Source organism: Ostrea edulis, chromosome 9, assembly GCF_947568905.1.
Source record: "Ostrea edulis chromosome 9, xbOstEdul1.1, whole genome shotgun sequence".
NCBI lineage: Eukaryota > Metazoa > Mollusca > Bivalvia > Ostreida > Ostreidae > Ostrea > Ostrea edulis.
This window is the reverse complement of record NC_079172.1, coordinates 52,869,007-52,941,095: the sequence shown is the minus strand read 5'-3', so window position 1 is coordinate 52,941,095 and position 72,089 is coordinate 52,869,007. Positions and strand designations below refer to the sequence as shown.

The 72,089-nt window shown below is 34.7% G+C and overlaps 2 protein-coding genes across 13 annotated transcripts in view; one reads left to right on the top strand and one right to left on the bottom strand.

Moving 5' to 3' along the window:
- Window positions 1-14,003, top strand: part of LOC125658049 (sodium/hydrogen exchanger 4-like) — a 44,418-nt gene extending 30,415 nt beyond the window's left edge. For 3 of the 8 annotated variants that reach the window (XM_048889097.2, XM_048889096.2, XM_048889095.2), the window contains 13 exons: window positions 472-553; window positions 993-1,088; window positions 1,423-1,541; window positions 1,783-1,865; window positions 2,132-2,260; window positions 3,396-3,488; window positions 3,738-3,803; window positions 4,084-4,193; window positions 5,687-5,749; window positions 8,885-8,967; window positions 9,314-9,343; window positions 9,808-9,926; window positions 11,792-14,003. In XM_048889097.2, the coding sequence (XP_048745054.2) occupies window positions 472-553; window positions 993-1,088; window positions 1,423-1,541; window positions 1,783-1,865; window positions 2,132-2,260; window positions 3,396-3,488; window positions 3,738-3,803; window positions 4,084-4,193; window positions 5,687-5,749; window positions 8,885-8,967; window positions 9,314-9,343; window positions 9,808-9,926; window positions 11,792-12,268 (1,550 nt within the window). In that variant the 3' untranslated portion in view covers window positions 12,269-14,003. The remainder of the gene's footprint in view (window positions 1-471; window positions 554-992; window positions 1,089-1,422; window positions 1,542-1,782; window positions 1,866-2,131; window positions 2,261-3,395; window positions 3,489-3,737; window positions 3,804-4,083; window positions 4,194-5,686; window positions 5,750-8,884; window positions 8,968-9,313; window positions 9,344-9,807; window positions 9,927-11,791) is intronic. The other 5 variants (XM_056149562.1, XM_048889101.2, XM_048889098.2 and 2 more) reach the window with 4 other exon arrangements.
- A 13,373-nt stretch (window positions 14,004-27,376) lies between these two features.
- LOC125658777 (uncharacterized) lies at window positions 27,377-68,924 on the bottom strand. 5 transcript variants are annotated; one of them, XM_048890176.2, is made up of 6 exons: window positions 68,677-68,924; window positions 33,537-34,836; window positions 33,267-33,332; window positions 32,873-32,986; window positions 30,655-30,773; window positions 27,377-28,688 (listed from the first exon to the last, which is right to left on the bottom strand). In XM_048890176.2, the coding sequence occupies exons 2-6, from the start codon at window positions 34,813-34,815 to the stop codon at window positions 28,488-28,490; spliced, it is 1,779 nt and encodes a 592-aa protein (XP_048746133.1). In that variant the 5' UTR covers window positions 34,816-34,836; window positions 68,677-68,924; the 3' UTR covers window positions 27,377-28,487. The 5 variants fall into 5 exon arrangements, with proteins under 5 accessions (XP_048746133.1, XP_048746134.1, XP_056005534.1 ...); XM_048890177.2 differs by lacking the exon at window positions 68,677-68,924 and adding an exon at window positions 59,943-60,031; XM_056149559.1 differs by lacking the exon at window positions 68,677-68,924 and adding an exon at window positions 40,355-40,406.
- Window positions 68,925-72,089: the final 3,165 nt, after the last annotated feature.

Here is a 72,089-nt window from a genome sequence, read left to right as displayed (position 1 = left end):
GTTGACAGGGTACAGATAATCGCTTCAATTAGACAGTTTGCCTTGTTTTCTTTATAATTTACGCCTTGCTAAAATTGTCCGACACAGACCTTCCCTACACAAAATTACCGTCCGGATTAACGGTACAATTTTCAATGCATTATAACGTTTTGTAGTAAAATGTGACCGTCCGGATCCGGAACGCGAATTTCCGGATTAATGATGCAAAATAACGTATAAAAATTCCGTTCCCTAGAAAAATCGTCCGGAAGGTGAAGCGTCCGGATTACCGAGGCTCCACTGTATTTGCCTAACAGTGAAATATTAAAAAATTTTGCAGTGGTTGAACCTATAGCAATATTTGTCTGTTCTAACCATCTGTTTGCCTAACAGTGAAGTATTTTAATTTTTTGCAGTGGTTGAACCTATAGCAATATTTGTCTGTTCTAACCATCTGTTTGCCTAACATCGAAATATTTTAATTTTTTGCAGTGGTTGAACCTATAGCAATATTTGGAATGGCTTACTTAGCCTTCCTGCTGGCTGAGTTGTTTGAATTTTCTGGCATAATATGGTAGGTACCGTGTTAGATTAAAACTGGTTCTTTCCATTTGCATGGAAAATCTATAGCCCTTGAGAAATTGAGCAGAGCTCGATAAAGTGGCAATCACATATGCTTACAAATTGATTGATTCAAGAAAAAAGATATATTTTTTTATTCAGAGTCATGAGATGGCAAACAAAGACATTTTTAAAGTTTGCTTGAACAGTTTTACACTGAATGATATGCATTTGACTTTAAGGTTCATATCATTCGAAATAAAAAATGACTATACACATTTTGAATATAAGTCTATTCTCACATATTTACTGTATGGGATGTGATGAAGTTTTGGATAAATAATGAAACAAGTTACTTGCAGTCTGAAATTTGTAATGAGTCATTCATTTCATCAGATAATATGAAGAATTTTTCAACATGTGAAATCTGTGGGTTTTTTTTTTTTTTTCAGTATCATTGGCTGTGGACTTGTGCAAGTTGCTTATGCCTTTCAGAACATAACTCCAAAATCCAAAGTAGCAATCAAATATTTCACTAAAGTGTTGAGGTACGTGAATATAGAGAAAGTTTCTGGAGAATTAAAAAATAATCCAAGGTAGCAATCAAATATTTCAGTAAAGTGTTGAGGTGCGTGATTATAGAAAAAGTTTCTGGAGAATTAAAAAATAGATAGGCACTAGACAGAAGAATGCTCACAGAATATTGCATATAAAAGTAAAAGTATGTTATGTAATGAAAATATTGAATATCTGTGAGTTGGTTTAGTATTTGTAATTAATTGTAATTGAAATGATTGATGAAGATGAATTTGCTAGTTTGTTTTCAAAATAATATTTGTAGATTACAATTCTATGTTGATCCGTGCATATATATCTCTTTAGCACCACATCCGAGATTATCATTTTCCTCTTCCTTGGACTAGCTCTTATAACTGAACATGACTGGCAAACTGGCTTTGTCTTGTGGACTCTAGTATTGTGTATTGGATTCAGGTTTTTAGGTAGGTGGATCAGAGAGGGGAGTCTCTCATGAGCTGTTGTGTATAGGATTAACTCAGTAAAGATATTTCAGATTTATTCACATTGTGTATAACATTTTGTGTATAGGATTAACTCAGTAAAGATATTTCAGATTTATTCACATTGTGTATCTAATGTTGATGTTTCATAAGATGAATGAATGACATAATCTTGAATAGACATAATCTTATCTCTGTCAAAATGATTGTTGTTTGTTTACAGTGGTCTATGGTATTACCTTCCTTATCAACAAATTTGACACCTACAGAGTCCGCAGGATAGGATTTGATGAAATGTTTATTATGGTGAGTTTTACAGGACAGGATTTGATGAAATATTTATTATAGTGAGTTTTACAGGATAGGATTTGATGAAATATTTATTATAGTGAATTTTACAGGATAGGATTTGATGAAATGTTTATTGTGGTGAGTTTTATAGGATAGAATTTGATGGGATGTTTAATATTATAGTGAATTTTATAGGATAGAATTTGATAAAAAAAAAAAAACTTTCATGTTTTTCATATGCATGATTGTCACTCACTTCCTCTTTATGGTTTTGTGTGTAGAGTTATGGTGGATTACGAGGGGCTGTTTGTTTCTCCCTGGTAGCTCTTCTGGACAAAAAGGAGTTCCCAGAGAAAGATATGTTTGTCACCACCACACTGTTTGTGATTCTCTTCACAGTCTTCTTCCAGGTAAAATGAGGACTAAGCTTGTGACTACGGTATATTATAAACAAGGACTAAGCTTGTGGCTACAGTTTATTATAAATGAGGACTAAGCTTGTGGCCACAGTTTATTGTAAATGAGGACTAAGCTTGTGGCTACAGTTTATTATAAATGAGGACTAAGCATGTGGCTACAGTATATTATAAACGAGGACTAAGCTTGTGGCTACAGTATATTATAAATGAGGACTAAGCTTGTGGCTACAGTTTATTATAAATGAGGACTAAGCTTGTGGCCACAGTTTATTGTAAATGAGGACTAAGCTTGTGGCTACAGTTTATTATAAATGAGGACTAAGCATGTGGCTACAGTATATTATAAACGAGGACTAAGCTTGTGGCTACAGTATATTATAAATGAGGACTAAGCTTGTGGCTACAGTTTATTATAAATGAGGACTAAGCTTGTGGCTACAGTTTATTATAAATGAGGACTAAGCTTGTGGCTACAGTATATTATAAACAAGGACTAAGCATGTGGCTACAGTTTATTATAAATGAGGACTAAGCTTGTGGCTACAGTTTATTATAAATGAGGACTAAGCTTGTGGCTACAGTTTGTTATAAATGAGGACTAAGCTTGTGGCTACAGTTTATTATAAATGAGGATTAAGCTTGTGGCTACAGTTTATTATAAACAAAGACTAAGCTTGTGGCTACAGTTTATCATAATACATGTTTTTAAATAAAATCTTTTTTTCCCCCTACAGATCAAAGTTACATGTATGTTGTTTTTCAATTGAGATTGATTGTATGTGTATGTACATGTTATTGTAGTTTTATGATGAGTTTGTATTATTTCAGCAATGAAAGTATTGCAAGTAATAGAAGAACAGATCAACTTTCTCAGGAACAAGAAAATTAGATGTTAGATACATGGATGTGTGCAGTTTTTAGGGTTTTACAGTACTCACTGTTTTGGCATTATGATTTTGTGTCTTGACTATGATTAGCAACAGACTATAGTATGTCTTAATATTTTCCCAGAGCACTACAGATCTGCAGCTAAATTACAAGGTGTCTAACAGTGTCAGTCTTCATAATCTTGTAAAATGATGTGTTAAGTACATGCACACAGCTAAATTTATATAGTTTTACACAGGGGGCCACAATAAAGCCGATTGTGAATGCACTGAGAGTAAGACTAGCCCCAGCAGATCATAGCCCCAGTATGTGCCTAGTTCTACACGACAAGGTAAGTGTATCATTAATAGCCAGCGTCTGAACGTAAAATTATTTTCTTAAATTAATTGATCACTTGAATTATTCAGTCTATCTAAAGCAGCAATTCTAAGCATGTTCTAAGTGTTCAAAATGTTTTGCTTTGAAAATACGATTAGACCATGTACATTATATCTTTTTATGCAAACATACATATATGAATAGGAAAGATACGATCATGCAGAGAGAATATTCATCTGTGATTAATTTTTCTTTACCACAGATTAATGATCACTTAATGGCTGGTGTAGAAGAAGTTTTAGGTTATATAGGAAAGTTTCAGCTAAGGGTAAGTGTATGTGATAATTCATAAATAAATACTATTAATACATTATTGCAAAAATAATGGCCTTGTAATCTGTGCATATTTTTCATCTTATTCAACAGGTAATTATTTTCATTCATTGTGTATTATTTCATCTACTAGGCAAGTCATGTTACATGTTTTAAATTTTTACTAAATGTCAGAATATAAGTTTGAAAAAATTGTTAATGGAGGGTAAATATTTCTTTTTAATTTTCAATTCCAAATTTCACACGTAACTTTTTATCTCTATGTATTTTGTCAGGAAAAGTTTCATTACTTTGATGACCATTACATCAGGAAGCTGCTGTTGAAAACACCAAACATTGAGGATGGAGCGGAACTGATCGTTAATTATGAAAAACTGGTTATGAAGTAAGTTGCATTGCCTCAGTTGTTTTACATTAGGGCTATTCCAGAAATAAATACACGGGGAGGTAGGGAGGGTGCCTCCCTACCTCCCCATGTATTTATTTTACAAAAGTTACATCAGGAAGCTGCTGTTGAAAACACCAATATATTTGCGCTACAAAGAGCGACAACTCGAATAGTTCTATGTTACTTCCGATTTCCAATTTCGAAAGCAGCATTTTGAAAGCACTTTTTCAATTTTCCCTCCGACGTTTTGTAACCAACACGACAAGAGCGACAATAAAAATATTCTGAAAACTCAACACCCACATGTCACAAAATTAAAAAACAATAGAAACTACCCACTACCCATAATAAACATTTATTTAACAGTCCAACCACGGACCATATAAAATATGAAAAAATACGACCACCCACACAAAAAAATATCGTTTGCCGCCCGACATTTGATCATTTCTGGAACAGCCTTTAGTTAAATGGGAGTAGTACCTCAGCTGTTTTACAGTAGTTAAATGGGAGTAGTACCTCAGCTGTTTTACAGTACTGTAGTTAAATGGGAGTAGTAGCTCAGCTGTTTTACAGTAGTTAAATGGAAGTAGTACCTCAGCTGTTTTACAGTAGTTAAATGGGAGTAGTAGCTCAGCTGTTTTACAGTAGTTAAATGGGAGTAGTACCTCAGCTGTTTTACAGTAGTTAAATGGGAGTAGTACCTCAGCTGTTTTACAGTAGTGGAAGTAGAAATATTCATGGCTTTGGTCATCTAATATCTATGTACATAATATAGTCAAAATAGGTTTGCCAAATTTGCTAGAAGCACCGCTGCAGATTCTGTTATTTCCAGAGTCTGTGGCCAATAATTGGGCTTATATCATTGTGTTCTGTGAGTCCTATCATATACTGTATGAAAAGTTGATGTAGACTGTTGTGTGTGAAATTCATTGATGATGTTTGCAACTGAAGTGCATGTTGACATTGTTAATTCCTTTGTAATATTCAGCTATTGAACATTTGTCAATCACTGAAAATATTCATTGTATTGTGAATATTGATCTGTAAAACAGTCATTGGTAATTGTGTACATTGTTTGAATATTTTATTTCAAAATTAAGCCATGCCAAAAACTGTCAACACAATCATTCATTAAACTCTAATCAATCACGATAACATGATGTAATAAGCATTTCTTGTGTTTATGATGCACTCCCTGAATAATTATTACTTATTTATTTGGTTTGTGTATCGGTTAAAGTCGAGTGATGAAACTGCGAATAAGAAACTTGCAGTGCTGTGTATGAGTGCTCTCTAAAGGAGAAATTACTCGGACTTGTCTCAAAACTTGTGTATTGATCTTTAGATAAGTTTTTATATCATTGTATGTATTTTCATTTGATATGCCATTTTCAGGTTTTAGCATTTGAAAAAGTAGCTTTCTGCAATTCAATTTCCATATTCCTGGTTGTTGTCAAAGATTCATATCCAGATGTGCTTATTTTCAGAGAACATTACAAGAATCTACATTTGTGTGGTGCAGCCAATCTTCCTAAAGTTCCCAGTGATTTGTAAGTCATTTGAATGAACAAACTTCTGCTGAATCATTTAAATAATACAATTGTAGCTCTGTTATCAACTGATCATGTCTATCAAAATACAGTGAAACCTGTCTAATCAGACATATAGAGTGAAACCTGTCTAATCAGACATACACTGAGAGAGTCCCTATATAAATACAGTGAAACCTGTCTAATCTGACATACACTGGGAGAGTCCCTATATAAATGCATAGAAACCTGTTTAATCTGACATGCACTGGGAGAGTCCCTATATAAATACAGTGAAACCTGTCTAGTTTGACATGTACAGTGAAACCTGTCTAATCTGACATGTACTGGGAGAGACCCTATATAAACACATAGAAACCTGTCTAATCTGACATACACTGGGAGAGTCCCTATATAAACACATAGAAACCTGTTTAATCTGACATTCACTGGGAGAGTCCCTATATAAACACATAGAAACCTGTCTAATCTGACATGTATTGGGAGAGTCCCTATATAAACACATAGAAACCTGTCTAATCTGACATGTATTGGGAGAGTCCCTATATAAACACATAGAAACCTGTCTAATCTGACATGTATTGGGAGAGTCCCTATATAAACACATAGAAACCTGTTTAATCTGACATTCACTGGGAGAGTCCCTATATAAACACATAGAAACCTGTCTAATCTGACATGTATTGGGAGAGTCCCTATATAAACACATAGAAACCTGTCTAATCTGACATGTATTGGGAGAGTCCCTATATAAACACATAGAAACCTGTTTAATCTAACATTCACTGGGAGAGTCCCTGTATATACACAGTGAAACCTGTCTAATCTGACATGTACAGTGAAACCTGTCTAATCTGACATGCACTGGGAGAGACCCTATATAAACACAGTGAAGCCTGTCTAATCAGACATATACAGTGAAGCCTGTCTAATCAGACATATACAGTGAAACCTGTCTAATCTGACATGTACAGTGAAACCTTTCTAATCTGGCATGCACTGGGAGAGTCCCTCTGACATGTACTGGGAGAGTCCCTATATTAAAACAGTGAAACCTGTCTAATAAGACATATACAGTGAAACCTGTCTAATCTGACATGCACTGGGAGAATCCCTATATAAACACATAGAAACCTGTCTAATCTGACATGCACTGGGAGAGTCCCTATATAAATACAGTGAAACCTGTCTAATCTGATATACACAGTGAAACCTGTCTAATCTGACATGTACAGTGAAACCTGTGTAATCTGACATATACAGTGAAACCTGTCTAATCTGACATGCACTAGGAGAGTCACTATATATACACAGTAAAACCTGTCTAATCTGACATGCACTGGGAGAGTCCCTATATATACACAGTAAAACCTGTCTAATCTGACATGCACTGGGAGAGTCCCTATATATACACAGTAAAACCTGTCTAATCTGACATACACTGGGAGAGTCCCTATATATATATATATATATATATATATATATATATATATATATATACAGTAAAACCTGTCTAATCTGACATACTCTGGGAGACAAATTTTATGTCAGAAAATACAGTGTGTCGGAATAAACAGTGTAAGAAAATATGAAATTGAGTTAAGTGGGGGTATTTTTTACAGGGCAATTACAAGGAGAAAATTTTGGTTTAGAATCTGCATTTCATATTATATGTTCATGTAATATACTCAAATCTGATTGGCCAAGAAATGTTTGAAAAAAAACACAATTTTTCCCTGTGAAAGTAAAATCTACATCCTCCAGGATGATATATAAGTAATGATTACATCCATCAAATTGATGTGCATATGGTTTGCTGTAGATTTTAGAAAAATGTTGAATGTTTGAAAAAGTGCTGTCTGCAGTGCATTTCAATGATGATTTGAATGAAATCAATTGATTAAAAAAAATCCAGTAATCAGCTGTTTGGTAGGTATACTGGTACCTACATGTACCATATAACTATTGCAGAAAGGAATGTTTTTAACTTGATTATTTCTAATTAGTTTCACCACATTGAGAACTTGCTGTGTTGTTATACATATAGATACAGGTAACTCTCGATAACTCGAAGTTTAAGGGACCTTGATAAAACTTCGAGAAATCGCGAGTTCTAGAGATCGAAATTCGGAAATTGAAGGTCCGCCGGTATGGTTAAGATTTTACAGTAACCAAAAATGTTTACCAACAAGATATCTTCATGTGATATCATTTTGACATGTTTTCCTTCATATTCGTCAGGTAGTTAATTTGATATCAAAATAAAAATACCTTATTTTGCATTAATAAAAAAACATTTCAAAGTTTATGTATTTATTTGTTCTTTAATCATGCTTAGATAGGCGTACAATACCAAGTTCCGATGAAGTGTTACTGTCGCAAACTAAACAGAGCACAATGTTATGTCGCTTTACCCAAAGCAAAAAATTCTAATGAATGAGTAAAACGATGTTTTAGAGTAACTTTACACAAAGATCAAACTCGAGAAATCTAACAGTCTGTATATCTCTAAATTATGTCTAAAGCTTACTCTCTCGCTGTCACGTCAAAACAAATAAATTATACCATTTATTCATAGTCAGATTATATATAATTTTAATCATCACAACACAAAATCCCAGTGCAAGGTATAAACTGACCAATTAGCCAATTATATACTTAAGTTTGTCATCTCCACAAAGAAGCACGGGCGATGTTTCAACTATGCAAACACCTAATTACCCCTCCGGCATTCAACAAAATCCAGGAAGGTCCAAGCGGAAATTATTAAACGCTTGGGTAACGATGGGTATATGCTACAACCGCTTCGAGATATTGAGAGTGAAAAACAATGAAATGTGTTTTACGGGACTCAACTTCACTTCGAGAGATCGAGAACTTCGAGAGATTGAACGTTCGAGAGATCGATAGTAAATTTGCTTTGTTATATAGAGAAAACAATCGGGACCATGATTTCACTTTGAGAGACCGAGAACTTCGAGAGATCAAAGTTCGAGCCATCTCGAGTCACCTGTATAAGAAAATAAGATTTTTTTAAAATATTAAGATATGTTTCTTTGAAGAGGAGAAATTTTTTAATTTCATATTGGCAATATATTTTGGAACCTACAAGACAAATTTTTATCTTCATGACAGAAAGAATGTGGACAGTTCAGCAATGCTGCTGAAACTGAGGGCCCATGAGGATGAGGAAGAAAGAGATGAGGATTTTGAAGCTGGTAAGGTTTTAACATTTCCCTGGTAAAGACTTTACCTATTTTACATTTATCAGAACAGTATTGAATTTTTCCACATCATGAAATGTACCTACAAATATATTTAAGAGTTCAGCCAAGTTCGGTTCTATTTTATATTGCTTTTGTGACTTTATCAAGAAAAGCATGGATTTAAATCATGAAACTGTTATAAAAGAAATGAGTTTTTAATTGATTTCAAGAATTCAAATATTCTTATTAGTTAGTTATTATGGTGTTTAGTTAAGAAACTTGAAGAATGTAATTAGTCTAATCAAAAATGGAAGAGGATGCTATGTCATTGAATGGAAGCAATACTTTTGTGTTTTAGCAGGAGTTTCTAAACCTAGACTTATAGTTGGTTTGTAGAATCTGTAGCATGAATTTCTGCTATATTGCATTGAATCTGAAGACAATATTTTTATAAAACAGGAGTTTAATGTGAAATTATGCTATAATTGTAGACCTCAATTTCTCTTGGATAATTCTTACATTTAATATCTGTAATATCGTTGTATGAAATCATTCTCTTTCTTTATTTGCATGTATTTTCTTTCTCCTATTTGACACTTCAGTGGTCATATAATTAGACAGTATATTTGAGCATTCATGTTAAAACATCCAGGTTGTCTGTGTTTACTGTGGACTCGGAGTGAGTTTATTTTAAGGCAGTATTTGGTTTCAAGAGAATCGAATTTTCAACATATTTGATCATTGATTAAAGGTGTTGAAATACATGTATTTTAGTCATAATGAGGTGGAGAATATTGAATTAGCAATATTATGTATATAGTTTATGGAATATTTGCAATTTCTGTGTTACAGAGCCTAAAGTGGTCACACAGCCCCCTAAGAAGGTTTCTATTTCAATAGGAGGAGAAGAGCCCACGGCTAAAGACTTCAGGAACCTCTTGAAAGAGAGTCTCCGGTCACCAACTCTGGTGGTAAGGAAATACATAAAGACTGTAGTCAGAATGGTTTATAAATATGAAAATAGGTAGGATGTTAAAGTTCAGTCATAATTCTGATTCTGGCTGGAAAATTTAAAAGAACGGAATAATTTTGGTTACAACTAAGGTCTGATAATTCTGCATGAAGACGAGGAAACCATATGAACGTTAGGGGTGAAACGATACAGTACTTTCTCGATTCGATTCGATTTTTGATACTTTAGTCTCGATTCGATGATTTTCGATTCGATACAATAACATGTACCAAATTCTTCATAATGCTAAGATTTTTTCATGTTTCGTTGTATTTGTTGCTCTCTGCAAATAAATTCTACATAATGTAAAAACATTTAACATAGAGCAACACTCTTATCATTTGTCCTAAAGCCGAAATGCAGTCTTCACGAAAACATTTAAAACTTGCTGGCCAGTCGGACCAGTGGACTGTCTGAATTTACTGGCCCACAGTGAAATTTACTGGCCCCCTAAATTTTCATGTTTATCACATACACTATGGAATACATTGTAAAATTGTACAATAAATTTACTGGAACAATGGTTATTACTCGTATTCATATCCACCTTAAGACATCCTTTATGCCGATACCAGAAAAACAACACCGTACACGGTATTTTCTCTCTCTTCGCCCGCAAACAAGACTACAAATTCACGTATTTTTCACAAACATGAAAACAGCCCGAGTGCACCTTAGGAAGTAGTCTTCTCTACTAACATCAAATGTAAATGATTGATTAATTCTATAAACTATAGTAATTGCATAAAATCAGAGATAACTGCAATTGTCGAAGTTCATTTTAATTGGACAATGCAATAAAGCAGCAATTACCGGTGTGTGGTACGATACAGAACGCGGACATTTTTGTTGTTTCAACAAGTTGTTCGTTTAATATTCACGTGATCAACGTACAAGTTATCTTGACAATTACAAGTATAGTTATCGTTCTTTATGAAATAAACAAACCACATGTCCAAAGACTTACTTTATGTGCTATTTTTTTTATTTATTTTTATTTCATTTTGATGGTAAATTAAGCAAATAAGACGTTTTAAACATTATGTTTAATGTGACTTACAGAAAATCTACAAGCCCATCGGACTTCCTGATATTTAATTTTCACTGAGCCGACCGTAAAATCCACTGGCCTCGGTCTTCGGACCTCTTAGTTTTCGTGAAAACTGAATGTCGCCATACCCAGGATTTATACATTGGGGGTGCATTTTTCAACTCGACTGCGTCCATTTTGATACAGCAAAGTTTACTCGTATGTTGATTGGGCAATTTTCAATTCCATTGGCTAATCAGAAACCGTGTTATCATGAGCAATGTGTGCTATGATTTAAAACCGTATCGAACCGAAACAGACCCCGAATAAATCGAACATCGAATCGAGGCCACTACATCGCGATTCGGCCGCATCGCGATGCATCGTTTCACCCCTAATGAACGTACATATTATGATTCGTGTTTCTGTTAAGAATTACATGTTTCAGTATTATGGTCATTATTAAAATTACGTACATATTATGATTCATGTTTCTGTTAAGAATTACATGTTTCAGTATTATGGTCATTATTAAAATTACGTACATATTATGATTCGTGTTTCTGTTAAGAATTACATGTTTCAGTATTATGGTCATTATTAAAATTACGTACATATTATGATTCATGTTTCTGTTAAGAATGACATGTTTCAGTATTATGGTCATTATTAAAATTACGTACATATTATGATTCATGTTTCTGTTAAGAATGACATGTTTCGGTATTATGGTCATTATTAAAATTCTTATAGAAGTAATAAACTGGGATGATTTTCTTTGAAATTTTGAATAGATACCAAATAGAAGATTCGATCGACAGATAAGCTATGTTCCCAATTTTGATTTTGAAAACTTGAGACATAGACGAAAGAATAATGCCAAATTACAACGAATGAAATCCATTAGAAAAATGCCTGAACGAGCCCTCTCATGGGCCGAAAGTGATTCCAACCTGTGTAGAGAGAGAGCTAACAATCACCTGATTGGACGCACACAGAAGGCAATGACGGTAGACTACTCTCCGGTGGAAGGAGATAAAGGCTTCAATACCTCGTTAGTCAGTCAGACAATCGTTGAGGATGAAGTGTTTGAAAGAGAAGAACTGGTAGCTGAGAGCAGCCCTTTAATTAAAGAAGATCCCGAATCTGAACACACGAAAGACAGTCTGGCAAAGAGAAAGGTGTCCCATGACTGTCTCCTTCACCGTCAGGATGCAGTGGAAAACATTCCTATGGATAACCTCCAGAAATCCAAGTCTTTAGATGTTTAGTTTCACGCCATAGGGTGTTAGGAAACAATTTTTGTATTCTGAGGTAACAGTTTGTAGAATTATACATTTAAGTGTTATTGTTTGGAATGTCACTTTTTTCATTTTATACAATAGAATTTTGATTTACAACTAACTTTATCCTATACCTTTTTATTCTGATAGGAGGGAACCACTTCAATTCATTGCTCACAATATTAGGTCATTTCTTGTTTTTGTGAAGGTTGAATGTAAGATAACTCCCATGAAACATGGTTACAGAAACAAAACAGGTGGTATACTCTTGCTAGTTTATACATAATTATCCCTGATAGGGTGACAAAATTAGAACATTCTGCAGTGATATAGACACTGTGCAGAACATATTTATAGCACCATTTATATATACCGTTTATAACAATGATTTCTTTTATCAAATCACTTCAATTTTTCAACCTTTGCAATCTTTTTAGATATCCTCATATGAATGATGTCTTATTCACTTTGTGGTCGTGAATGGAGCATGTAGTGTTGGTCATGTTGAACTTGGTTTGTGTTTCGATGTGTTAGTATTCCCTCAGTAAATTTAACCACCTTTTGTTTTTACCTGAATCCTTTGAAAATATCTTTATCAAACTTAAGCATTAACTTTAACTTCATAGGTGTTGCTTTTAGCTTATTTTTAATTTCATAGCTACTTGAAATATTTATAAAACATATTAATATTTATTAGTAAGTTGTTTGGTATAAGACCCCTATTATTATTATTATTATAAAATCACCGGTTGAGCCGTTCCTGTGGGTTGAAATACTAGATGCAGATGACATGCTTGACAGTGTTCATACGCCTAACAGATTTATAGTGATTCGGTCTTTGCAGTTATAGGCAAATATCCTTCAAAATTCTCTAATATATTTTATCACAGGTTTAAAAAGTAAATGTAAATTTTTGAAATATACATTATGCAAATATCTTCAGGGATTACATGTATTTTTGTCAGGGTCAATGTTTACCATGGTTACCAATGTAAACCAATGAGTATCTCCCGGTGTGAATTTCATAAGATTTAGTATTATGAAATTTCTATGTATGTAAAGTTATATTGATTCCAATTAAAGGCTAGCATGTTAAGCTTTAATGAGATACATATTGATGTATGTAGTGCAATGCATCGTATGTCTGCTATTGTATAGACATCAGATAACATAATATACATAATATTTTCTTTGAAGGGATAGATTGCAGCTACATGTACATTTAGTTGATGACAGTAAAGGCTGTAGGGTCCAGTGATCATGCACGGTTTTGTTTACCATTGGACCAAGGTCAACATTTGCTCTGTGTTGCTTTCATGTTTCCTTTGTACAGTTTTACCAGTATGTGTTCGTCACATAATGAAGATTTATTTTTGTAATATAATTTTTATGATGGTTATAAATATACACACTATACACATGTAAAATCGATTTTTCATATCACGGGTCATTTGATGCCACATTGTCGTGATTCTATTTATTGATAGTAAAGCTTAGTCTAGCTATATTGTATCTACCTACATTGTAACTCTCTCTCTATCTATCTATGATTTACATGTCTCTCTCTCTCTCTCTCTCTCTCTCTCTCTATCGATCTACATGTATCTACCTATCTTTATAGCACCACATTTTTATATATGACAATCATGAACTTTTGTTGCTACAATTGAATAAAATGCAATAAATGAATTTTGATATATATACTCACTATATGTATATAAAACTGTGCTTGTTTTCTTTCAAGAGTTTGCTTCATTCCAAACTTGAGGTGATACTGAAAGCCAGATCAATTTTATCACAACCCTAAATTATGGAGCGCCAAATTAACATAAACTCAAATAATTGAAGATATCTTCAATTGTTTGAAGATATCATCAATTCATTTGATGCGCGCAACAATTGAATTAAAGATCTCTTCAAATAATTAATGATATCTTCACTTCTGAATTATTGCGTGCATTAATTGAATTGATGAGAGCATTAATTCTTCAGCTGATTTGATGCGTGCTTTAATTGAATTAATGATCTCTTCAAATGAATTAATGATATCAACAATTGAATTGATGCGCGCTACAATTCAATTGAAGAGAGCAATAATTGATATAATGCGCGCATTAAATCAATTGATGAGAGCAATAATTGAATTGATGCGCGCATTAATTCCTTTGATGAGAGCAATAATTGATTTAATGCGCGCATTAATTCAATTATTGCTCTCTTCAATTGAATTAATGATATCTTTAATTCATTTGAAGAGAGCAATAATTCTTTTAGAGAGAGCAACTATATATTTAAAGATGTCTTCAATTCAACATATCCACAATTGAATTAATGATATCTTTAATTGAATTGTTGCTCTCTTTAAAAGAATTGATGCGCGCATTAATTTCTTATACAAAAGCATTGTAAATGATTTAAAGATATCTTCAATTGAATTAAAGAGATCATCAAATTATTTAAACCGAGCTATAAATTAATTATTGCGAGCAATATTTCTACGAAATTAATGCTCTCATCAATTGAATTGAAGAGAGCAATAATTGAATTAATGCGCGCATCAAATCTATTATTGCTCTCATTAATTGAATTAATGCACGCATCAATTGAATGGAAGAGAGCAATAATTGAATTAATGCGCGCATTAAATCAATGATTGCTCTCATTAATTCAATTGATGCGCGCATTAACTCAATTGATGAGAGCAATAATTGAATTGAAGCGCGCATTAATTCATTTGATGAGAGCAATAATTGATTTAATGCGCGCATTAATTCAATTAAAGAGAGCAATAATTGAATTGATGATATCTTCAAATAATTGAAGATATCTTCAATTATTTGAGTTTATGTTAATTTGGCGCTCCATACTAAATAAATACTATAGTTTGCGGTGATGAAACCAACATTTTTACTATAGTGAAGTATTTTAATGCAATGTGTTGTTAATACTGTAATATTGGTTATTCTGGGGGAACAATAAGGTTTTTGTGAAGTGGGTCTGGAAAAAAGACTTGTATTGCATCTGTGTGTGTCATCAGTTTCATCTATCTGTGTGTGTCATCAATCTGTGTGTGTCATCAGTTTTTCACGGAAAGAACTCTGTGGTTATTTCCTGTATTGTTGAGTAAAAAGGGAAACGCATATAAGTTTCTTAAATTTGATATTCAGCGTGACTTATGCTGATTTATTTTGATAGAGACAATAAGTTTAAAATAAAACATGCTCAATATACATCCTAATACGCCGGTTTCGAGATACATCCGAGTTATTTCCCTTTGGAGAACTCTCGTACATAGTAAGGCGCGAAACAATTTGTTTACATGCGGGAGTGGGACAAATATCCATCACTGCGTAGCCCCTTTCACACATTCACGGATGAGACGCCGGATTGTCAATCAGCCACCACCGTGTACAAACCGTGTAAGCATTCGGCGGCGTCCGGGACAATCCGGCTTGGCCAAGCCAAACCGTGAAAAAATTAAACGTTTAATTTTTACCACGGATCGTCCCGGAAGAAAATCCACCGTATTTGTACGGTGTATCAACTGAGAAGACCGTGTAGCCACCGAAGTAACCGTGTAAAGTCCGAAACTTTTCTGCTGAAGACCACGGATGTCTACGGTCTGTACACGGATTGTTCACGGTAACTACACGGACAGACACGATAAACGCAGACCGTGATAATCCGTGTATCTCCGTAAAACATCCGTGGATGGACCGACAGAAACCGTGATATTCCGTACGCTCGGTGATCATGCCTGCACCGACCGGGATTTTCCCCCGGGACATACGGGTAGTTACCGTGCTTATCCGTAGAGAAACTGGCGTTTTCCGTGTCTACATCGTGATAAGACCGTATTGACACCGGTATTACGTCGGATCACCCCGGATGACTAGAATTTTGCATCCGGCGTCGACCGGCTCCTGATCCGTGAATGTGTGAAAGGGGCTTAAAAGTTTCTCATACGCGGTTTGATCACCCAAATTCGACTGATACACAAACTAAGTAAGTGATCAGTATTTAGGGAATAATTAGATACATGGAATTCTTATTATATCCCGTTATTTCGTTGCTCGTAACTACCATATCTAGGATATTACTTGCAAATATGACATTGTTTTTGTTTCCTTTTTAGTAAATAATTGTTTCGATAGTATTTTTTATTTCCCACATTTACAAATTTAAAGGAAAGACGCTTTTAATACATTTTATCCTCTTCCTCACTAACTGTAGGTCCACTCTGCCCCACTTAGGCATAAAAAATTCCACTAAATACACCTCCTACACAGAAGAGCTCGTATCTCAAAACTGGTGTATCAATAATTAATTTAATAAAATTCTATTTCATCATCAATCAAATCAGTGAATCTCGCCATTGCGTACACAAAGCAGCAGTCCGAGAATCACGTGACTTGTGTAGCCAATAGAAATAGGGCAGACTATTCGCCCAGTCAACAGTTTGTAAAATGTAGACCGGTCAATAGACCACGAGTTTGAAAGATGGTTTAACAGATCAAATGTTGGCTCTAAATCTTATTATTTACATATAAGCTTAAGAAAAATACTTTTGCAAACAAACAGTAATTCTTTATAGAATGTCAGCATAATTTAATGCTAAACTGTACATTGGTAATACATGTACACATGACAAGTGGATACGTTGATAAATGTCCACAATCACACTGTCCTGTTCAAAGTTCAAAGTCAACAAACCATGCATGTGCATCTAGTAAAACAACCTTAAAAAATGAAAGTGTATAACGAAACAATTATGGACTGTGTCCTCGGACAACAGCTGTTTTTCACCCGAGAACGGATCTGTTGCCTTCAGCAACATCAAAACGTACACTTTACACGACCATTCCTCACAATAAATTAAAGACTAGACGTTTTGACATCATAGACAGCACCTTCGCAAGCCAAGTGTCCGATTCGTTTTCTCTCATCTCCCCTTGACCGATTTAGTTGCGACTGACCTGCCATCTAACGGATCGAGCGAGTTATTGTTCTTGACGAAAACTAAACCTACCAATCGGATAACGCATTATAATTTCTGTTACATGTGTATATTTACAAAATGGAGTTGACAAATGAGAACAATATAATGGTTTTTTACTTGCATGTATGTGTGCATACTAGCTGTGCGCCTATATGTCACATTTGTGTTTAAGGCGTAAATCAAGCATCTAAGCATGACTTTCAGATTTCAACGTTCGTACTTTTGTTTTGATGTCGTACTCAATTTCGCTCAGTTTGTTTAAAGTTTATTCTAACACATGCTGTCCTTTATCGTCATTTGGGTGAGGTAAATGATCAGTTATCTTTTGAAGTTGATTGTAAACCCCACATCTTTCTCAGAAAAATAGTCTGTCTTTATTTTTTAAAGACAAAATATGACAAAGGCGACAACATGGGCTAGACTTGGTGGGTCGCCATTACTCAAACCAAACTGTATGAATGCGCGATTTGATTGAACGCTTAGAAATGCAACTAAATCCGCCAACGTACACATGGCTTGCGAAGATGCATAGACAGTTGCTTTTTCAAAAAAATCAAATACATGTATTCATATCTAGTGGTCAGTCATTCAGAAATTACTTTGTTAAACGCCATTCTGATTCTACGCAAAAGTTCTCTCAAGATGATATTAAAAAGATGCTGGAGTTCTTATTGACAATATTTTCGTTTTGGTGATCAACTATTCCAACAGGCACAAATTGTGCTCGCTCCTTTATTAGATGACCTATGTTTATATTCTTAAGAGGCAGAATTTATTCGAAAGCTTCTAGATGAAAAGAAAAAATCTTTTGCTGTGGCTTTCAATTCAACATTTAGATATATCGACGATGTTTTATGTACATGTATTAACAATAATCATTTTCATTCATACATCGAATCGATATCCCAGTGATCTCGAAGTATTAGTAAAAGACATCACAGCGTCTTCCACATCTGCTTTGTATTTGGATATTCTATTGAACATAGATGTTAACGAAAAATTAACAACTCAACTTTATGGCAAACAGGATAACCTGCTTCTTCATCGTCAACTTCCCATATTTATGTAGCAATATTCCTTTATCACCTGCATGGTGTTTATGTCTTAACTGATTGAACACACAAGAGCTTGTTCTGCGTCCGATCAATTTTTAAATTGAGGCAGGCTACTGACAAAAAGTGTATAATACAAGGGTTGTTTAAAGTCGGCATTTCGCAAATTCTATGGTCGTTATAACAATCTAGTCTGTCATTTGGGTTAAATGGTATTTGACGTGCTTCATACCAATTGTTAGGCTGTTCTTTACAAACTGAATTTGACTACGGATTACTCTGTTTATCTGATCAACATATAGGGATCGCGGCGGATGTGACCGGTCGACAGGGAGTGCTTGCTCCTAGGCACCTGATCCCACTCCTGGTGTGCCCAGGGGTCTGTGTTCGCCCAACTCTTAAATTGTATTCCTTATGAAAGATGAAGATAACGAACAGTGATCAATCTCTTAACTCCTATCAGCAATACAAAATAGAGAGTTGGGCAAACACGGATATACTAGAGATCAAGTGCCTAGGAGTAGTAAGCATCCCCTGTCCACCGGTCACACCCGCCGTGAGTCCTATATCTTGGTCAGGTAAACGGGGTTTTCTGTAGTCAAAATCAGTGTACCAAGGACGGTCTAACAATTGTTATGAAACAAGTCAGACAGCATTTGACCCAATGATAGGTTATATTGGCAAACTAGATTGTTCTAACGACCATAGAATTTGCGAAATGCTGACTTTAAACGAGACTGTTAAAAACCCTACACCATCAACTTGTTTGTCAGTAGCCTCCCTCGATTCAAAAACTAACCATAATCAGAACAAGCTTTTGTGTATTGAATCAGTTGATATATATACACACCATATGCAGGTGGTTATGGAATATTGCTACATAGATATGGGAAGTTGACGATGGAGAAGCTGAAATCATCTCGTTTATCATAAAGTTGAGTTGTTAGTTTGCCATTAATATCTATTTTCGATAGGAGCAGAAGTGGACGACTCTGTGATGTCTTTTATTTCGAGTTCACAGGGATATATCGAATCGACATATGAATGAATATTATTATTATTAGATAAGACGTCGTCGATATATCTAAATGCACTGTTAATACTAATCTAAAGACACCTGATTCAAGGATACATCTTTTGCTAATACACAACACTCGCGAAAAACAATTTTGCACAGGTCACTTAATGGTTTGTTCGGAACGCTGAACGGTTTGCAATGAAAGGTTTGCACGGAACGATAAAACGCTCCCTGTTTTGTAAACGCTCTGCACGTTGGTATGAGACTGTAAGCTAAGCTTGAACGGTTTACATGTGATTTGAAGAAGCCAACCTAGGCCCATACTTGATTTTTCAACACCAGAATACAAACTGAATATTCTGTGTTTATGGATGTCGCCCATACACACCCAGTAACGTAACGCAGGTTACGGATAATAATCCTTCAATTCAAATTTACTAAGGACTAGATGACATCAATATTCTTGATCAATAAAGACGTTCAGTCGTGTATGCCGTCACATTTCAATTCTCGTCTACACCCTGTATATCCTACAAAATATTTACTTCTGCTATTGCATCCGAACATTTTAATTACAAACATTACAGTATTTAGAAATATGCCATCTATATAAAATTCTCCCACATGTTCTTTTTCCTCTTTCAACTTTAGTCTAACTGGACATGTCATTTCTGATTTTGTATTGCTTATAGGAGCCATGAGATTGATCACTGTCCGTTATTTTCACCTTTCTAAGTGCCAAGCATTTGGTGAAGGAGCAATCACAACCTAAGTCAACATCTTAGGTTTTGACTCGGCCATGGCACGAGCGGGGCTCGATCTCACGACCTCCTGGTTACGAAGCGAACGTTATACCACTGAGCTACGGTGATGGGTTTGTCAGAATGGATGAAAAGTATAAGAGGAATATTGAAATCTCTTATCATACAATACCATACAACCATCTGTGTGAAGTAAACCAAAATAGACAGCTAAGATAAGGTGTGTGTGTGTGTGTGTGTGTATATATATATATATATATATATATATATATATATATATATATATATATATAAACCATAGTTTGGCGTGCTTTCTTTTGTTAAAAGTGTGTGTTGTCTGTACATAACCCACACTTTTCTTCAAGCCCCGCCCACAAACTCGAAAAAACAACATCACTGTCCACTGTATGAGGTTCCTCCGGATCCAAATTGCACATATCAAACACGCATAACTGACTCAGACTAAGTTCTCTAAATAGATATTCGCACTGAATCTCACTTGAAGCTTGACACAAGATAATATCGTCAATGGTTTCGTCCCAAAGACTTTCTATTTCCATATTCTAGATCTCCTCAAGTCAAAAAACATGTGTACGTAGAAATACGGGTATCATTTATAAAGAGTTTTATAAAAGACCCAGTCACGTGATAAGAACGTGTTTGAGAGATAAACTTGTTTTGTGGACAAAGTGAACAGCGGCGGCTAATCAGACTTATCCTGTTTCTTTTATGGTTTCGCGCCTTACAATTCTTAATTATTATGTTTCACCGATTTTTAAAAAAAATCTATTGTATATACATGTAAATGTTTTTCAGCCAATTTAATCAAAATATGTATCACAATGAAGGATATCAAATAGGATTTTTAAAAGAGTAACCACCATCATCAATTAATTATGTTGCTAAATTTTTAAACGGAAAAATGCACAAATATGGGTTCTTAGAATTTTAATTGTATTTAATTTCAATTATTTGAAGCAAATACCAGTACTAGAAGTCGGAGAATGAGTAAATGTGAAATAAAAATATCAAAACCAACAGTCCAAACATTTATATGCATTTTAAAAACGGCTTTTAAAAAACAATTAATGCTCATACATTTTTCGGTGATAGAAAGTCATTTTGATAGAAATATATGGTTTACAAGTTCAGATACCTGATGGGCATGGTCATAATGACACGAGGAAGCTATAACCAACAATATTATATGGAGTAACTACTATATAACTTTATTGTCACATTTGATACTGCAACCAAAAAAAAAAACCTTTCCAAAGATTAAATTCTGCAAAATCACATTCCATTTTCAAATACAAACGAATGAATATGAGTTAGCTTATCTATACTGAATTTCAAACTTCACAGAATCTGTTACAGAGATACACTATGTACACTGCAGGGTCAAGTGAATGTTGTACCTAGCCTCTATCGTTACTCCTTATGATAAATATTAACTGATGTGAAGGAGAAACACCAGACTATTGTGCCATAACATATGTGAGAAGTAGAGTAAACCTCGTGTGGATTCTCAATGTGCAAAACAGCTTTTAGTAAATTTGATACCACTACACTTTTCAAAAATAAACAATATAAAACGTATTACTTTTCAATGCTTTACACCATCATTCCTCACAACTAATTAAAGACTAGACTTTTTCATAGACAGCTGCTTCTTGAATAAGAAAAATGAGGAAATTGTAAATATTCATATCTTGTGATAAGTTATCAAAAACATACTAATTGAAACTAAATGAATAATTAGGAAGAGCAGGTAGTCGTTTAACAAAATTGTAAATTTGATGATCCCAGGGGGTAACAGTTTTTGGTTCGAGGGTGGTACCAACATCATTAAAATGATTATTGTCTTAATCATATAAAAGACTACTTTATTTTGCTGATACGGTATAAAAACTAAATGCGACTCTAAGACGGGTCCAAATTAGTCAAATCTTGTTAATGTTACATATATAATAGTAAAGGTTTTCATCAGTATAGGCACTTTCAGGGGCATTTAAGTTTTAATAACACATTTTGTTTCATACTGTTGCTGAGTATTAGAATTTAACTTACCTTTCATATGCAAAAGGATTTTTTCTAGATTTCATGACCTTTGGTTCTAGTGCTACTTTCAACTACTGGATAATACTCTAGCGACTTTTAAGGTGTATGGGCCTCTTGTTTCGCTATTAAACTTGATCAAATCATTTCAAAACATCAATTCCAGTTGAAAATTGGAATGAAAAAACTTAATTCAACATTTTATCAAACCAAAAAATAGAACTCAAGAATATAAAAATTGGTCCATTACCTATTGAAGCACAAAACACGCCGCGGAAGGATTCGCCTATCTTTGTTAGGTACAAGTAGATTTAAAATCTTAGGGTCCACGATGAGATCACAAGAGTGCAAATTTTACGAAAGGAATTTATGAAGAAAGACTTCCAACGAGCAAGGCTGTTAATTTTTCAAAGTAACATTTTAGCATATATATGTAAATATATAATCAATATCGGTGCCTTATGTTGCCAACTGTAGAGGTTTTTGTCTTTGAGATAGTCACCAAAAATGATAGTCAAAATATTATTCAAACACTTCCATGACTTGTGAAGCTATTTGGATCATCACTTAGTTTGGGATCGCAAATTTAATTTCAGAATAAGGTGTTAAAGTAAGAACAAATATAAGGGGCGGATCAACCATCTGTCCACACCGTGAAAAATTCAGCAAGTTACATTAACCAGAAAAAACAACCACATTAAAGAAGATTGTCATTTGAAAGGATAACTCCATTTACCTGATTAAGATATGAGGCTCACGGCTGTCGACAGAGGATGCTTACTCCTCCTAGGCACCTGATCCCACCTCTACTGTGTCCAGGGGTCCGTGTTTGCCCAACTCTCTATTTTGTATTGCTTATAGAAGTTATATGAGATTAATCACAGTTTGTTATCTTCGCCTTTCATGAAGGATAAAAGTACACGCGAAGTGTCTGAACATTTTATTAGGGCAATCTTGTTAGTTCAACTCTTCTTTCAATATATATGTACCCTTTGTTCAACAAAACGTCAATGGCTGCTGTCCTGTTAGAATTCTATAACATAGAAACATCGTTCACATCATCGACATTGCAATTTATAAAGTCTAAATCTTGCCATTTCGTTGTATCCACTATCCTGTCGACATACATGTAACAATTTATAATGTCTACCTTTCTGTCGAAGTATACACTGGTTATCGTTACCCAGGTGTCGTATTGCACTACCATCACTGGGTAGGGAAGTTTGCTTATTTATGTACAAAGTAAGTCTTCCTAATATAGGATATTACAGGAGCTTCAGCAGTCTCGTTTAAAGTCAGCATTTCGCAAATTGTTTGGTCGGTATAATGAACTAGTTGCCAATGCAACCTATCATTGGATCAACTGCTGTCTGACGTGTTTCATACCGATTGTTGGACCGCTCTTGACACACTGACTTTGAATACGGATTGCTCCGTTTGCCTGATCAAGACTTAGGGCTCACGGTGGGTGTGACCGGTCGGTAGGGGATGCTTACTCCTCCTAGGCATTCGATCTTGTATATTTGCTAAACTCTCTATATTGTATTCCTTATAGGAGCTATGAGATTGATCGCTGTTTGTTATCTTCACCTTTCACAAATCGCTTTGAATAAAACAGATAAGATCAAATAAAGTATTATCACTGATAAGTTTGACATTTTTGTCCCATTTTCATGTTGCAACAAGTCTGTTCTAAGTAATAAAGATGTGTGTTCCAAGAACTACTGCCATCTAGAAACTCGCTGATTGCCATGGAGAATGATAATATGACCGAAACCAATAGTGTAATGAGGCTTCTTCATGAGAAATCTGCTACAAGCTCTAGCATAGTTGTGTACTTGGAAATCATTATATATGTCATCTGTGGTGCTCACATTTGTGCAGAGTGTGTAAAACTCGCAACTGTCAAGGAAATAATTGATTGATATGTATCCTATATACATGTCAGATTGTTAAGTGGAATTCACACTTCTCTCGAGAAATGACCACTTTTAAGTCTCGCTATAATAAATCGTGATGAAGGCGACAAATGTGTTAAGTACTAGGTGTTGGAAAATTTACATGTATTTCATTTAAAAACAAAAGTATTTTCTATTCCTTATATATGTCTAATGTTAACATCCAAAGAACGGTATTTTAGAGATCGTTGCAGTACTCTCAGGAAGGCTTGCTAATAGACAATGAATGATAAGAGGAATAATGAAATCTCATATTAGAAACGATAAAACATAACACTTTACAATATGTCCTCCTGTGTTTAATAAACCAAAAGTGCTGAAAGAATTAGATAAGTTACGTGAGGTATATTTATTAGCTCTAACATTGGTTTCTTAAGGTCTATTATTACTACTGTACCTTTAAAAACTTAGGTATAATGCCACATTTGGTAATCAAACAAATAAATTCCCTTTCAAAAGATTGAATTCTTTAACATCACGTTTTAGTTTTAAACTCAGACGAATGAATATGAGTTAGCTTACCTATACTGAATTTCAAACTTCACAGAATCCGTTACAGAGATGCACTATGTACACGGCAGGGTCAAGTGAATGTTGTACCTAGCCTCTATCGTTATTCCTTATGATAAATACATATATTAACTGTTGTGAAGGAGAAACGCCGGACTATTGTGCCATAACATATGCAAGAAGTAAGAGTAAACCAAATGTGGATTCTCAAATATACAAGACAGCTTTTAGTTTTTTGTGATCGCAAAACGTTTCCAAAATAAACAATATAAAACGCATAAAAATAATTGCTTTTCAACCCTTTACACCACCATTCCTCACGACAAATTAAAGACGTTTTCATAGGCAGGTGCTTCTTCAATATAAAAAATGGGGAAGTTGTAAATATTCACATCTTGTGGGCAGTTATCGAAAAAATGCTTTCTTAAAAAGTCACTCTTATTCTATGCACAAGTACTCTGAAGTTGATGTTTAAAAGGATACTGGAGTTTCTCCTTGATAGTACCTAATTACATGTAGTCTTTAGAGATAAGGTTTTCCAAGAATATGTTGCAATTTCCAACCTTGCATCGAGACAGGCTACTGATAAGTAAGTTGATTTTGCAGGGGTTTAAACAGCTTTGTTTAAAGTAAGCATTTAGCAGATTCTATGGTCGTTACTACCCGTTATAATGATCTAATTTGCAAATACAATTTGTCATTAGGATGAATGACATATTTCATACCATTATTGTTGGGCTGTTCTTTACGAATTGATTTTGACCACATATATCTCCGTTTGCCTGATCATGATATAAGGCTTACTGAGGATATGGGCGGTCAACAGGGAATGCTTACTCCTCCTAGGCACTGAATCCCACCAAAAGTCTGCCCAGGGGTCCATGTTTGCCTTACTCCTAATTCCCAAAATTTACAGCATCAAAACATACTAATGTTCAACCCTTTAAACAACAATTTCTCGCAATAAACTAAACACTAGGCTTTTTAGCATCATGCATAGCTGTTTCTTCAATAAAGACGAAACTCAGAAGTATTCAAATCTTATTGATCACTGCATTGTTAAACACCACTCTGATTCTACGCACAAGTACTCTGAAGTTGATATCTAAACCATACATTGACAATACCTATGTAGACAATGGTACATGTAATAAGGTTTTCCAACAATCTCATAGAATTCCCATTGGTACCAATATTGTTCCTTCATTAGCTGACCTGTTTGTGTAATTTTTATGACGCAGAATGTACTAAAAAGCTTTTTACATGAGAGGAAACTTCAACTCTAAATTTAGATAAAACGATCACATTCCATCTGTAAACAATGTTCACTTTCATTCATATGTCGATTCGATGATTCTCAGTGACCTCGAAAGAAGACACCACAGAGTCTTCCATATCTGTTTCATATTTGGATATTTTATTGAAGATAGACGTTGACGGCAAATTAACAACTCAGTTTCTTCATCATGGACTTTCTGTTCTTTACTTGACTACGGATTACTCCATTTACCTGATCACGATACAGGACTCACGACAGGTGTCGCCTGTCAAGAAGAGATGTCTCATTTGGATTTCTTGAAAAAAATTAAGTTTGAGTTTTCTTTAATTTGAGCAGTCAAAATTTTAGGAAAATATCAGAATTAAGTCCAAGTTTTCACTGTTCGAGAAATCCAGAGGTCCCACCTCTGGTAAGTCCATGTATCCGTGTTTGAACTACTCTTCAGTTTTGTATTGTTGATAGAATTTATGATATTGATCACTGTTCATTGCTTTTACTTTTTCATGCAGATAAAATGTGTTTGACAGTGTTTTTTAAACGTCTCTGACCATTACCACTTATGTGCTTTGATGGTGTCCAATGTGACAGAAAATGAAAAATCTCTCTCAGCCTCTTTTTCTCACATGATATAATGATCATGATTTGTGATAGATTTGATAAACAAGAAGTGAAAATGACTTTACTAATCACATGTCTATTGTGTGATCAATCAAATGAATTTGACACATTGTATGTTTCTTTTACAACAATAAAATGCCTAAGGGCTCTAAAGAGTTATTCTTAAGAATTTATGGAATCCAAGTAAAACCCATGATACGGTACATTGCTTCACCTATATGATATGTTTACACTTGTTCCACGGGTTTTACAGATCTGTATCAACATTACTTAGGCTGCCCTTCTCCTGATCTTTTTACTAGAAAATGTGAAGATAGTGTAGAGCGATTAATTTCATAACTCCTATAAAGAATACAAATTCAAAAGTATGGCAAACACGGACCCCTGGACATACCAGGGTGGGACCTGGTGCTTTGGAGGAGTAACATCCCCTGTCAACCGGTCATACACAAGAGGATATAATTTTTGTTGCAGAATCATTCCTCAGTGTTTATTGACCCTGAACCAAGGTCATTTGAGCAATGTCTAGGGTAAATAAGTATTTTCCATGATGTAGCTTTCCATCAGAGAGACAACAATCTACTTAGCACACAGGGTGACCAGACAGCGTGCATCTACCACAAATCAAGAACACTTGGCAAGGATCAGTAAAATGCAACAAAAGTTGTCTGTGGTTTTTCGGTGCAAGATTCAAACTCGCATAATTCAAACTCGCATAATATCTGAATGTCGGACTTTGAAATATTTTGTATGTATATGTGTGTTTCGTCCACATTAGATCATTCGTCTTAACTACCAAAACATCCGAATAGAGGTCAAGCACACAAACAAAAACAAGGTAAATGCATGTATTCTGAAAGTTCATTTATTGAAATAAACTCCAATTTGAATGAATTATCCAGATTTTGAAACTTTAGACTATTTTGCAGAAACTCCTTTGCATCCAAACAGACCACAATAGATTTACATAACTAATGTTTAATTTTATCATAAACTTTATATCAAAATAGAAAGTCTGCACACGGAAGTGCAATTTTCATATTTTTTCGAAAAGTGTCATAACAGGCAATAAAAGCGGATTCTGCATTCCACCCCAAAATCTAAATTTTAAAAGGATTGATCTATCTCTATAAAAGGAATTATCAAAGTAATGTATCATTGAATACCAGAGTTATCTCTCTTACAAGTAAGACAATTTTATAAGCAGACCACGTTAGAATCATGCAAATATGATTTGATAACTTTTATAAAATATTACAAAGTTTTATTTTTGATAAATTGATTTAGAATGTTTGAGTAATACACATCTATTGATGGGTTTAAAATTTGTAATGGGAGGTACACATTCTACAAATATCCACCGTTTTGATAAATAAAGGGCAGGTAAACCTGCATTTTTGTACAATAAATTGCACATAGGGTATTATCTCTTAGTGTACGGTAAATTACACATAAAATGTATTAGACATATTTATCAATTATTTACCATGTAAAATATGAAAAATTAAAAACTGTAACCTTTATATACAAATCACAAACTTTCTGTATTATATGATTCTCACTTAAAATGTTGTCTTAAAACCGATCAAAGTACAAACATATTAAGATGACATATGGTCATCTAGTGTAAGTTAAAACCTTAATAAATTTCATATTAGGGGCCCCAAAGGAACATACAAATTTCAATCATTCAAAGGAAATACAATAAACATACCCCCCTCCCCCACCCCCCGAATACAAACAAAATTTAGGACATACAGTTTGATGTTTCTAATTAGCAATTAAATGTACAAGCATCATATTTACTCTAATGCCTTTATTTCTAAAACTAATATAAGCCCAATCAAAAGCATCAAGGATAATTCCAAATATTGAAACAGGGGTCTTACATTCTGTGGTCAGGTTCAATGAAAAAAGAACCATTGTATATATTGTTTCCTTTTAAAATTATACCTCATAGTCCTTTAATAAAATCTCGAACGCAACCAGAATCACATTTGTCGAGGTAACCGTAGTTGTACGTATGTTCTGATTTTAAAAACCACAGAAATTTTGCGCTGTTTTCAATACATTTTGTGTCCTCTCCACATATTTCTATGACGTCACCACGGAATCCTGCATCACACGTTGTTTGACTGAAAGATAATGTTCCTCCCTGAAAAGAAAATCAAAGTGTCAAATCTAGTATAAGTTTTAAATCATTATCTGGAAATCCAAATTAGAATTTTTTTTTTTATCTTATTTTAGTATATATGACTTTTTTTGTATTACAGGGTCACGCTTGTGTAGAGTTGATGATGATAATGACGATAATGATGACGACGACGACGATAATGATGATGATATGCTGGTGATGAGAACGGTTTCACTTATGATTTCCATGGGGTTTAATTTACGTTAAGTCCACGGTATCAAATTCACCTCTTCTCTCGAGTACGAAATCAAGACATCTAACCCATTACACTTATCGTTCAAAGTAATAGCTTATAATTATTTCCGATCAAGTACACGGTAATTTTATCACAAAACTTTATTCATTTTGTTCCTATCAAATCATAACACCAATAGCTGTCCACTTTACATGTAGTATCTTCTTGTTATTTATAATTGTACTAATGCATATAATATCTTACATCAGTATCTTGTACTAATGCATATAATATCTTACATCAGTATCTTGTACTAATGCATATAATATCTTACATCAGTATCTTGTACTAATGCATATAATATCTTGCATCAGTATCTTGTACTAATGCATATAATATCTTACATCAGTATCTTGTACTAATGCATATAATATCTTACATCGATGTTAAATGACAGAACATTACTTCTACATTATAGATTACAAGGCAGTAGAAGGGATAACATTCAAACTTCAAATACACACAATTAATGACATTGAATTATGTATGCAAGATGATACAATGAGATATTAAAACTGAATCCAGAAATAAATTCTTTTCGCAATGATCGGTAAAAGTATAGGTAAAAAGGAAAAACGAAACACGAAGACGTTTAGTAAAGCTTTAGCGCTTTCATTTCCAATCTTCAGAAGCACTGAAGATCATCAATATATATACATATTCAGACGTTAGTCGTATCATGAAAAAGCATTCATGTATCATACTGCTAAAGAAACAGAGGATATTCAGTGCTTTGTAGTTGGACATGGAATCTGTTTCACGAGTAAGACAGGATTTGTTTCATATTTTTACGAGTGCGAAGCACGAAAAATATTTTCTTACGAGTGAAATAAATTCTAACCAACTACAAATCATTGAATTTTCTGTTTATTTCAATTTCTTTGGTTTTAGAACATGTTTATTTTAAATCTTTAAGGAAATACATAACATGACGTCACAATCAGTTGTTATTTTCTCACTGTAGTTGTTTTCACATTGTGAAAATATCATTTTTTATTTATTCAATGGATAGTATTTCAGTGTTGAAAATGTAATAAAGGATTTGACAGAGTTAGTGTAACTTCTGTATACGTATATTTTTCATGATTAATGTACATGTAATATATTTCAAAGTCGTTTCTTTCTTTGTTCGACTATTTGCCATACGTAGTCTTGTAAACGTTCTCTAATATTGACAGTACATGTATATAGTGTATGTACATGTATATAGTGTCTGTACAATGTAAACGTTCTCTAATATTGACAGTATATTTATATAGTGTCTGTACATGTATATAGTGTCTGTACAATGTAAACGTTCTCTAATATTGACAGTACATGTATATAGTGTCTGTACATGTATATAGTGTCTGTACATGCATATAGTGTCTGTACATGTATATAGTGTCTGTACAATGTAGGTGCTGTTCTACAATGTTGGACCTACATAGTTAGCTAGGATTTCTGGGGGGGGGGGGGTCAAATTTTTTGAGTTTTCTTTTATTTGAGCAGTCAAAATTTGAGCACAATCTCAGACTTAAGTCCAATTTTCGACTTAAGTTTCTTTCAAGAATTCCAAGCCTGGTCATCACTAATGCAGTGAGTTGTATACCCTATTATATACATCATGCTACTAAGTGAAATAATCTGTGATCATTGAAATAGACATATGTCATAGACGTTGAACGAGATGTAAGAATGTCATGGACTTACACATGAATAGCAGATTTCGTGTCTATTACAAAGATTCTTGGCATCATCGTCTATTTCAAGTCCAGCCATTTTTGCTACAGAACACTGGGAAATCAGGTAATTGACACCAGGACAGTTATCTGCAATGAGTCAGCATATTACGAACAGTAATTTAAAAAAAATAGACGAATTGAAGCGATCAAGCAGACAGAGATTGTAAGAAACTCATTTTTGTTTTATCTTTAACACTTTATTACATGTACTCTGATTCTTAACGCATGTGCAGATAAAACTGACAAATCCAAGGTGAAAAATTCGGACTCGTCATGCATTCTGGAAGGCCTCCAGTAATACAAATTCTGTAAGATTTATAAATATGTAGTATTTTTGCAGAATCTTTTGTTTCCCTCAAAGGACGAAATGCCCTAACACCCAAAAAATCCTAGAGGTAACAATAGTGATTTGGGAAGTTACGTCCCTTAGCGATTCTTTCATGCATATAGAGGCATCATTAGCATTGTCATTCAAAATTTTCCAATGAGATTTTGCTTCCCTTATGAGATTGTATTTCAAACATCTAGAGGAAAGTTTGGTTGGTATGGCTGTTGGAAATTTGTCCTCCCTTTGATAATCTTTCACTTATATTGAGATGCCAGTAGCTGCTTTTCGTGAATTGCCACAACATTTGACCTATGATACAATCCCTGGGCCATTCAGCAATAAGGGTTACATTTATTTACCATGCCATCGAGAGCCTCAGTTTCTTGTCTTGCTACATGTACTTTTACTGTTAAAGTACAGTTGCAATTCTTCTAATGTAGGAAGTTTAATATCTACGAGGGAGTTCATTAAAGGTTATTTTTTCAATAACCTACATGATTTGTTGAGATATAGAGAACCTTGAGAATTTCTGTTGAAATGTTTTGATATCCAATAAGATTTTAATTTCAAAAGGTGAATGCTTCACTTGACAGATGAGATACGCCTAAACATTAGGGGTGTGTGTCTTAATACATGTATAAACATTAGTGGGGTGTCTTAATACATGTATAAACATTAGTGGGGGTGTCTTAATACATGTATAAACATTAGTGGGGTGTCTTAATACATGTATAAACATTAGTGGGGGAGTGTCTTAATACATGTATAAACATTAGTGAGGGGGGGGGGTGTCTTAATACATGTATAAACATTAGTGGGGGGTGTCTTAATACATGTATAAACATTAGTGGGGGGGGGGTCTTAATACATGTATAAATGAACAAGAGAAGACAACAAAGTTATCAATCTCATAAACCTTATAGATAATACAAAAATCAATAGATGAGTAAACACAGAGAATCCTGGTCATACTAGAGGTGGGATCAGGTGCCTAGGGGGAGTATGTACCCCCTGTACAACGGTCACACCTGCCGTGAGCCCTATAACTTGATCAGGTGAACGGAGTAATCTGTAGTCGAAATCAGTACGTAAAGAACAACCAATTGGCATGAAACATGTCAGACAGCATTTGACCCAGAGTTGCGTTAGAGGGATTTTTATTGAGTGAATGTGTGGTGTGTCCGAATCTGTCTTCGTAGTTTTCACATTTGCAGTCCTTCCTATATTAGAAAAAGTGTGCTTTGTCGACGCAATGGTGTATTTTAATATTTTAACGCATCACTGAGATGACGTAATGGTATGTTCAAAAATAGGACTCAAGAGATTAACGCGTACCTGTTAATGGAAATCACGCAAATGCTAATTATTATGCATAATGATAGAAATGATATTTTAAAAAAATATGTAAAATATCAATATATCTTGGGATTAATCAGAAAATATTCAAAAACTGGCATAATCCAAAAACTGGTGTAAACCGTGTACTAAATATATGTAGCTTTTGAACATTTTCAACTGGTAGTTCAACTTCAATCCAAGTAGTTTTGATAAAATTTACCATAAAACCATATCATCCTAAATAGGGTGTATCTGTATCATCATTTGACACTTTACCCCGTTTTACGAAATGCCAGAAAACTTTACAGGTCAGTACAGTCATTGTGAATGCACTAGAATCTACTCGGGAAAGCACCCATTGTTCAATACTGTATTCTGAACCCAAGTGACTTTCCTTCTGCATATTCCTAATCCACATACCTAAAGTACTATGTAAATACAAATCCCTTAGCCTACGAAAACCATTTTTTATATATAAAAAAAAATCTTTATCAGTATAACTACATGAATTCCCCCTCACTTTCGTTAGATGGTTCGTCATAGGGACCTTGGGCAAGATATCCTTCCGCTAGTTCTTGTCTTTGTGTGGGATTCAGGTTGGATACGAGTTCTTCAATGACTTTCTCATTTTCATCTACAAAACACATTGCAGAATAAAGACTCCCCGTATCTACTTTTATATTGTTACAGCTTTACTTCCCGTATCTACTTTTATATTGTTACAGCTTTGATTTTTACCACCACTCCTGTGCACAAAACGACATTATACAGAATACAAAGACAATGATATTGGATTTTTGCATGCATGTAATACAGGCGATATATTTTTAAAATTAGATGTGCATCGTTTTGTGTTTTTGGTGATCACGATGCAGCCTGGGTTTTGAAGTGCTTTCTGTGCAATCTGTACTTACTCTCTTTGAGATGATGTTTGTAAGCGAGAGCTTTTGCAGCAAACTTTCTTAGCGTTTTGTCTGCCTCTGAAATCGGGACGAATTGAACATAAAATTTACAAAGTACAACATTTATGGTTAGTTGTATAAAAAAAAGAAACAATACTTTATAAGCACTCGACCTCTCCCTCACAGCCAATCAACAAAAGACATTCAAATACATGCAATAAACAAAACATAGTAAACTTTAAGGGTTTATACCAAGGGTTTCTAGTACATAATAAGCCCTACCTTCCTCCTCCATTGCATTGTTTTCATTCATTGGATTCCTGTACCACTGTCCGATGTTTGCATCCTCGCTTGTCGTCAATCCCAAAGGAATATTTTCTCGTTTATCAGCCACTGGAAGATCCCCTTCCCCAATCTCTTCGTCCTCTTCCTGACTCGACTCATCGTCTTGGACATTCTCAGGAGATCTGATTGCCTGTAATTGTTCTTCTACTCTTATTGCATTTTGAATATCCAAATACTCCTTCTCCAAATTGCCCTCTGTGCCTTGCAATTGGCCTAATGTTGCCTGTTTTAAAGCAGATGCAAGAAGGTCATTTTCCTTATCTTCTAAAGCCTCAGCAATTTTTAAGCGCGACACCTCATCTCGAAGAGCTGCAACAGTTCTTGTCAAATCGAGAACAGACTGGGAAAGCTCCATTTCAGAGTCATAATCACGTTTTTCTACTCTCTTCCTTTTCTCCTTGATATTAGCCAGATTTTCGTAACTTGTAAGTTCTTGAAATCGTTCGCCCTCAGTGGGAGCACTTCGTTCCGTTTTCTTATCTTGGGTTGCACCAGATAGTGGTTGTTCTGTAGGAGCCGCAGAGTCAGATGGACTATCTTTAGTTTCAGTATCATCACCAAACACATCTTTCAGCTCATCTGTGCTTACTGGGGTTCGCTGTTTTCCGGTTGTTTTTATGTCATTGTCGTCTTTTGCCATGTCGTTTCTGGAATTTTCTCTCGCTGTCGACGGTAAGTCTTTGTTGCTCTTTAATTTCTGCTCCAAGCCATTTCCGTATGATGCAAATTCCGAATCTGTGTGGTGCATGGAGATTTGTCGCTTGTGGGTTCTTTCAGGGGCTCTGTTGAAGTCTCCAAATATTTCTGCCAGTTCAGCCTTTGTTGGGACAGTTCGAGATCGCTTGACATTTCGATTATCTAATTTATAGGGGACAGTGGATTCTTTATAATTTTTGTATGCATCTATAAGCATCTGTTCATCTACTAGGTTCTCTGGAAGAGCCTGATGAGGGTAGAATTTTCCTAAATTAAGGTCATAATTGTCATTTAAAACGTTCAGGTAAGGCTCCGGAATTCTGTCTTGATTTTCTAATAAATAGTCTCGCAGGTACTCGACGTCGGAGGTCTGTCTTTTATGGCGTCGCAAGACATTTAAGGCGGCTGTGAGGTCATTGGAACTCCTCGGTGAACGCCGTTTGATGGAGAGAGATTCCGTATGAGGTGTTGCAAGTAGAAGTAAGATGGCGGCGAAACAAAATGTTTCCATGACACCCATCTTTTCTTAGCTGTGATGCTTCTGAAATAAAAAGTGAAACAATAGATAAAATACTTGCTTCAGAAGTATCCAGTATTTTATACATTATTGCGATGATTTCTGCTGACATATTTTTCCACTTGGTTCTTCAAAATTAAAGCATTGAAAATTTAAAATATGTGTTCAAAAGTGATTCAACGAATTTAGTTGATGCCGTAAGAAATGTTAATGAATTAAAATATTTTAAACATTGCATAATTTCCCCCTGTAAAGAACAATAATTCTCACAGGAAATTAAGATATCGGTATTCTGCTTCCTAATAGGATAGTAAGATAAATCTGTTTCAATTAGGGAGAACACTAATTATTGCACAATAACGCGGATCTTAAAATATGTATTCCATGTTGACAATGCCCGCATGTATGGCAATTTTTATGGTGGTAAAAAGAACATGTATTTGGCGTGATTTCGTCATTTATAATTTACTGTCGAAAATAATTCAGTAATATTAAAATGTCTCGTGACTTTTAATGATCCCTTATGAGGTATTCAGTCATGGACTGTTTTCTTCATATATCCCCCATTTACTGTTTTGCGTTTGAAATTCAATACCATGTTTAGTTGTGTGTGCATCATTTCCATCTTTTCATAAACATCTTGCCCTAAGTTCCACTGAAATCGTCTCATTTTTTATATACATTATGTATATGATTAATATCAAGAAAAACAATATTTCGGATCAGTAGCTATTACTTTTTGCTTAACAGAGTACGGTGAAATTCTTTTAAACAATAAAATAATTTATTTGAAATACCTTTCTTCTATTACTTTTATATATTTTATATCATATCATGGTTTAGTTTACTTGATGACGCTAAGTACTGTCAACCCATTCAGTATCCAGAGAAGTTCAAGATCAAACAGTCTCCAGTGTATAACAAGTCAGAATGACGTCAAAGAAATCAAAGCTTTGTGTATCATTCAAAGAAACATTAGGAGCTTTTTTCCCATGCCCTTCAGAAATTGCTTAATCTTTATTGCTATAATTACAATTTAAACACTTGCATCACCGTTCGTCATCGATAGTGTTGGAATAACCGGATACATTATTATGTGCAATAGATCCAATAACTGTATGATAATTAAAACAATTGCAAAACACGGGATGAGATAAATCCCTATTAATCTCATGATCTTCGTATCATGTATGAAGAGGTTGCTGGTTTAAATGTCAAATGTTCAAACCTGCATCGTGGAGGACCGTGCTATTTTAAATGGCATTCTAGTAAAGCTGCACTTTAAGTTCTAGACATGTAACAGCACATCTTTTTTTAATTTGCCATCATAACTCCTTAAACACTGCTTTTTTAAACTTCTATTTGAATTGTCAAAGACAAATTCATCGAAAGTACACACACATAATGTTATTATATTTGTAAAGATATGCACACATACAGGAGGGTGGATAATTTGAAAATCAATTAATTCTAGAATCCAATTGCAAGGTTCTATGGATTACAGAGTATCTTAGCTCGCTGACAAAAGTGTGGATTTCTCTTTTCGATATGCAGTTGCCGTCTGAACGGTTTTACTTTCATTTTCCTAGAAGCTACAGACCTAAGACGTTTAAAATAGATACAAATAGCGACAACACTTTTTAAATTGGTTGCACTAGGCTTCTCTCTGTGTGTGTGTGTGGGGGGGGGGGGGGACTAGGATTCTGGGGTTTTTTTTCAACAGAGCTATAATTCTGCCGCATGGACTTTCGTGTAAACGAGAGCCAATGTCAAGGTATGTGTAAGCGTTTTCCAATACAGACCACCCTATTCTTGGCACTCGGAGCCGTAATAGTGAGGTTCTTTACTGTGCCAACGCCTGCCGCGACACATGACTTTGATTTTAAGGTCACCTCCAAAAGACCCGCGACTCTCACTTTGAAATGCCAAGCATTTGGTGAAGGAACAGATACTACATATTCTATTTATTTGTGTCGGAGGCGGCCATGGCATGCGCGGTGCTCAAAATCACAACCTCCCAGTCATGAAGCGAACGCACTGAATCACAGGCACCTGAAGTGTGGATAGCGGGCATATATTTATCTATAATAACACCCTACCCAATGCAAAAATAAATATAGAACCAATGATTTATCCAAAATATGTGATTTCCTCGCTGATCACCTTCATTTATCGTTCTGAATAAGTCATGCAGTTTCTACTGTCTATAAACTTTTAAGATGGCAACTTTTGAAACATTAGTATTTCACAAATGGTCTTTTCAAAAGCTTACAGACAGTAGAAAGTAGCCAATTAATAAATCGATAAATACATGTAACTATGAAACTTAAATTAGATGCAAACTGAGAAAAATCATTTAGATAAATCCCTGTAACTCCTAGCGAGCAGTCCTAAATCATTTGTATCGATTTGTTGTGTTGAAAAGTAAAGTATCATTGTAGATTGATACAATGTCTATTACAAACAAGAGGCCCACAGGCCATATCGGTCACCAGACACCTGAGTACTAGCGAAAAGTATCACTGCTCCCGAGGGCTGGAATCTAGAAAAAATGTCCTGTTCTGAATATCTAAGCTAAATTTTAATATTTAGCAACAAATTTAGACCTACGCTTAGCGCCGAGGGCCGTAGCAGTTAGGGTTCTTTAACGTGTCACCGCCTGCTACGACACGGGAACTCCGTTTTTAAGGTCATATCCGAAAGACCCGTGATTCTCACTTCTAAATGCCGAACGTTTGGGGAAGGAGCAATTTACGTATTAGGTTTGATAAGGCCGTGGCACGATCAGGGCTTGAACTCACAACCTCCCGGTTACTGAGCCATCGCAACCTGTAATGTTACCATATAAATTCAAAAGTACTGATCAGCGTTAAACATGTGAATTCTGATATTTACATAAAAATTTATCTACTTTGGCAACATTACGAAGGTGCAATATTTTCATTTTGTACTAGTACATGTAGTTCTGAATGTACAGACCATCACGAACTTGATCAAAAGGAGAAATTGATGCTAGATCATGTACATTAATGCGGAAGTGGAGTTTTCTTTGATTCCGCATTCTGTATGTTTGGGTCTGGTCGGTTCTACAGATACAAAATAACACACAAGTATTATTTTCACTAGTTTATATATTACTACATTGCATATAGTAAAAAAATCATTTTAAAAAATCAGTTTGTTAAATTCATGAAAAATAGCACAGTCAGAATTGTTTTATGTTGTCTTGTCTGTTGACATTGGGAAAAATCTACCTACACTGCATTTTCTCATGATTTTCACCCACAAACAACACACGTGTTTTCCAAATGTGTGTAAATAGATATAGTCGAAGTTCACCACGGGAAGCACAGTCTCAGAGTTATTTTGTATTTTGTAAACAACTTATTAATTCTACAAATGACACTAACTTTCCTTTTCCTGTGTACAAAAATTAAGTAAAATGAGAGAAAAATCGCTCATGCAAAAAATGACTGAACTACAATTGCCAAGTTCACTTTGATACCTAAATAACGGCAATGGTTGCAGGACTAACATCAGGCTAAATTGGTTCCCTGTCTGATACATCATAGGGAGATACATGTCGCAGACCAATAGGCTTGTTTTGTAAGTCGGTTCACTTGTGGTGGTAAAATCAACCCAACTGGTGACAAAAAAGCGCTGCAACTATGCTTAGCGCTTTAACAAGTACTGATATTTGTATCCATTATTATCATCATTCCATGAAACACGATATTGACCAAGGCGAAAAATCATGTTTCTTGGGGTGATAATCGTATATCAACCTCAACAAAAGTCAGTAATAGCATATTATTACCAGAAATGGAGAATTTTATGATAACATGTACAATAATTCCTATCTCTGTCGCACACGTGATAGCAGACATTCGATCGGAGTTTTTAGAGATTATGTTCGATCTGCCATACGTATAGTTTTACAGGCACAATTAAGCTTCATTTTTCACAAAAGCGAATATCGACCAAAAGTCATGGATTTACTCAATTTCTTCTTTAACCCACAAATCTCTTTGTATTCCCATTTTTATGCTGATAAGATAGATGCACTTAACTTACCAGAACGGGCGTGCATAATATTATTTGAAGATCATACTTAAAAACTCATCGTATTGCATGTCATAGTAGACACTTTTACAAATAGCGTATGACGTGTCCATGATTTTGCCTCTTACCTTAAATCATCATAAGGTGTTTACAGTGGCGTAGCTAGGTTTGAAATATCTGTAAGCAGGGGGTCTGGGGATTGCCGCCCCCCAGAAGCTGTGGACATTTTTCGTAATATGTAATAAAAATTTAACGAAAATATTTGTAAGCACGTGCATACAGTACATGTGTTTGATATGAAGTCCTATTGCTGCCACGTGCTCATTCGTATCATCGCCGCAATGGTACGATACTACGATAGTGCGATGCTGCTATCGCCCTCTTTATGTATTTATTAGGTATTTACGTGTGAACAGGCGGAAGTTTGAAAGGAACTATGGCTAACACAAGCAAGGTACATATAGTCGGAAACATTTGTCAATGTTACTAGGATTCTCCTAAGTACATCGTTACCAGGTAATATATATATCTTTTAGATATATTGAAAGAGTTTCCAAAATGCTAGCGATTTCATTGTTATATCAGACCAATCGACAGCGGATGCGTACTCCTCCTAGGCACCTGACCCCCACCTCTGGTATACCCAGGGGTCCGTGTTTGCCCAACTCTCTATTTTGTATTACTTATACCGGTAGGAGGTATGAGATTGATTACTGTTTGTTATCTTCACCTTTCATATATAACATATTCTTATATACATGTATGTCTCTTGTTATACGTGTATTCCATAACATTGAGTGAAATAGAATGATAATTATAAAAGGGAGCAATTGAATGGGTGCCAGTTCTAATATGAACAACAAACACAAATATTTACATAAGATGGCTAAAATATACAACAAAAAAACTGACACTAAAACTGCACTAAATATACAAAAGTACTTACACTGCCGATTACATGTTTATGATTTTGGCTTACTAATCATTGTTTTGTACGTAGCGAATTATAAGTCCTCTTCGTCCAAATGAAAGGTAGGACGAGTTAACTAATTATAATAATCAGTGCAAAAGTCAACTCGTACATGCACACAAATGTTTCCGACTACCTTCCTTGTGTTAGTCATAGCTCTTTTCAAACTTCCACCTGTTCACGCACGCGTACCTACACAGTGAATACACATGATAAAGAGGATGATAGCACGATGGTACGGTGGTATAATCGTGCCAATTCCATCGTGACGTGGACCACATGACAGCAATAGGAGTCCATTGTTTGAATCCCCCAAATCACCAGCTGTTCTCAAATCGGAGGAAAACACAGCAGATTAACCATGAAGTAAATATTCCAAAAATCAAGCATTTTTTCATTCATTATTTGATTGAAAGATAAATACCGCCGTATAATGGACAGTTAGTAGACATGTTTCAAAAACCAAATATGCCAAACTATATGATTTTTTGTTCTTTAATTAATTCATACCTATATGCTGTAGACTGAAACCACTGTGTCATTGATGTTTAGGTGAATTGTCTATAAAAATAGGTTTGTTCATATATATATGTATATAAAATCAGTTAATTCATTGATTTCTATGTTTAATTTCATTTAAACAATATTTTATTCACTAATAAGAGAATTCCCATTCAGCAATTCTCCTCACAGTAAGTACACAAGTTTATCAGTAAACTATAGGGAAGACGTGTATATACAGTTTAAAGTCACATTTCGTCATATATTTTTTTAATTTACTTTTATTTTATAATCATTTTATTTTCTCTTAGAAAACCAGATTCCTCATACTATGATAGTATCTAACAGTACACAGTACAACATACTTACAGTTACCTGTGACAGGTAGATCTACTTTATCTCAGAAAAACACGTTAGCACCTGTAGTACATGTATCTCAATAACGCAACTAGATGGCGTTACCATGGATATCTATATATGCATGTGATTCCATGAAAGTGTATATGTACAGGCAGTGAATTGACTATGCGAGATAAATGAAAGTATCGATTTAATATAAAACTGGACATTAATGTGTTGGCGAGTACAACTACAAATACATACGCGGATCCAGACATTTTTCCGAGGGGAGTGGGCTCCACCCTTGCTATTTTTCCAGGGTGTCCAAACTATTAATTAATATTTTACATGGCAAATATATTTCTTTTCACCGAGCTCAAGGGTTTGTGTGTGGGGTGGGGGTGGGGGGCTTTCTCAATGGAATTAAAGTATTTAAATTGAAGACAAAATGACCTCTGTAATGTAATCACACAGTAGGAAAATAAAAAGTCTTCAACAATCTCTATTTAATGGCTGGGTATTGATTTCCTGAAATTTCCTGTATTAAATTTTAAGCAGCATTGACGTCATTTTTAATTTTTTAAAGAGCAATTTCGACCTATATCGTATGGTACAGAATCTGAATCCTTAAAACAAGAATTAATATTTCAGCAATATAAGTACGTACAGTTTAAGTGAAATAAAATATTTTCTTTTATTCGAGAAATAGCTGCTTCAATTGTACACTTGACCAAGGGTTATATGTCAGCAAAAAACTTGAAAACTGTCCAGGTTTTGCTACCATAGAAAGACAAGAAATGCATATAAGAGAAGGAGCTGTTACTAAAAATCGAAATATTGAAAATTACACTTTATGGCATTTGTCTATTATACATAAAGTTACTAGGATTTTTAACCGGGCATGCATTTGTTAAGAATGCCGAGGACATTTTGAACATTTATGCTGATTATGATATTTCAAATTTTGGCACTTTCCCTATAGCCAGGCGTCGTATTTGTAAACTTCCGTTCTTTCCGACTTTAACGAGATGGTCCTCAAAATCGATGAAATTGTATCTGTTTTCTTTTGATATAACGCATGTCGCATGGCAATCGGCGATAAATTAATACATCATCATTTAGGCAGCGAATTGTACCACGATAATCCACTAGATTCTAAGTTTGTAATACAGGAACGCGTTTTGAACTGAATGGAGGTATTTTTCCAACATTGCGACTTTTGTCCCTTCTTCTTGCAGAGGTGTAATTTAAACGATGTATGAATTACCAAAACGTGTCGGTACATATATCTTTAACTTCAAAGGTGACTTTTAAGAGATTCATATTTTTTCCCACAATCCGTAAGACAAGCTCCTGTGCAAGGGATCATTAAGCTAGGACGAAAATGAATTAATTTCGTACGTTCATATATACAATCACACGGGTCAACAGACTGACTTCAAAGATCGAGGCATTCGGAGCAACTCGACGCTTTTGCTACTCTTTGTCGTAAGATGAACAGATGTACTTTCACTCAAAAATGTAACTTATCCACTAAATAGAAAGATCAGATCCGCAATTATTTGAAACCCGGACGAACTTTCCAAGAGGACCAGCTTTTTAAGTATCACGGTTATAAGGTAATATTTCTGATAAACCTTACCCAATGATTTTCCATGACACGGAACCGCAGCGGTGGTCAAGAAGTAGAGCGATCGCCCCGCATGCGGAAGGTCGGGGTTCGAATCCCGACCGCGACAGACCTAAGTCGTTAAAACAGGTAGTGACAATTCCATTGCCAAACGCTCGACATCTGGTGTGATTGTCACGGGTCCTCGGAGATGACCTTAAAAACGAATGACCCGTGTCACAGTAGGTGTGGCACGCTAAAGAACCCTCACTGCTCAATGTCCGTAAGCGCCGAGCATAAGCCTAAATTTGAAGACCTTCACCGGAATTGGTGACGTCTCCATATGAGTGAAATATTCAATACAAAAATCAATCAATCCATGACACGGAATAGGGGGATTTTCGGGTTCTTCCGTTCCGTGCATATATGTTTACGTGTTCTAAAATCTACGTCACGTGATTATACGATTATTTTTTATGATCTCGCTTTCTCCAAACTCTCGCTCTCGAGAATTTGCACGAGCGAGAGTCTGGTACAATTCCTATTTTAATTTTGTGACTTCAAATCGAGACTTACTGAGTAATCGGTATTGTTTTTGTCAAAGTTCGTGCAAAGTTTCGAGAGCGAGAGTCAGGGGAAAGCGAGACTAGATTTTTGAAGGCATGCTTTCTTCCGGTATAGCTAACAGTCAGAAGATTTCATTCATATATTCTACTTATTGGTTTTAATGCCGAAATTAAGAGCAAGTGTTATTGGTGTATGGCAGTGGCAGAGGGATGTAATGCGGATTACCCAAAGAGGGAGAAACGGGCACGAAGCATCGTTTTCGGGGGGAGGGGGGGGGGGAGAGAAGATGCCTGCAGGCGTTACACTTTTATTAACGTTAATGACGATACACCGGAAATGAAGACTAAAATACAGAATAAACACGGACACGGAAGATCTCGAAAATCCCCTATTCATGTAATGCTCTCGGAAATTCCAAGTCGGCGTACTGACCATTTAAAAATTGCATCATATTGATCAATAAAAAAGTAAACCGTGGGATCGCCATGCGATTTACATTTATATTGGTATAATTAGTCACTCGTGATCATTTATCTCGTAAGAGTAACAACAGCACGGGGTGCGCCACGCTTTCACCGAGAAAAATATCTGCATGTTTAGACAATATATTCGTTATTGGAAATCAAATTCCAGTGGGCTTTTCCATTGTTTTCTCGTTTCTATACATTTATTCTCAGTCTTGAGAACGAAGTACAACTCATCTCTCCACATTCCGAACATTTCGTGATTCGGTCAAAAACAATTAATGATTGTGTGAATTACAATGTAGTTTGAGTTAGGTGTCATTTTGACAAATGATAAAAAGCTGGTCTTCATCAAAGGATATGATATCCTCACATTTACTAAAACCGAAATATCGCCAGCTTGGCATATATATCCTTGTACATAGAGTGAATGCATTTAATCAAGAACACATCTTTCAGCATTCTAGAGCTGTGAATTATTGATCGATATATAGAAAAACACCCGCTGTTGATATTTTCAGTAAGGACTCTACAAAGTTATGCAAGGCATGTAGCAATAAATGCCATATATAAGTCAAATGTATTTATCTAAAGTATCGTAAATCCTATTTAATGAAAATTCTCACCTCATATCTTAATTATAAATTTGTCAACTTATCGAAGTGATTTCCAAATTACGGCGTCAAAGCAAAACAATATATACAAGACTTTGTACCGCATATAAAAAGACTGGCTTATTCATAATTACGGTAAGAAATATGCATTATATAATCCGGATGTTATAAAACTATTATCGCATTCTTCCCAAGAGATTACAAAAGGTATTTCAAAGGTGTTCACTATCTTCCCATTTACTAACGCACCAGACAATGCATACGTATTTCACTTTTTAGATTTTGTCAGTAATTACTAATTTCAAAGGAATTCTCATATAAATGTACCCGACCACTGCATATTTACTTTGAAACACTACAGTTTCTAAAATATGGGGTATTTAAACTCTCATTTTACAAGGAATATATAAGGTCTGACTCTTCCTGATATCAAAGCGTGCTTTGAAATACCATGCAGGGATTGGATTCCACAGAATACAGATATAAGTGAACGTTTGAATGATTTCGACAAGGGACCGCATCCTTGTGTACAGCGATATGAAGCTGTTTCCGTGCAGATAATGATTTTGAAATTTTAGAGCACATGCGCATGCTATACAATTTGATATTTTTGTCTTTTGTGAAATTCATCAAAGTAATCATCCGGTATGCACGCTACGAATAAACCCCACAGGCTCGTTATCTGAAACACATATCATTTATGTAATGAGTTTACTTTCATGGGTGTATCTGATACATTAATATTGAAACTTTTTAAAAATTTATTTTATGACTCAAAAGTCCGTCATTTTCAAGGTGTATTGAGAGTTGTTTTTTTTTATTCATTTTTTTTTTTTTTTTTTTTTTTACATTATTATCATCATGTTCCCCAAACGAAGTTTGGAGACTTTTTAGATCAAGATTTGTATAATAGTGCAACGTTTTACATGTCATAGTCTAATGAATAGGCAAACATCCTCACGAAGACTAGTATAGACTAAAGTTTCTTCATTCCATGAACTTTGGAACCAGAGTTAGCCCACTGTAAAGGTTCATAGTTTTATACATGTATACATTTGTAGATATATGAGTACATAGGGAAAATTTTCCTGTCAAAAATCCACCAGGTACAGCGTATCTGCAATGTAGGTTCTTTTTCTCTCAAAACCATGACCTCAGGGCCAACATAGGAGCCGTGTTAGAGATATTAAAAATTTTACACTATATGAGCTAAAGAGCTTAGTAACCATATTAATTAAATGAATATAATCATGTGACGTCGTAATCTGAATTTGAAAAGTAAATGGCGACACGAAACGTGGACGACCTGTATAGGCTGTTGGTGCAACACGTTCAGCGATAAAGGACGGTCAAACGGGCTAGTATAAACCACTCAGAGCAGTGAAAGAAGGGGAGTTAAATTTCATGTTTAACATAAAATTGTTTGAACACGACTACATACTAGTAAATGACATCCCCTTCTCCCATGGTGTTTCCAATTACATGTACATTGTATATTTTCTCCCGCGCTTGCGCACGTCCACCATAAACGTCACTCTTTCATAAACATGCCTTAGTAGAAAATTACCATTTTCCTCCTTGCATTAAATAGGCCAGTACTCCTTTAATAGCAGTATATAATTTGGCGACATTTTCAAATATTATTTTTCATAGTTTATCATACAAGTTTACAAAATTTTGGTCTGGTTTCCAACATCGAAAAAACACTGTCTCATACGGCACATATAGCGTTTAATTTTTTAAGTATCAAAGAAAGTTTCTTATTTTCAGATGTAAAGGGCATTTTTGATATATTGCATTCATTCGGTTGCCATATAATGGACCATTTTATATTAACATTATTTGATAATTTAAAGTATCAACCTAATGTTATCTCGTAATTACGTTTTCTCGTGATAATGAGAAAATCAACTCGTGTAATATTATCAAATCTTTTTTCGTAATAACGGGATTATCACTACTAGTATCCAGAGGTAACTTCGAAAGAATATGTCGTAACTAGGGTATTTTATGAAAGATGAAGATAACGAACGGTGATCAATCTCATAACCCCCACAAAGAATACAAAATAAAGAGTTGGGAAACACGGACCCCTGGACATACCAGAGGTGGGATCATGTGCCTAGAAGGCGTAAACACCCCCTGTCGACCGGTCACATCCGCCGTAATAACGAAAACTACAATACCCATTCTCGTAATTGCGAGAATGGAATAATTACGAGAATGGAATGGTGCTATGATACATATGTTATAAGAATTACATGTATTGCGATTTCTTTTGATAATTAAAATTGATAATTGATATTTGTTTTTAACACCAAATGACATATAAGCATGAAATATTACACCTGTATTATATAATGTACATGACAAATGTCTGACTGTCCATTCACCGGGATAAAATATTGCGGGTTGAAGAAAGGAGTTCGATTTCTGAATCATGGAAACAGAGGTGAAGGTCATCTTTAATACATATAGTATCTTCTGTTCGTTACAAAAATGCTTTAGAACAGTAAAATGATATGATGAATTGTTATTGAAAAAATCAAACCCGATGAACAAATTAACTAATGCATCGCGACTACAATATATTGATTATTTGCCTCGACAAAGCGATAATAGTTTTGAACCGGTCGTTCCTCAATTACGAACAATGCCATCGATAAAATGACGTGAATATCTTACAAAAGCCATAAATGACCAATTTTCTAGGATGACGGAGCATTTACTCGACGGATAACATGGCAAGAACTATTTGCAGTACAACTTACAACTCGTATTTTTCCTGAAGAGTGTTTGTATAAAAATGGATGACGGAAGGGGATCAAGATGCTTTAAATGTTGTAGTAGTGAATTATGACGTAGACATATCGTATGGTTTTGTCAATCGGAACATCGCTCGACCTTTTCCGTCGAGTCGAGAGGGAAAAAACCCCTGGATACAACGATTTTCAAGGTGAAAATGGTAATCGTCTCCGGCTAATTACCGACTACGCTTGACATATGCGACAGAAATAAAAATCTATTTGCTGTCATTTGTATTCGTCTTTTTAATATCTGCATGTAATATCTTAATGTGGTCTATTTTATATTTAGTGGAATAACAAGCTTTATTCGAGAAATTTACGCACATGATATCATATGTAAACAAAAGATGGCGACTTTCGAAAACTGTTTGAATTTCACTACTAAAGACAGACACGGAACAAATGTCTAAGAAATGACTGACAAATTAATATATATATATTTAAAAAAAACACCATAAAGTGTTCAATAACATTTTCTTCATTTTTTTTTAACGGCAGTTCTGGTAGTGTTAACTCGGTAGAGGTTTTATGCGGTCGTGCGTGCATCACTTCGGCGATTTTTAATTTGTTTGTTACAGCGTTAAGATATAATGTGGAAAGGGAAGGAAGGATATAGAATTGAAATGTAAGATGGAAATAATTAAGATACATATACATGTACATTACAAAACAAGGACTTCACAAATCTAGTGCGGGATTGAATATTCAAGGAAATGGGGTTATGACTGAAAACAATTGTCAGATTTGGGTTGAATGTAGTGTAAAATTAGGATTAGAATGCCTTGCACCCCTAGATTCACTCCACTCCAATACCCTGTGTTATAGAAAAGTATTAAACTATACGCGTGGCTGACAGCTTTAACAGAATACAAAAAAACGTACTCAGGGAATACATGTCAGCGTCAATTTAAGGAAAATCTCCGCGATAAGTTGCCTGGAATGAATGTCCTGTCTCACGCTAATGAAACTAATCAATTTTTTTTAAATATTCGTCTTTATTAATCAAAGATATTGCTGACTTTCTCATCAAGAATTTTTCAAGTACCGGAAAGGAAATCAACATGTTAACAATATACAATTACATGGATTGACATTTTCTTGGTCAGTAAGATGCTTCAGCTACCCTCGAAGTACAATATTCACGGAAAACCTGCCCTCCGGGACTCGGTGAATGTTATATGCGAGGGTAGTTCAAGTATCGTATTGACCGAGAAACTGTCAATAATTGTTTCATCATATGATTGAATAATTCTAAACGTTGAAGCTGGCTACTAGAGCCTACGAATTGATACCTGGTCGGTCATCTTTGTATAGAACTAGACTGCAACATCTAGTTATGTTTTGTTTATTATATGAATAAATTAATGATTTAAAACAACTTACCAAACGATATCTGATTGGTCATCTTTAGATCGGGTTCGATGTTACAACAATTGTTACTTCCGTTCGTGATAATTATGGTGTAAAATACAGAATAGTTGAAAGTGAGTAGAGATACGAATTTTCATCGAGTGACAAAAAGAAAAAATAATCAACCGTACCAATTTTGAAATTCCTCAATTCATTTTTGGCCCGATGTTCAAGTGGAGAAATCAAATGCTATATTCACCTTGAAAGGCAGGTGAACATAACGCTCTATTTTGGATCTCGGACAATCGGAAAGCACGAAATTATTCAATCAATGATAAAATTAAATATATGTACAAGTATGAATTCATACTACATTTGTAAATGGATCCTGAGACATCTTACCGTTCAAACGTTTATTAATTAAGAATTTGAACTTAAAAGATCGAAAATCTGTTTCTTGATAGATCTCTGAGGCAAGCTGTTACCGTTTGTGAAATGTTTGATGTGAAACAACTACTTCTGAGATGTTAATTTTGATTGGATTGCCTCTATGTACAATGTAAGTCTCAAGAAAGAAATGCCTTACTCTTACACAAGTGACACTCTAAACTGCCAAGGAAACAGTAGCGTTCAATATATTTAATAAATTATCTTGAGATTGCAGAATTCCGAACCCTTGTACTAATACCTAGACCAGCGATACATTTATAGCCAGTTACGTATCTATATGGATTAGGTAAGAATGGTTCAGCGGCTGATCAGCAGGTGTAAGCAATGTTTAAATGGCGGCTGAGTCAGGTTTACTAACTCGGTCTTGTTAAAAGTTCATTCAGAGACATTACAGACTTCTGAAAAATACCATCACCCGTGTCACAATCAATCTTTTGAAAACTAGTAATGAAAAAGTTCTTTGGTAAGTCAAAATATGTATTTTAAAAAAGTTTGCATTATCGTGCTTATTATGAAATGTTATTGGATTTGATCTCTCACAGTTTGTTCACTTCGTATCAGTCTATCCACTTCAAAACGAACCATACTCTCCAAATATTCTGTCATTAGTCAAAGCGTAATCTGTAACGTCAGAACCAATTCACAACGAGTCAACCTCGATCTAATTAAAATTAGCTGTTTTGATTGAGTGAACCTGGAATTAAAGCTTGAATCAATGATCCGAGGTATAAATCCTAGATACACAACCGACCATTAAAGTTTAATGAAACCAAACGTTCTTAAATCTGTACATCAAATTGAAAGAATGTGATTTCCGCATACGTTCAGTTTTGTTCGTCACTTCGTATCTATGCAAAATTGTTCTCAAAAACATTTTTAACAGTATTGCATCAATGCACTCATAGGTCAACTTGGTATGTTGTTGAAGAACAATGCTTATTTTCTTATTCATATTGCTAAATGTAGTGTCTCAGTTCCGCATTCTGAAAAAAAAAACTAACAATTTGAAGCTCTTTGTCTCCTCTGAAATTGTGTCAAATACATGTGAAATTACAAACTTGAATATATGCAAGTATATTGCAAAAAATAGGCAATTCCTTTAATTATTGATTTATCATTGGGGGGAAAACCCCATCAACAACGGTTACACACACACAATCCGTTCAGCTATAAGTTTGAAATGAATACATATAGAAATATAAGATTAGGCTACAAGTGGAGGGGCAATGTCATTGAAATGCTGATGCATAAAGTCTGCGGTTGTATTTTGCAGACGATGCCTAAATTTCTTCTGTGGGACAACATCAATAGGGAATATTGGGAATTATATAAAATGGATATAAATTTTCCACAAATAAAGGATGACAGGCGCTCGGTTGATGAGCCAGCAGATAAGCTATGTTGCCTGGAGAACATTGGTTCCAGTTTTTGTGTATGTCTCTGTTGCTGTTTTCTACGATGTGCCAACAAAGCTGAACTTCGTTTTTAGCTAAATGCAGTAAAACTGACAAGCATTCTTTAGAAGTAACGTTATTTCAATTTCTATAAAAGATCATGATAAATTCCTTTTGATATTTGGATTTAAAAACAAAATGTTCAGAAAATGGGATTATGTGTGGATAGAAATTGAAATTGTCTCGGAGATGTTGGGAAATATTTGGATAAAGGTTCTTTTAAAAACATGCTGATAGGCAAATTAACAGGTTATTTATTTAGCACTGCATTTTAAAAACTCTTATCATATATTCTAAGTGTTATATATATATATATATATATATATATATATATATATATATATATATATACATTTGTATATATATAATGGTTTCAAAATATATTTTGACAGGTGATTTTTTTTTCTATCAGTACCATATTTGAAAAGTTCAGTACGGAAATTTTTTGCAGTATCAGGAACATTTCAGAAAGATTAACAAGATTATATACCCCTCTTTGAGGTTTGGCAGAATGAACGTGAACATCGTGAACATGAACCGTAAAAAAAAGAAATCACTTATTTTCAACGAAATAGCAGCAATTGCTTTTTAACAACACCGCGAACTTAAAAACCCATAAAATTTCAAGAATCCAAAAACACAGGACGTATTTTCAACATGCTACTTACGGTTAGTTTTTCAAATTAAAGGGAAAAGAGTATGATGAATGATACGAATTAAACCCCAAAAAAGCTTAATTTCACGAGATCTCCCTCCTTCATTACCGAAAATAAAGCAAATGAAAATCATTATATTATAAATTCCCCACATATATAAGCCGTTAATTTTTTTCCTTATCAATGGATTAGTCATAAAAATACTCTGCTCGCCTCCCACGTGCACTAAAGACCGCCAATATCAACCTCGCTCATTAATATTTACAGTCATCTAGCGCGCAGGGAGATTAATAATTACAAAGATGAAAATTTGTCAACAGGTGTAAATCCTCCTTATGTTGTTTGAAACTTTTGTAGAATAATACCTTTATTATATAATTCCGTTATATGCTAGATATATCTGTGTGTATGTATATAGTTATGAATTAGAACAGTAAAACACGCTGATAGCGTAGCGCTGGGAACGAACAATATTTCTGATTTGTGTTAATTCGTTACATCCAATGAGTTAATAACATGATTTACAACAAACTTGGGACTTATTATCACTTTGCTGTCAGCGTGAAATTCGATTCATTTTAAATGTGCTCGCTATAATCGTGTTTTACTGTAGAACGGTCAAAGTTACGTTCAAAGTTGTGTGATAAGGAATGGCTACTACTTCAAATTTAAGATATTTTTCTTCACAGAAAATGAATAAGATTTGATTGCAATATATATATATATATATATATATATATATATATTCAATAAATTCTTTTTTCTTGGTATCGGGGTAGAATAAAGTCAAAAAATAAAATCCAGTACTCATACTTTTATCTATAGATAAAGGTTTGAGTACTGGATTTTATTTTTTGACTTTATATATATATATATATATATATATATATATACAGTATATATATATATATATATATATATATATATATATATATATATATATATATATATATATATATATATATATATATATACTATAAGGTGTCGCTTTGCTTTCATTTTTCCAAAAGTTGATTTCCAATTTAGGAATTTCTATGTTCAGGGTACTTAGTATATTCTAATCCATACGGACCTCTTGATTCGAAATGTCGATAATAAACCCATCCAAGCTCTAGAGAGACGATCGACAGTCTCATCGACATGTACATCATAAAACGTATCGTTGTTATTGACTTGGCAAACATGGGTACACTGTAGTCGTCGGTGAAATTTCAAAATCCATGATCATAGGCTGATAAACACGTATTTTGGGGCGTTCAAACTATCGATTTGCCGCGTTAATCCCAATTAAAACCAGATTAAAATTGCACTTCTCTAAACTTCTCCTTGTTTCATGTCTTAAAGATATATTTTCTTGATAACAAATTTCCATTGCATACATGAAAGCTGTTTGAACTAAACAACATTTACAGTCATTTCCGTTGGTGTTATCGATTATCAGAATAGACGTAATTTTCCCTATTACGTTTCTGTGAATATATAGGATCTAGAATTAATGGCGCGTTGTCGTGAGCCTGAATTGCGTAATAGCTTAATTTCGTGAACATACACATATATTTTGCACAGAATCAAAGAGTCGCTCAATCCAATGTATTGTGAGCTTGTCAATAATGGAGAGACGCTCCTGAAGGTGCTAAGATCTACCGAGGCAAAGCACAGGAAAGTTCACGCATCAGTGACAATCATTGACGGGAGAGACTGTCGCGGATGTGAAAACATGTTTTGTCGGAAATCAGCACATCATGGTGACGAGTAAGGGCTGACTATTCGTGTAGAAAACGCAGTCAGCATTAATGTATGGATAAAGAATTTATTTTTGTTTTTTGCTCATTCATCTGCGAATTTATAACCAGTATTGAAAGAACAACGATAATTAGCGCCCGTGAGTACAGACGGGTTCACAGCATCATTAATGACTTTACACAAATGTATCTACAGTTTGATTTCAGTAATGATATATAACGCAAAACTGACTTCAAAGCATCATAACGAGAAAATGAACCATCTTTCAAATAGCACCCCTGTGAACAATGAATTTTATGTATGCTCTCGGGTTATCTACAAATATGTCGATATTCAATATACATTTGAAAATATCCAAATTCTGCGTGATTATTTTCATGATTCAGGTGATAGAAAATAAAATCACATATTGATATTCAATATGTTTAATTCTGCGTGATTAAATTTTCATGTTTTATGTTATAAACAAATAAAATCATATATTGATATTCAATATACATTTGAAATTATTCAAAGTCTGCATGATTAAATTTTCATGATTCAGGTTATATAGGCAAATGAAATCACATATCGATATTCAATATACACTTGAAACTATCCAAATTCTGTGTGCATGATTAAATTTTCATAATTTGAGATAGAAATAAATACTGATTAGTGTGCGTTTAATTTCGTTGATGTTAGAGGATATAACATAGAAATACAATGTAAAATTCTTCATTTTCGTAGTTAGAGATTAATTTTTAAGGCATTGACATACGCATGGACTTCAATTCTCTTCCGAGCACGTGAAGTTTAACTAAATAAGATAAATAATATCAACACCTCAACCACGAAATTGGATCCCTTCAGACTTAATTACATGTATTCTCCCCGGCGACAAACCACGAAAAAATGACGCCTCTAAAATAAGCGATTCCACAGTAGATCCCACGAAAAGTATTGGTTTGCTGTGTGAAAATAATAATTTTATCACATGAATTTAAGAACTTGAGCTTGTATGAGCATTTGATGCATATAGCCATCAGCTGGTCAAAATGCGAAGATCAATACTTTCAACTGATCAAAAATGTCCCCATTCAAGTGTATAATGTGTGAAAATATGCTTGCATGTACTAATTTTCTTTATTTTTCTTATACTGCATTTCAAAAATTGCTGAAATTATTATAAGTCGTGTTTGTGGTCGTAATTTGTAAGATCTCTTTTGAATTTCCGTTCTGTAACGATCAGAGTAATTATGTCTCTGTGTGTAACTCTCTCCTTAGTAATAACTTCTGAAGTATAAAGAGTTCATACTGTGCGAACTGATTACATGTATAAACCATGGCCAAGATGAAAAATTTGTAAACCCCCCCACCCCTCTGTTTTAACGTCTCTTCGAAAAAATTCAGTCATATTGAGACACGTCACAAATTTAGATCTACTGCGAGGCTTTCAGAGTCGAAGCAATCATATTGAGTCACGTCACAAATTTAGATCTACTGCGAGGCTCTCAGAGTCGTAGCAGTCAGAATTCATTGTTTGGGGTGTAGAGTTTCAGACACACAGAAACACACCTTTTCTCAAACTGAAAATAAGTAAATACTTCATGCATCTGTGAATAAAATAGAAATAAATGGTATCTAATTTAAGATATATTTGAAAATATTTTAAAACAGGTGTCAATTCTCCTTTGGTTGTTCGAAATCAAAAACGTTAAATAATCAGCGTTCCTCTAAGGGAATAGCGAGAAATAAAGTAAACGACTGAAACAACCACAAATTGCACTGGTGTCTGCCAATCATAAACATAGGATCGTATTCAGATAATCCTAAAAATCTAGATTCTTTGTCAATTGCGCACCGAAATAAGTCATTAATACACGTGAGTTGTTGACCTTGGGTCAGAGAGTCATCATGAAAGGTGAAGATAACGAACAGTAATCAATCTCATACATGTAACTCCTATAGCAATACAAAATAGAGAGTTGGGCAAACACGGACCCCTGGACACACCAAAGGTGGGATCAGGTGCATAGGGGGAACAAGCATCCCCTGTCAACGGATCACACCCGCCGTGAGCCCTATATATCTTGATCAGGTAAACGAAATAATTCGTAATCAAAATCTGTGTGCCAAAAACAACCTAACAATCGGTATGAAACACGTCAAACAGCATTTAACCCAATGATAGGTTGTATTAGCAAACTACATGAATATGTAGATCGTTATAACGACCATATAATTTGCGAAATGCTGACTTTAAACGAGACTGTTGAAACCCCTATAACATTAACTTGTTTGTCAGTAGCCTGTCTCAATCTAAAAACTTATCATACGCAGAACAAGCCCTTCTGTATCGAATCAGTTGAAAGATATAAACACCATATACAGGTGATAATGGAATATTGCTACATAAATATGGGAAATAAATATGGGAAGTTGACGATGGAGAAGCTGAAATCATTCCGTTTGTCATAAGTTGTCAGTTTGCCGTTAATATATACATATTTTCAATAAAATATCTCAATACTTAGCAGATATTTTGAGTTTACAGGGATATATCGAATCGACGTATATTGTTAACGTCATCGATATAGCTAAATGTCGAGTTGAAGGTCCCAGCAAGAGAATTTTTCTTCACATGTAAAAGCTTTTGAATAAATTCTGCTTCATAAGAATATAAAAACAGGTCAGCTAACAAAGGAACACAATCTGGGCCCATGGAATTCCAAACAGACTGTTATGAATTATGTTAAATTTTGACCTTGGATCAGAGAGATATCATGTGAATTGTTGACCTTTGGTCAGAATATCATAATTATACCTTGTATTGGCCATAAAAGCATATGAATGAAACTCGTAAAAAATTTAATTTCATATCTTTTCGAATTTTAAACTTCGGGGGTAGGGATTGGATAAATCATGCAATATGCAATGATTTTACTGTTTTAAACAGATATCTACTACAACAACAACCTCTCCCTTTGATTCCCTACACAATGTGACTTTTTATGATGGATTTCCGTCTTTTTCATTACATCGCTACAATTTTTCCAATTTGAATCGAGCTGTAAATGCATTTAAGTAGGGAATAAATACCAAATAGTAATGGACGTAGACAAAGTTTTTTTTTTTAAAACCCGTCTAATTACGTTTCTCTCAAATCGCAGAGTACAACGCTTACTCCAATCCTGTTAGCAAAACCCTATTGGTTTAGTACGCATAAAAACGCAGTTGGTGTTATTAAATGAATCGAAGAGACGCCATTTTCATCCTGGAATTGCTTGACAATGTGTAGAGAGAAGTATTAAGAAATTATCGGCCCTAGGGAGCACGCCAATCAACCAAACAATCCGGAGTCCAGTCACTACTCCTTCTCCCCTAGCTTCATAAGTCTAGAGCTGGCCGAGATCAATAAGAAAAGGGTCCATTTTTCTGTGAGTGTATGTATGGGAAGGCATGGGAGTGATTGATTTTACAATCTGAAAAATATCAAAGCCTTTCTGCTAAGGAAGCTAAACAGTTAACAGGTATCATGTTTCGCGTACGTGCAGAAATACTAGTACGCAATCTGATCTCTTAGTGTCAAGTTCCCCATTTAATGTTCAGCATAAAATACTTTGATCATCTTTAATTTTGTAAGGTTCGTTTTTCACCCTTCGCATACGTTTTTCAATCAGTCTCATTAAGTTTGTGGATGGGTTGAAATAAAAGCTTTTTAACCTGTTTAAATAAAGGTAATTTCATCATTTTAATGGATCAAGAATTTCCGCTTTCGTCCTAATACGGGACTTTCGAGATACGGATCCACTCTGACTTTTATCGCGCGTTGAACGTATCATTTGTAAGGCATGTCACTTCCGGATTACAATAAACAAGCATGGAATTCTTCAATTGCTATTACATTCCTGCATTTAAATGCTATCTTTGAAAAAAAGGAATCACTACAACCATTTTATAGGAAAAAGCATTTGATTAAATTATCTTAAGGATATCGGTAAAACTTCACGCCTTGCATCCAATGATACGCGTCTAATTGCGCCTTTTTCCTTCCATTTAATTTACACCCAGGTACTAAGCACCAATAGTGACTTGGATTGTTGTTGTGGAACTGTGCATAGCTCTTTACGGACCATCTGCTAGCAAAACACCATATGTTTCGATGTCAACTTTGCCCTACAGTTGGTTATTATCACTTGACCGTGGTGTATAAACGTCAAATATAATCGGTCGTTCCGGTACATCTCGAAAGTTCCGTATTGAGCTAGACCATGACATATATGTGACATATTTTATTATTTGAGAGGGGAAGGATAGCTGTCCATGTAGTTTAGTACCAATGAAACTTTTTTCATATATACGTATATTTTTTATATTCCTAAATGTTAATTCGTTGCGGTTGTGACGTCGAGAGCTTACTTATACAAAAGCCTCGAAAACTGCATCACCAACAATGATTTAGAATGTCATTTCATAGTATTTCAAAATGTGTTTGAATTCCATAGTTTGCTTTATCTAGGTAGTGTTACAATATAATACGTATACAAATTAAGACTTTAATCTTTAAATAACATTTAAGAAATAAATTTCTTTTTTCAAAATTTGATGCATAAGTATATGAACTACATTGCTTCACAAAGGTATCGCATAATTTACGTTCCGGGTATTAGAAGTAACCTCGATAGTAAAACAGATTTAAAAAGTCGGTGATAATTCTTGGCTTTTGCAAAACCGAAATAGACGTATATAAATCCGTTTATAACGTTTGTAAATCCGACTCTTTATATATTGTACACGATGAAAGAGACAAAATCTATAAGATATGTTCGTTAACATTTTCAAAATATTTTTAAAGTTACTTAAAGTGTATGCTCGTAACCAAATTAAGACCGAAACCAAACTTACACTGGCCGGAACCTAAATTACATGTATAACCCGGAACATAAATTATAGGTACAGTCTATATCGCGTTGCGGTCGGAACCCGAAAATTAAGCGACAGTGGCATTCTTCATGAAGCGCGTTAGCGTGTAAAGAAAAGTATGCTTGCGTGAAGCGTTAACTTGCAGTTCATATCCTCATGTATTTTCAAAACTAAAATTTATCTTTACATTTCTCTCGGAATATCCAGCAATTGAAATAGACAGACCATGTTTATCAAGTAGTTCTGTATTTACACGCGCATGATTACAATCTGTAAAGATATTAAAAACAGTGGAAATGTAAACAGTGTCTTATCATTACAGTGGTAAATGTAAACAGTGTCTTATCATTACAGTGGTAAATGTAAACAGTGTCTTATCATTACAGTGGTAAATGTAAACAGTGTCTTATCATTACAGTGGTAAATGTAAACAGTGTCTTATCATTACAGTGAATACAGTGGCGATATTCTATAGCGATGAATTTGGAATGGCTGCTTTCTTCATTAAGTCTTGTTTAAATTCATATTTTTGATCCTACATATATCTATAAAAAGGGGGGAAATGAGAAGGATATATTGATTTTCTCCCATTCGCTGCAATGTTTATCATGGTTTTTGATAAATGTGTGAGATTCACGTATTAGCAGCAAATTTTCCATAAAACTTTCCATGACAACTGCGGTAGACCCACATGTTAATTTAATTCATCTGTTCAAATATCTCTTATAATATTGGGGGAAATTAAAGTAAATATGCTGTTTCTTAACAGATTGCTTTCTTGTATATTGCAGGCATAGTAAACGCTTGACTAGGGAGTATCTGGTACAGAAACAATCTGTCATCGATCTGTATTTTATGTTACTATTAAAAAGACACCTTTATTCAACATCAACTGTGTTTACACATAAACATATTTGCTAATATTACGATTCAATGCAATTATTCGTTCACTGAGATTTGGCCATATCGTGACATCATGTAACAAGGGGAAAAATCACAGAATAATCTGGAAATGATGACGTATTCCACATCGTATAACAAGGAAATAGTTCACAGCATAAGCTCGAAATGATGACGTACTCGGCATTGTGTAACAAGAGTTCACCAACATAAGCTGGGAATGATGACGTAATTCGCATTGTGTAAAAAAAAGAAAAAGTTCACATAACAGTCTGGGAATGATGACGCAAATATATATTGACCACGTTTATTGACCAGTACGTATTTCTAGTAACGCACGACACAAAAAGGAAATAATCATTGAACTAGTATACATGTAGTTTCTTTAGAAATCAAAGGCTTGTTGACCCTGAAGCTTTTATAGACTGATTGTTAATCTATCTTGTCAACCTTTTTTACTTTGATGAAATGATGATTTTATACAACCATAAAATGGAAATATTTGAAATTAGTAGTATTCAAATGTAATGTTGTATGTCATTAATATTCGTATGGTTTAGATTTCAAAGTTTTTCTAATACGCATAGACCCATCAAGTGTTTTATATGGTTTGATAGTAAAAATTCATGGAACATTAATCAGAGGTTGCAAGACTGTTATTCGATACAATCATGAGACAGTTTCAGAAATAACGAACATTGAAAAGATGATAATTCACTTGAACTGGAAAAAACTGACAATCATATTAAGAAATATGAATATATAATGATACATGACCAAATTCTGACGATCGATAAGATCTATTGATTGAATATTGTTTAACGTCCCTCTCGAGAATATTTCACTCATATGGAGACGTCACCATTGCCGGTGAAGGGCTGCAAAATTTAGGCCTATGCTCGGCGCTTATGGCCTTTGAGCAGGGAGGGATCTTTATCGTGCCATACCTGCTGTGACACGGGGCCTCGGTTTTTGTGGTCTCATCCGAAGGACCACCCCATTTAGTCGCCTCTTACGACAAGCAAGGGGTACTGAGGACCTATTCTAACCCGGATCCCCACGGGAAACATCTATTGAAGTAACCTTCAGGGCCGGTGAACTGCAGCATGTGTAGGAAAAAGTGTAATGTAAAGTGCAACACCCTCTCTATTTAAAAGATCGCAATGTCAAAAGACTTTAAACGGACGATGCATTTTGTTAAATAAGTATGTTTAATGTTGCGATTAAATTATGTTGTGTAGAACCAAATTCAAATATGATAACTCTTAGAATTGAAATTCATGAATAAAGAATTTGATAATATCTTGACACGACCTTTAAGTATACTGACCAAATTTTGTTATTTCATAACAAGTGATATCAAGTGAAATTTCTTGTTATAACCATATCGAGAGAAACAGTGGGCGTTCATTGTGATTTTTTTGCACTAAGTGTTCTTCTTCCTCGTGTTTAAATCAAACATAGAACATTATGATGAGCCAGTCTGTGTGCAGAAGTTATCCACTTTGCGGGTAGCTGCAGAACTGTAGCTCTCTGAAAAAATATTTTGACATAACAGAGCTACAGAGAGGTTTTTATAAGGGGTGGATCACCCCTTATAAAAACCTTCGATTTACGGCGTACAAAAAGCTGCGCACGGTTGAGGCCTGATATCGTTGTATTCTTGTGTTGTTGTCTTATAAATTTAATATCAAAAAATTCTTAACATATTTTCTTACTATACTTGTGTCTAAACTTACCTTCAAATATTCATTAAAGCCCCATACGACCTGAAAACTCCCAGCTTCAAATGCTTTTGTTTGTTGACGTAGCCATGTTAGGTAGCCGGTCAATTTGAATCCCGGCTAATTTCCATACTTGCACAATAACGTCTAGATGTGAACTAATATCCCCACAAATATTTTAGCTAAATATTTTGAATAATATATCATCCCAGTGCCTTTAAATAATAATTATTCAAATAGCTAAACTCACGGCAATGCGGCTTTCATTAGTCTGGTTCGGTCTCCATCCCTGCCACACGAGTGTTAAGGACTTTTGTAGCATTTTCATGAATCAAGAGCTTATTTTACCTTTAGAAAAACTTAATTTTTTTTAATTTCTATTAATTATTCGTATTGATGATAAATGAAGAGCGAATACATAACATATAACGAATTTTATGAATAGATACCAACAACAACAGGGTTCGAATTGACCGGCTACCTAACATGGTTACGTCAACAAACGAAATAATTTGAAGCTGGGAGTTTTCAGGTCGTATGGGGCTTTAATGAATATTTGAAGGTATGTTTAAACACAAGTATAGTAGGGAAATATGTTAAGAATTTTTTAATATTAAATTTATGAGACAGCAACTCAAGAATACAACGATATATAAGGCCTCAACCGTGCGCAGCTTTTTGTGCGCCATAAATCGAAGGTTTTTATGAGGGGTGGATCTGTAGCTCTCTGTTATGTCAAAATATTTTTTCAGAGAGCTACAGTTCTGCAACTACTTTGCGGGCAAATTACAATGCTAAGTTCTAACAAAACCTCATTAACCTCACATTGTATGCATTACAAATATACCTTTATTACGTATGTATACGCACGTTCATCTGATATTCTGAACATATCGTGTGGGGAATCATCAACGGTGTAATAATTAGAAGATAGTACAACATTTCCAAGGGATGAATATTTAAAAGAAAATACAAATGAAACTAGCAAAGGAAACTGAGGTAGTGATGGTCCAACAAGGGTCTCTTCTGTAAGGAAACTGAGGCAGTGATGGTCCAACAAGGATCTCTTCTGTAAGGAAACTGAGGCAGTGATGGTCCAACAAGGATCTCTTCTGTAAGGAAACTGAGGCAGTGATGGTCCAACAAGGATCTCTTCTGTATTCATTGTCTATGATGCTTACTAGTGATCCAAGTACAGCATTGATTACATTTAGTCTGTTAAATATTAATGCCAAGCTTTTGACGAGTAGGATATAACACCCTTCATCATTTCCAACTCGTAAAATTATATTGATCACGGAGAGTCCATCATCAGGTGAATAACAAGACGATCGGCTGGTTTTCTGTTTGTTTGTTTGTTTGGTTTTTTTTTGTTTTTTTTTGTTTTGTTTTTTTTGTTGTTTTTTTTTTATTGTCCAAAGCAAATGATATCTACTAATTTGTATGAGATTTTTCTAAAAGAAAAAAAAATACTTACAGCATGTGGCCTTTCCAGACTTCATGTTTTATTTGTCTCACAAGAGATATTTAATAATTTATTACTTCCTTGTTACTATTTTATACTAATATTTTATATGAGGTTGTAATTATCAGTACATGATTTTACAATTTCGAAAAACAGCGTTACATAAAGATACCGGATGATGTACTTTTCGAACATAAAAACGGTTTGCTTTCTCAAATAATTGCAACAGTCGCCTGCAAATTAGAGCTGACACATAAGGATATTATTTTCTGGCGCCTGTCTGTCTGTCTCAGTGGATCATAATTGCACATCACATTAAATAGTTTAAATTTTCTTGCCTTTATCATTTAAGAAAAAATATATTGTCTGCAATCCTTGTACATATATTCGAACTAAACTGCTATTTCAAGTGTTCTTGCTACTACTAATGTAGGATTTATAATGTACAAGTACCTATATTTTTCCATCAAGTCAGGTTTGTTCATTTTTAATCCAATCTATATAATAATTTTCATTACGTCACCTGCCAATATAGGCATGCAACAGAAACAAAGGATTTTTTCAGTCTGAATGAAACAAGATATGGTTTTAGAAGATACAAACCGGCATGGTGGATTAGATTAAAAGGCAAATTCGTGACAAAGAATTGGAGATGCAGCTTTGATGGTAAAGAGGATGTGGGAACTGAATTTTGTAATTGTCAACTACTAAATAATTAGTACTAGACAATAAAATCAATTCCTTGTATCGGTCAAACATAAAACAAAGACAAATGGTTAAAAGGGACAAGAAAAACGCCTACAAAACTATTGCAAAATGAAAAGAAACAGGTGAAGAACAAACTCAGGGTTAAAGAAAAGAAACCAGTGAAAATAACAAGGTTAAGGTCAAAAGAAACCAGTGAAGATGTCACAGGGCTAAGGTCAAAAGAAACCAATGAAGATGTCACAGAGCTAAGGTCAAAACAAACCAGTGACGATGTCACAGGGATAAGGTCAAAAGAAACCAGAGAAGATGTCACAGGGCTACGGTCAAAAGAAATCAGAGAAGATAGCACAGGGCTAAGGTCAAAAGAAACCAGAGAAGATGTCGCAGGGCTAAAGTCAAAAGAAACCAGAGAATATATCACAGGGTTAAGGTCAAAAGAAACCAGAGAAGATGTCACAGGGCTAAGGTCAATCAGAGAAGACATCACAGGGTTAAGGTCAAAAGAAACCAGAGAAGATGTCACAGGGCTAAGGTCAAAGGAAATCAGAAAAGATATCACAGGGTTAAAGAAAAGAAACCAGTGAAAATAACAGGGTTAAGGTCAAAAGAAACCAGTGAAGATGTCACAGGGCTAAGGTCAAAAGAAACCAGAGAAGATGTCACAGGGCTACGGTCAAAGGAAATCAGAGAAGATATCACAGGGTTAAGACCAAAAGAAACCAGAGAAGATGTCACAGGGCTAAGGTCAAAAGAAACCAGAGAAGATATCACAGGGTTAAGGTCAAAAGAAACCAGAGAAGATGTCACAGGGCTAAGGTCAACGGAAATCAGAAAAGACATCACAGGGTTAAGGTCAAAAGAAACCAGAGAAGATGCCACAGGGCTACGGTCAAAAGAAACCAGAGAAGATATCACAGGGTTAAGGTAAAAAGAAACCAGAGAAGATGTCACAGGGCTAAGGTCAAAGGAAATCAGAGAAGACATCACAGGGCTAAGGTCAAAGGAAACCAGAGAAGATATCACAGGGCTAAGGTCAAAGGAAACCAGAGAAGATATCACAGGGTTAAGGTCAAAGGAAACCAGAGAAGATATCACAGGGTTAAAGAAAAGAAACCTACAGAGCCCTATATCTGGATCAGGTAAACGGAGATATCCGTAGTCAAAATCAGTGTGTCAAGAACGATCTAACAATCGGTATGAGACACGTCAGACTGCATTCGACCCAATGAAAGGTTGTAGTGGCAAACTAGATCGTTATAACGACCACGCGTACAAGGCTAATGCAAAAGGGAATAAAAAGCAAAAGATCAGACGTAGTGTTGTACCAAGAGGAAAAGGTCAAAATAGAGTGCCAGGGATATAGAGCTGAGACAAAAATGACAAGATTGTGGGAAAATGCCAAGGTATAGGGCAAATATGAAAGGAACACCTTAGGAAAAAGGGCCGGAATATAGGGATAAAGCAAAAAGGGGGGAAATAGGATAAAGGGTTAGGTATTTAGGGCTTAGGCAAGAGCAAAGGTCGGGGATATGAGGCGAATATGAACAATTGAGGGTAATGTGACAAAGGCAAAATTGACATTATGGACTTACGCGAATAGGACATATCCGAGAAAGGGGCAAGAATACACAGATAAGGTCCCTCAAAACTAAGAGTATTGAATGTAAAAAAAAAAATAATAATAATAAAAGTAATGGATGTAAAAAGAAAAAAGTAATGGATGTAAAAAATAATAAAGAGTAATGGATGTACATAATGTAAAAAACTCAAGAGTAATCTTGTGTACTACTTGCATTCAATTGAAACCAGTAACCTAGATTGTTCTAGAGAAGGATGTTTACTTCTTGTTGTGTACTACTTGTACTACATTGACACCTGTGACCTAGATTGTTCATGTTTCGTAGAAAGATGACGTAATAATTGCATCATTATTTTTCAAGATTGTACTGGAAAGTTCATTCTTATTATGAATACACTGAACAAAGCTCTGATTTAAAAAAAAAAAAGAAGCTCTGCTTAGACACCTTCTATGCATTTTGGATTTGGTAACTAGTATTTTGGAATTTACCATTTTGTGTGTGTATATTCAGTTCGGCACGCATTTTGATATTTATTGTCCAACTATCGTAAGTTAGTATTTTGTTATTGTTACAATTTTCTTTGTTATTAATTTAAAAAAAAAAAAATCTTATTGTTTGATTGTCTTTGTTAGTAAATTCTGCAGCTGCATAATCAAGGGTAATTCTGACCCATAACAGTAATGGATGTGGGACTAAGTTAAGGAGGTACTCTACATCGTCATAATGACTGACTTTCTCTTAAAACATGGATAAAAATATAAATATTAGCAATATTTGTCTATTTCTAAAATCACCGCCTAGCTGAGTAGCTCAGTAGGTTAACACGTTGACTGCTGAACTGTAGATCGTGTGTTCAAGTCCAGCCGGTGTTTTAATTTTTTTTTTAATTGCTAAGACTGCATTTTTTTTACTAAATAAATTTGAGTTTTCAATTTCAAAATATTGTTGTACATATCCTCCACTTTTTATCGACATCAAATTTTTCTGGTGTAGCATACATCCGTAAGAAGAAAAATATTTACTTTAAGTATAAAAGTAAAAGGCCAAGGATATGGGACAAAGGGGAAATATTAACTTGAGATAAATGGTATGGGGCCTTCGCCATCTACCCCAAACTTTCCCGGTTTGTTTTAGACCCTTCGGTCTAAAACAAACCGGGAAAGTTTGGGGTAGATGGCTAGTGATATAGGGATAAAAACAAAATGAGGTAATTATTGTGATTAAGTGTCACAAGGATAAAGCAAATGAAATAGACAATCGGGTCAAGCAACAGAAATAACAAGTGCAAAATTTTTTGACATCGTCCTGGATTTCAAAACTGCGTTGCTTAAAACAATCTTTAGTAATTCGTACTTGTAGCAATGATGAATCATGATTCAATTATATAAATTCTCCTTTTAAATTGTGAATGTTTTTATTTGTTACAAATTAATATCTGCATGAATGGATAAATTCTATACAACCTTGCCCATAACATACCTGAATTAAAGATTCATATCTATACAATTGTTTTCATCGCTGCATTCCCTGCCAACTAAAAGCAAATTGATTTTCATATACGAGAATTCAATAACAGACACTGAATGGGTTCAGTTATTCCTAATCCTGAAAATCTGTTGATTGTATTTCGACTGAATCAGATCATCATCGAGATTTAGCGACCAAGTGAAAAGTGATCAAGTTCATAATCATTTATATAGAGAGATATCAATGTATTAACAGTCGTACGACACTGGATATCATCAATATACAGAAATATCAATGTATTAACAGTCGTGCGACACTGGATATCATCAATATACAGAAATATCAATGTGACACTGGATATCATCAATATACAGAAATATCAATGTATTAACAGTCGTGCGACACTGGATATCATCAATATACAGAAATATCAATGAATTAACAGTCGTACGACACTGGATATCATCAATATATATAGAGATATCGTATTAACATTTGCACGACACTGGATATCATCAACATATAGAGATATCAATGTATTAACAGTCGCACGACACTGGATATCATCAATATATATAGAGATATCGTATTAACATTTGCACGACACTGGATATCAACAATATACAGAAATATCAATGTATTAACAGTCGTACGACACTGGATATCATCAACATATAGAGATATCAATGTATTAACAGTCGTGCGACACTGGATATCATCAATATACAGAAATATCAATGTATTAACAGTCGTGCGACACTGGATATCATCAATATACAGAAATATCAATGTATTAACAGTCGTGCGACACTGGATATCATCAATATACAGAAATATCAATGTATTAACAGTCGTGCGACACTGGATATCATCAATATATATATAGAGATATCGTATTGACAGTTTCGTTTTGTCTTCGCCTATTTCTTTTTCACCTTGATTGGATGAATTTAAAGGGATGTGAATTTAGAATTTGCTCAAATTTGGGTTTGGGCCAATGCAATATAATGTATTTGTAATTTATAGGTGCTCTAACCACTGAATTTTGTCAAGTAGATTGAACAGAGTATACAAGTTTATAACGGATTATAAAAAATAACTCTGCCTCAAAAAGTACCGAAACAATCGCCACAAGAGACGTATGCAGGACACTGACGGTGATTGAGAATAATTTATCGTGTCATCGCCTACCGCGACGCAGCGCCGCAGTTTTTTAAGGAATCGCGACTCTCATTTTTCTAAATAACGTTTGGCGTAGGAGCAATTATTAATAATTTTACGTCATAGATTTGACTCGATCTAGGTATGAGCAGGGCTTCATCATGCGACCGTGATAACGAAGTGAAGGCTTGAAATGAAAAAAATGGTGACTGCTTATCAAAAATAGTGATACGGGGTTAATTCAACACTTTTAATTTTTGGTGTAATTAATTGAAAAACGCTTGGTTAAAGGACTAGTACACTTAAATCTAATTAACTGATAAATCCCTTTCCCTATTTTTAGATCTTTTATGACGTACATACAACTTGAAATACCATGTGATGCACTACAGAACCTTCGTCAATTTTGCGCTAAAGGTTAATTCGATTTCCCTCTACTGATTCTATTTTCCAACTCTCTCCGTTTCAGATTTCAGAGGATATTGAGTTACAAACTCGCCGCCTCGTTCTTGTGATAAGCATGAACTTCCTGGAATTGGCACTGGTCAATAATACCTTGTTAATTTCAGCACGTAATTTCAGCGCTAAGCAAGTTACGTCACATAGTATTGAAATATTGATGACGTGTATTAAGGAAATAATTCATTTTTCACGAACGACACGTTTTGGAAAACAATCTACTTAGTTCATAAGCAATTTGACTATTGACCAAATCAGAGAAAACTAAACGCGTCACTATTATCAACATCTGGTGTTGACATTCCTTTTAAAGTAGATCCGGGAAGTGACGCTATGTGCGGCGTGGTCATACTTCTCTGTCAATGTACGTTGAATTTAATGCGTTTTCCATGTGGAAACAACGTTGAAAATCAACCCCAAGACCATATTTTCACAATGCTGATGTAACATTATTTTGTTTAATAATGTTGGATTCTTAAAATGTTGATGGGCTAGAATAATTACAATATCATTTTAAGGACTTAACAAGATTTGGGAATTCAAAAGGATTTTTTTTCTGGAACTAGAGGCTTCCACCAGCAACAATAAAACAATATTCACTGAAGGCTTGTTATGATAGATGTCGTAATCCTCAAAGTCACCAAATCAACAGCTGTCAAAGAATAATGGGGAAATTACTGCAGAATACAAAATCTCGATGAAGCAATGAGGTTTTGTTGCTTTTATTACAAGTGATATTGATGCTATATTTAGGTCAAAATATTTGAATGCAAGATAAAAGCATTTCAGATACATCTCTGTCCATTTGTATGTCCGTCTTGGATAGCCATTGTTTGACATTCATAACAGATGTTGTGTTTATATTTGAGGTATATCTGAAAAGGTTTACAAAGCATAAGGACAGGAGAAAATCAAAGTCAAGTCTGTCAAAACTACCCAGTAATCAATATTCCTACTAAGTTTTATAACTCTTTGGTAAATTGTTCTCGCGTTATCGGTCGAACAATTGTTTGATTCCAGTGACTTCAAACCCCTCAATAAGAGCCATTACCTAGCCATGACCAACCGATCTTTAAAGTTTGATGGCCTTGGACAACAGGTCCTCTTATAATCAATTGCTATAAGAATATCAGCATCCGGAAAATCATTAGAGTCTTCTGCCAAAAACCACAGTTTAATTACTATTCTTCTGTTAATTACTATTCTTCTGTTAATTACTATTCTGTTATCAACCGGACAGCTACTTTGTACATTCTAGATAGTCCTGAACTCTGACCTTTTGGTCAGAAACTATACAGGGGTTTCCAGTAATCAACATGTCTATATGAAATTTGATCACGATCAGAAACAATGGTTTCTAACTAAAACAAACTGCGTGACAGGTTTGATCTAAAGACCTTGATTGAACGAACAACACATGTTCTACCGACATTTCTACCCATCGTCCTTAAAGGGGCATTATAAATGATGAGATGGTATTGATCATTGCTAATTATTATCATAATGAATCAAATTACATGTAGGAAAAAACCCAATGCAAATATATACATGTTCTTCTTTGTTAAACAGGTAGAAAAAAATCAAACACGATAACGTTCATGATAGTTAACCGTCAGTGTTTGTAAGGCGTTAAGATTTATTAGAATGTAGACCATCTTATATAAACATCAAACTAACAAAAATGTACATGCTTTCATAATCGTATTCAATGCTCCTGGTTGGCAACAATATTACAAATTCTAATTCAGAGCAGAAAGAATTCTCAAAACAATATTGAAGCTACATCATTCCACTGAGTGGGACTCCCTATTTACAGAATGGTTTTTCCATGGTCATGTTCTCTAATACATTTGTGGCATCGATGTTGTGCAGTTAATTTACAATGTAAATGAATAAAACTAGTCCCTACCGTTTGGAATCTCTTGAAAACCATTAACTTCAATCAGCTGCTCCTGGTTTCCGGTTATCCGTCTATCCGCCAGAAGACGACGGAAAATACAGACTTCTAGCTCTGATGTCGCTTGTTGCCGGAATCTGCCACAAGCTCTTAGAACTACGCTCGACAATTAAGTGTGCTCAGGAGAGATGCTGTAGAAAACAATCGACCGTATAGCAATGCATTTCGCAAGTCAATCAACCAATCGTATAACAGGAGACATCGAATTTCTAAAGAGCCAATAAATAAGTTGGTCTCAATAGATAATCAATGGCACTAAGTCATAGTCTGTAACCATTGCTTCCCGTCAAAAAAGGGGATGAAATTGTTTTTCCTTTATTTGCATATCAATTTATTATATGGATTACAGATTCATTAGCATTTTCATTTCAAAACTCCAACAATGTCGCATTAGGTCAAACCTGGCACTCCGCGCAGTGGTCGACAGCTAAATCAGGATGTGTGTGCTGAAGAATAGATCAATACATCGGGATCAGCTTAACTTAGTGCTGGGAAACCACCGTGTTAAGATTATTCCCAAAGCTCTCGTAGTCCAATATTACTGTGTCAAGGTTTATAAAACGACAATTACATTACATCTCAATTTGCCAATTTGATTCGTTATGTGGGATGGTATAAAGGAACAAAATCAGTTTGCTTAAGCAGACTCAAACACACATACATTAAAGCATTCTCCATGTGTAGTTGCTATGACGTACTAGCTGTAGGACTAACTAATGTAGTAAGAATGCATATCAGTTTTTGTTTTGTTTCATTTCTCTAATACTTACTGCTACATTGGTCTAAATACTGTGATGTTTATAAACGTTCTATGTTCTTCCTCTATCTCAACATACCTACATCTGCATTACCTGTATATATCACAACAGGTACATATGTAACTACAACACCTGTGTATATCACAACAGGAAATTACAACACCTGTATATATCACAACAGGTACATATGTAACTACAACACCTGTATACATCACAACAGGTAACTACAATACCTGTATATACCACTACAGGTAACTACAATATCTGTATATACCACTACAGGTAACTACAATACCTGTATATATCATTACAGGTAACTACAATATCTGTATACATCACTACAGGTAACTACAACACCTGTATATATCACTACAGGTAACTACAATATCTGTATACACCACTACAGGTAACTACAATACCTGTATTTATTATATACCCATCAATGTATCGTTCTCTGATACTGTGGATTTCACAGCGTGTGATCCGGTTTTCCGGATCACCACACTGTGGTTTTCTGATTCCGTATCAGTATCCTCTGAAACTGATGACGTCACAATGCATCAACGCAACGTTATTTGTGGAAAATGTTGACCGCGTCACAAACGAAACTGCGTACACAAAACATAATTTCATGGTATGTCTGTGTTTTTGATAGTTTGGATTACATTTATTATCTTAGAAATGTGGATTTAAAGTGCAGAAGGGGGTATATAATAAATTTATCATTACTACAGTAACTTGATCCGAAGAGTTGGATCACGTCTCGTTGACAGGCGCGGATCATCAGATCAAACTCGACGCTTCGCGTCTCATGTGATCTGATGATCCGCGCCTGTCAACTCGACGTGATCCGACTCTTCGGATCAAGTTACTGTAGTAATAATATATATATATCACTATAGGTAACTACAATATCTGTATACACCACAACATGTAATTACAACACTTGTATATATCACTACAGGTAACTACGATATCTATATATACCACAACAGGTAATTACAACACTTGTATATATCACTACAGGTAACTACAATACCTGTATATACCACAACAGGTAATTACAACACTTGTATATATCACTACAGGTAACTACAATACCTGTATATATCACTACAGGTAATTACAACAATTGTATATATCACTACAGGTAACTACAACACCTGTATATATCACTACAGGTAACTACAATATTTGTATATATCACTATAGGTAACTACAATACCTGTATATATCACTACAGGTAACTACAATACCTGTATATACCACGACAGGTAACTACAATACTGTATATATCACTACAGGTAACTACAATATCTGTATTTATTATATACCCATCAATGTATCGTTCTTTGATACTGTGGATTTCACAGCGTGTGATCCGGTTTTCCGGATCACCACACTGTGGTTTTCTGATTCCGTATCAGTATCCTCTGAAACTGATGCCGTCACAATGACGTCACAATGCATCAACGCAACGTTATTTGTGGAAAATATTGACCGCGTCACAAAACAAAACTACGTACACAAAACATAATTTCATGGTATGTCTGTGTTTTTGATAATTTGGATTACATGTATCATCTTATAAATTCAGAAGGGGGTATATAATAAATTTATCATTACTACAGTAACTTGATCCGAAGAGTTGGATCACGTCTCGTTGACAGGCGCGGATCATCAGATCAAACTCGACGCTTCGCGTCTCGTGTGATCTGATGATCCGCGCCTGTCAACTCGACGTGATCCGACTCTTCGGATCAAGTTACTGTAGTAATAATATATATACACCACAAAAGGTAACTACAATATCTGTATATACCACAACAGGTAACTACAATATCTGTATATACCACTATAGGTAACTACAATACCTGTATATATCACTACAGGTAACTACAATATCTGTATATATCACTATCGGTAACTACAATACCTGTATATACCACTACAGGTAACTACAATATCTGTATATATCACTACAGGTAACTACAATACCTGTATATACCACGACAGGTAACTACAAAACCTGTATATACCACTACAGGTAACTACAATATCTGTATATATCACTACAGGTAACTACAAAACCTGTATATACCACTACAGGTAATTACAATACCTGTATATATCACAACAGGTAACTACAATATCTGTATTTATTATATACCCATCAATGTATCGTTCTTTGATACTGTGGATTTCACAGCGTGTGATCCGGTTTTCCGGATCACCACACTGTGGTTTTCTGATTCCGTATCAGTATCCTCTGAAACTGATGCCGTCACAATGCATCAACGCAACGTTATTTGTGGAAAATATTGACCGCGTCACAAAACAAAACTACGTACACAAAACAATATTTCATGGTATGTCTGTTTTTGATAATTTGGATTACATTTATCATCTTATAAATTTAAAATGCAGAAAGGGGTATATAATAAATTTATCATTACTACAGTAACTTGATCCGAAGAGTTGGATCACGTCTCGTTGACAGGCGCGGATCATCAGATCAAACTCGACGCTTCGCGTCTCGTGTGATCTGATGATCCGCGCCTGTCAACTCGACGTGATCCGACTCTTCGGATCAAGTTACTGTAGTAA

Bases quoted from the DNA above. Each gene is read 5' to 3' on its own strand.
- LOC125658777 (XM_048890176.2), bottom strand. From the start codon at position 34,815: ATGGGTGTCATGGAAACATTTTGTTTCGCCGCCATCTTACTTCTACTT. The intron at 32,987-33,266 runs GTAAGTACAGAT...TGTGTTTTGTAG, and splicing joins CAAACATCATCTCAAAGAGA to ATGAAAATGAGAAAGTCATT. The intron at 28,689-30,654 runs GTAAGTCCATGA...TTTTCTTTTCAG, and splicing joins ACGAAATCTGCTATTCATGT to GGAGGAACATTATCTTTCAG.